This window comes from Coffea arabica, chromosome 3c (genome assembly GCF_036785885.1).
Source record: "Coffea arabica cultivar ET-39 chromosome 3c, Coffea Arabica ET-39 HiFi, whole genome shotgun sequence".
Taxonomy (NCBI): domain Eukaryota; kingdom Viridiplantae; phylum Streptophyta; class Magnoliopsida; order Gentianales; family Rubiaceae; genus Coffea; species Coffea arabica.
Window position 1 is genome coordinate 11459413 of NC_092314.1, and position 72089 is coordinate 11531501.

Here is a 72089-nt window from a genome sequence, read left to right on the forward strand (position 1 = left end):
AAAATACCCAATAACTCGATTACAATGGTAAAGCATACGTAATTGTAGTTTAATAAATAGAAGCTAAATTGAGATTGCACAAAATTATCACCAAATTTGTAGATGTTTGAATGGCCCAAAATTTGTGATGGTATTAGGTGCCATATAGATGTCTTTTCCCTTAAATGAAATTTGGGAATCGAGACACATTCTACAAGCTTTCCTCCATTTAACCAAAGATGTGTAATTTCTGTCGTTACTGCAGATTTTAATGAAATCATGATATTTAAAAAAAAATCAAAGATTTAGGAGTATAATTTTTTCTAAAATAAAACATGAATTTTGATTAATATCAAAATGTAATTGAATTCCTGCCATTGGAATAGTGAAAAGTCTTAAGTTTCAACTTGACGTTGAACTTGAGCTAAGATGGGGGGTTGTGTAGTGAATTAGGCATTTTGGCTAAAGGGAAAAGAAATTCAAAAGGCATCATTGTTATCACTTGAAATCCACAAATTGATAGGGGTGAGACTACCTTATTGATGATCCATCCTAATTTTGGGGAAAAAAAAAAGAGATTATACTAAAACAAGTAGGGGCATGAACAGCAACTATTCTTCAAGATTAACGGTCATAAGTGGTTAAATTTTAAATTTTGGTAAAAGATAAGATTCAAACTTACACTTTTTGTGCGTCATTTGTTTAAACTTCATGAGATTTGCAAAATAATATTTTAAATTTGCACTATATTCAAAGTAGTGTAATTTTTTTTTCACTCCTCCCTACATCCTTCCTATCTTCAACTGTCAGATTTAGAATTCAAATCTTAAATCTATAATGGGTGAGAGCTCTAAAAACCTTCCCACAACCAAACCTCAATAGTTAAAGTAATTCACATCATTGATCAAATGGTTTACAATTTATTCAAATGAACCTAAATGTAATTGGAGTTACTCAAAATAAAGGATCGCTTCCTTTTTTAAATGATCTGCTTGACCCAAAACGGCTCCTCACATTTTGAGACTCAACAAGGTGGAAACCGTATCCAACTTATTGTGACTCTGAGAATTAACAATACTTGAATCCACAAGCTTAAACTCAATAACACAAATTTCTCATCATTTTCTTAATAGCAACAAATAACCACAACCCCATGATGACTTCCCAATCAATGCTAGCTAACATAAATATAGACCTTTTTTTCTTTTTTCAAGAAAAGATCCAGAAATTTACAAGGAGGTGGTAAAGAGCAAGGTTTGAAAGTCTTATCACGAAACTCATGAATCAATGCCGTTAGCAATTAATTTAGGCGGGTTTTGGGACTCCGAAAAATGCATTTTTTTTGTCTCGATGTTTGGTTTGTTGACAAATTTCATCCACAAAACACATTACATCATCAAAGTTGCTCAATTATGGTCGATTAAAGACAATTAATAGAATGAAAGGTAATTTGGACGGGAAATTAGCACATGAATTGCACGCCCCATTAACTATCGTATTTGAGCCAGCAAAATGGAAAAAAAAAAAAAAATCCCTTATTTCTTCCTTCTTTACTTATTCTCTATCTTCACCTCACTTCATCGGACCCTAATTTTGCAACCACCACCATATCCTCTTCAATCCTCAATTTGTATGCTCCCATTAATCATCGTATTTTAGCCAATGAAGGACATGCTAATTTTCCTTTTAAATTGTTTTTCATTCTATGGATTGTCCTTCATCGATTAAAATTGAATACCTTTAAAGATATAGTGTGTTTCGTGTGAAATTTTAAGAACGAAATTGATCGACCGATCAAACAAACATTCTGGATGAAAGGTGCATTTTTTCCTTTGAGACTATGTAAACTTTTGTTCACAAAAAAAATACAAATATGCACGGCAAGAATTCTAGTTAATTTGTTTGTATTTCAAAAAGAAAAGAAAATTCTTATTTTTAATTTTCTTTTTTGGTAAAAGAAAATAGACTTGTGGATACGAGGATGACAAGTGCATAACGTAAACTGCTCAGAAAACAGCCGTCCATTATCTAACACGTCACTGGAAAACCAAACCCAACCGATACCTTCCGAATTCCATCTGCCAGAAAAACTCCACCCTCTCATCACCGTGGAGGAGTGGCCCTCCCTCCCCCATTTCCCCCCAAACTCTTCATCAACTCCTTTCCAAAATCCCACTCAAAATGCCTATATTCACTGCATCACTAGGCTCAGTTTCAAGAACCAACATTGCCTTTCATTCCCACCTTTTTGCATGTGACATTACTTCCCAGAATCATCATCATTATCATCAGCAGCAGCAGCATTTTTCTTCTTCAATCACATCAGTCAATGGAAGTAGGACGAACCCTCCTTCAGTTTTGAGGTTTCCTTTCTTCTCTGGCTGTTGTTCTGCAAAAAGGGCTGCATTTTTTGCACCTAAAGTCTCAGTTTCTAGTGATAGCGCTGCTAAAGCAGTTGGAGTTGATCAGGAGCAATCTTTGTCCCCGGAAGATGTTAGACAAGATCGGGTGTGTTCTTTTGTAGTCTTTGTTGCTTTCTTTTGGGAATTGCTCATCTCAAGGTTTTGGATATTGAGATTATAAGACAAGATGATAGATTAGGATTTGAAATTTTTGTTAGAGCTCAATTATTCTGGTGTCCGAAAGGGTGACTTTAGTATATATATACAAGTTAATGACGTCAGTTGGATAGCAGGGATGATGTTGTTATGACTGTATTATACATATTTAGTGGAAAGTTTGGCTTTCTTTCCTATACTTTTAATGGAGATTTATCTTTAATTCTCTTTCAAAGATATTTAGGTGGAGGTCGGATTGCTGACTTTATTAGCCATGTAAAATGTCAATGTTGTGGGGGATTATATGGTTCCTGTAGCAACCTTTGCTGATTGATTGTTGGATCGGTCCAAGATAACTTTTTTGTAGTTGCACTGAATTATGGAGTTTAATTTCATTAAGGAATCTGAATTAGGAGCTAACTTCTAGACTGCCAAATATTTATGCTGTTTTCTGGACTCTGCAATCAAAATGTGGTGCTGTTTTTGTTGTGCTTTATCTGCATTAAGTTTTTAGGTAACTTAATCTGTAAAGTTGGAGAAGATCCTGAACAATTGTCTCATGTTTAAAGAAGCTTGTGCTTTGTTTATGGTAGTGCCTGATAGCTTTTGGCGAAAAAATATGCAGGCTTTACATTTTTTTTTTCAATTACTAGGTGTGATTGGGAAGAATATTCATATGATTCCTTGCAACTGTAAATTGACCTACTGATCCTATCATTTCTGCCATGATAGCAGAAGAGATGTATCAATCAACTAACTTATGCTTATCAAGTTGTTTTGTTTGGTTGTACATTAAATGCTTATGATTATTTCTTTGATCTATTCTCTTCCACAAAGAAGTAGAGGTCTGCTGATTGGAAGGCAGCGCGTACTTACAATGAACGGGGACTCATCTTTGAAGGCAGAGTTGAGGGTTTCAACGGTGGAGGATTGCTGATTCGATTTTACTCTCTCGTTGGTTTTCTCCCTTTCCCTCAGTTGGGACCCTCACACTCATGTAAAGGTATTTATTTGCCTAATTACCTCTTCTATATCATAATGCCAAATTACATTTTCTTTTTGTTCTGTGTACTTCTTAAGGAAAAACTGACTTTGACATGCAAAATATCTCTTTTTAGAGGGAGAAGGGATAGAAGAGGAGAGCATAATCTTGCACCATACATAAATATGTAGATTGTAGTACCACTCGTTCAAGTATTTGTTGGTATATTATTATCTACAGAGTTGAGATAAGTTAAATTCCTGCAGTTCAGCATCATTAGCTTCTATAATATCCAAATCAATGCCTACCTCTGTTTGTGATGATACACTGCATAGATGAAAAATATCAGCTTTTTCATCTAAAGAGAATCATGGATGTTCAGAATCAAAACAAATGATGACTGAATGAAAATTACATACTAGTTCTAAATATCTAAATCACCAAAACACATTTATGACAAAATAGTTCAGTTTATGACTTTGGAGTTCCTGCACAGGGCATATTCCGGCTTTAGAGCAGCAGCTAATAGTAATAACTAATTCAAAATTATTAAGTTTGCGAATAATTGTTAATTTTTTTAAATCTTTATCTTGATGAGACGTCGTTCTGAAGTCTTGGTTCATAGTCTTGTTGACATAGTTCAAAATGAGTTTAATTGTATCTGTCGAGAGCTTGGAAGATATGGAAGAACCTGGGGTACTGCAATGTGGGCTATATTGAGCAGTATGCTGTAGCGTCTAGTTTTTTTCTTGCTACACTAACATTTCTTGGGTCAGTGCATGGAATATTACAGTAGCACTGCTCATTATAGTTAAGATTATATTTTTTTGGGTTTCCACTTTGATAGCTACACTTGAATATGCTTGAATAACAATATGAATTGTAATTGCACCAGATAAGTTGCTACATTTTTGCTATCTATGGTATTTTTGGTGAAAAGCTCTGTTTAACTTCAGGTGCCCAAGGAGTGTGCAGCTTGATCTAATCAAACATCTTTCCACGTTGTTTAATCTTATATCCTGTTCTCTATATCTGTCCTTATCAGTTGTTAGTGAATTGAACTTGCTGTCATTCTTCTGTGAGGAATCTGATCTCTTGAATTGGAACAAGAAACAATTTGACGTCCAAAGTTACTCTTCCAAATTCTCAGGCTGACAGCTCCTTTCCAAGACATGCAAGTTTAGTCTTTAGACTACCGTCTAGTACTGTAGTTAGTCATCTGTTTGATGCACATTTTTCCTGCAATATGCAGAACCTAACAAGAGCATTCAAGAGGTAGCAAGAGCTTTAACAGGTTCTGTAATTCCTGTGAAGGTATGAAGTTCTTCGAAGTGATGTCCACCTGTCAAAAATTTGTGCAGAATCCATAAACTTGGGGAATTTCCCCTTATAATGCTATTTTTTTCTTCATCATATTGATTTTTTTTTTGGTTTGCCTTTTCATATTTGTGAAGTCATTTCCAGGGAATTGACTTTAAAATTCACAAATCTTATTATCTCCTTCACCAAATAGGGTCAGGTCTTCTGGTGAATGTATTTGATTTTCTAGTATAGTTATCCTCGATGACTGAACTAGAATGAGTACATAGAGGTTGATGACGATGGCAGTTATGGTGGTCGAATTAGTTATCCACCTCCATGTAGTCATGCAAGAACCATGGTAGAACAAGATAGTTATCCTGATGAATTGGTAGAATGAAACTCCATGTAGTATGGATAGTTATCCTGAGGAGTTGGGAGAACCATGGTAGCCACACAGACACTGAATCTGATGAAGAATGCAACTCCCACAAGACACAAAGCATGTAGTTCCTCCACCAACGACAGTCGACATGCTTTAGGGTTGTAGAAGTGTTGATGATTTTGAGAAGCTGAACTATAAAAATGAAGGTACTTTCTTGGTGTAGTTTACAGAGCTGGGTATAATAAACAGAAGAAATAGTTGCTTGAAGAAGGTGAGGATTAGAGGTGTCAAAATGGGTGACTTGAGCGGGTTTGGGTTGGTTAAAATGGATAATGGGTATAAGTGAGTCAACCCATTTATACCCATCTAATTAAATAGGTATAAATGGGTAAGTCAAAAAATGAATTGGGTAACCCAATTACCCATTTATTTTAACTTTTGTAAACTCATTTAAATTCATTTTTGCAAATTAAGTTAGTAATTTATACCACCCTTTGCACCCATCATTAGTTTTAAATATTTACTTATAGTGCTCAATAAGACTAATTACCAATTTTTTCCCCTCCGTACTCTATGTCGCAAAATTACATACGATTTAATAATTTAACAATAAGAATATAAAATTTTGAACTAAATACTATAAAAGTTAACATAAAAACTTAATCCAAAAATTTTGGTTGCATGCTTGTAGTTACGAACCTGATGATCATGTGTTCGAGCCCCCCTTCTACCGGTTGTGTATCCTTGGGGGCGGGATGCACTCCCGCAGGGGGATTAGTCCATTGTAAGTTGGGATACCCCCTGTGTTGACAAAAAAATTTTTTTTTTTTTGAATCTCTAACATTTTTTTTGTGTGTAAATTTAAAATTTCATTTTGGAAAGGTAGGAACAGAGACTAAAACTTGTCATAAATTGGTAATACTGAAAAATGAGCAAGTTAATAAGCTAAGAGAAAATAAAATAATAAAATAAAACCAACAAATAATAATAATAAGTAGTTAACATTATGACAAAATGAAGAATCTGAAAAAAAAAATGGGTGGGGAAGAGAGGAGGCTTGGGAGAAGACAATTCTAAATGGGTTAATTGGGTTTGATGGGTTACCTAATAATATCTATTTATTAAATGGGTATTATTGGTTAACCCATTTATACACATATGCAAAAACTTAAGATATTGATAGCCATTTATTCATGGGTAGGTATTGGTAAATTTATTTAAATGGGTTTGTTTGCCACCTATAGTTAGGATCTGCAGACAAAATGAAGGATTTCCTATGAGTTTTTTGAGGAAAATTAATGTTCTTCTTTTTTTTTCATCAACCATAAAATGGTGAAGCCAAAATAGTTGTTGATAGCAATCTTGACAGCATATTTATGGTAATGGAGCACATGGAACATGATCTGAAGGGGTTAATAGAGACAACAAAACTTTCAGCCAAAGTAAGTTTAAGAAATGGCACTGCCACTGCCAGTGGTGATGGAAGCACAAGGTGGTGATGGTGGTGGAGACTACACAGAGAGAGTGGAGGAAAAGAGGGAGAGAAATGGAGAAGGGGACTGTCACGGTTGCACAAAGCGGAAAAGATAAGTTCAGAAGAATGTTGAGTTTGTTCAGGGTTCACAAATATGGAAGGCAAATAAAAAAGAATAATTTTTTTCGCTTATGAATGAAAATGAGAATAATAGTGGAAACTGGAAACAACCATATAAACTTCTATAATTAATGACAAGTAACTCTTATCCTGCGATAAATACGTGGCTTTCTTTATAGGGCTCTTCAATTGCTCAAATATATCTAGTATGCTGAGTAAATTCAAAAGTTAGTTTAGAAATGCGTGAGTTTACATCTTTATTCTATTTTCAGGTGACTATATTGGCAAATTCTTGATGCTTTTTTGTGCTTGATAGAAATTTTTCACTTAAAACAGTTAAAACTCAATAACTTGAAATGCATTTTATAGCATGTCTATAAATGATGGCGAGTTGGGATAGAGTCTTAGTGGTTATATTACCCAAAGATAAAAAGAGTCTCAATAATTAACCTTTTGAAAGTTTTTGAATAATTCTTTGGTTATGACGGATTCAATGCAATAGGTTTGATCATGACGATGTGTTGATATTCTGGAACTTTAGGACAAAATATATGGGTGGCTATTTTGGACTATGTTATAAAATGCGAATTTCCAATTGCATTCTGTCTCCTCCTAGCTAAGTCCTTCTCTTTGGTGGCAGAAGTTTGTCTTTCATTCCAATGAGATCGAGATAGCTTTTCTGTTGTTGAAATTTCAATTCAGAATCCTGATTTTCCTTGTTCCAGGATTTGCCAATAGTCCTCTGTCCTTTTTGAATTCATCTCTCAGCTTGACAGAGATACCTTCTTTCTTTAATTTCTGTGCTTTCTGATCAAAATAGTGGCACTTTTGGCAACACCTGGAATTATGACTGACAACACAAAGGCTAAGTAGAATTCCTTTCTCCTAAATAACTTGAATATATAGGACTCAATTCAGGGTCGTTTAGAAGATAAATCTCTTTAATCACATGCCATCTGTTTTCTGTTTCTATAAACCTCAATTCTAACGAGTGAAGCTACTGGGATTGCATTCCATTCTTTGCAGTTGTTGGTGAGGCAAAACTCTTTACTTGTATCCTGAATATTGCCAATAATCTAAATATTGCCATCATTACTCTGACAAATTTCAGTAATCTATTTCAAGCAATGACACAGAAAGAAATTGTAGCTAAGATAAGAACAAATTAGTTTATCATCATGGCTATTTAGGCAAAAGGATTAAAGGGATACTTTCCTCAAAGTGCTGTCTTACTTTTTCTTTCTTTTCTGAGTATTCATTTTTGAAGGATTTCTTTACCTGTAATTCCATTTTCTTGCCACTATCGCCAAGCATCTTGTTTTCCTTCCTGATCATCTGAAAATTGGACATTTTTTAGTTAACTAGAATTGGAATAACTGATTCAAAGAGTTTGACATCTCTTCCCTAGTTAAGATGTCAGTTCTACATGGTTTCCACATTGCTTATCTTACCATACTTAGAAACTGCAAAAAACTTAAGACAGCTCAAATCCTGTTAGGTAATCCAAGCAGATGAGGTGAGTAGGAAATTGATATTCTCGGAAAAAGAAGCTCTGTGGTCAAAGTTTTCTCACCAGATAAATGTAGGGGATGTTTTTCAAGCGAGGGTTGGTTCTGTTGAGGATTATGGTGCCTTTCTTCATTTACGCTTTCCAGATGGTAATGATCTTTCACATATGTTCAATAGTTGAGATCTCTCTTATTTTAGTACTTATATCTGTTCTGGAACTATGCAGGCCATTATCACCTTACAGGTCTTGTACATGTCTCAGAGGTGTCATGGGATTTAGTTCAAGATGTAAGAGATGTTCTGTCTGAGGGTGATGATGTGAGGGTTAAAATTATCAATATAGATAGGTAAATATGCCACATTCTGCATCATATGTTTCTTTCAGTTTTGTCCAATGCTGACAAGAAGAATGGTTTTGTTAATCAAATTTGCTTAGCACTTAATAATACTTATAATCGTCTCTAGACTTATAGCTGAAAAAGTAAAGTACAACCACTTGAGTCAATTGAGAACTGTGTAAAGCTTTACTTCAAGCAGTCTCACTCCTTAACCATTTTAAGGTGCATTGCCTTCAAATTTAGCCAAATGATGTTTCAAATGCACGAGTATTAAAGGAAATCTTGTTTCCTTGTAGAAGTATGAATCTTTGCGGACCTTTCTAGGCTATCTGATTACTAACCATATTTCGGTATTTTTTCTTCTTGCATATTCTATGAGATTATTGTTATTGTTAAACATATGAAGTCTTAATTAATATTAACTTTGCAAAATAATGCAGGGACAAATCTAGAATTACATTGTCAATAAAGCAACTTGAGGAAGATCCACTCCTGGAAACTCTGGAAAAAGTAATGCCTCAGGTAGATGTGAGATGGTCTGTAACTTTTGTTGTGCATATCTCTGTTTATCTACATTATTCTTTTTGCATAGTTTGGCCATTCATTTGCGAATTTACACAGGATGCATCATCAAGTCCTGATTACTCAGAAAATAGCTATGAAATTGAGCCTCTTCCTGGCCTGGAGATAATATTTCAAGAGCTACTGCAGGAAGATGGGTATGCAGAAAACATTTTTATTCTTCTGGAATACTGATGTATTGCTTATTCTTCTTCTTCTTCATTTTATTTTATTTTATTTTATTTTTTGACATCTTGATTTGCAAAGAGGTAAACAGTCGTATTACTTCATGATCTTTCTGTCTATGGTTAAATCCTCAAACTCGTTATGGTCTGGTTCGAGTCCAAAATCGTGCCATTATGGATATTGATGTCTCAAGAGATTCCCTTGGCTATTTTCATAGTTTTTTCAAATCATCTGTAATGTGGAACTTGATAAGGGCTACATCTCCTAGAAATATAGCAATATACCTTATGGATTGTGAAGTATACCTTGGGAGTCCTATTAAAGTGCCACCAAACACTATAATTCTATAAACATGTTGGATTGCACCTGGTCTGCAATAGGATTAACAGTAAAATTTTCTCCTTCTGTTTACTTTCTGCATTTCTTTTGTCCAGCATTAAAGATGTGAAAATCAATCGACAAGGATTTGAGAAACGAGTAGTATCACAAGATCTGCAGCTTTGGCTTTCAAATGTAAGTCGGATCACATCACACCATACACTTTTCTATGATTATTAAAGGTACTGGCTCAACACCCCATTCTACAGGTTCCACCAATTGGAGATCAGTTTACACTCCTTGCTCGAGCCGGGAGACAGGTACTTTCTCATCCGTCTGGCTCCCTTCCACCACCTCCCAAGGAACCTCCTCTCTCTCTAAACTTTACCTTATCTTCAGGTGCAGGAGATACTGCTCACAACATCACTAGATCAAGAGGGTATTAAAAGGACTCTGCAGCGGGTGTTAGAACGTGTACCATGACCGTATCCTCCAAGAATACAATGATACAGGCATAAAAGTCCAGCAAGAACCATGATGGACTGAAACAATAGAACGATCATCAAGGAAAGAATTATTGTTTGAGCAAATTCACCATAACTTTGTACAGGAGGAGCTTATATAAGAACCACATTCTTGGCCTTTTTACCAACACAAGTGCACAAGGATCTTATGTATTCAAATGCTATTTCTTGTCACTTGCAGGTTTTGTGCATATATTTCATGAGTTTGAGTAAGCTTATCTTTTCTCCTCCCTCAACTATATTTCTTTCACTTGTAACGTTTTTTTTAATCATATTTAGTCCTTATTTTTGTCATTTTGGGACCTAGACCCATTTCACAAAAACTTTTCTACCTGTAGGATACCATACAACAGTTCTTTTTTTCATGCTAAAATCTACTATTAACGGTATGATATATAATGGGGCCAAAAGCCTTGTTGAGCCAATATCCTTGAAGAAAAAGACCAAGTTGTACGCAAACTTTTACCGGTAAAAAAAGTTGCTCAATTAAGCTTTTGATGGAGACGGTTTTCCATCACGCATCTCCTAGTTGCAAGAAATCTGTGAATCATGTACTTCATATTAGTCAATTCAACCAGTGAAAAAACATCCCAGCAATAATTTTTTACCTCAATTCCAGTCAAATTTTGCTTCTTTGTAATTGGCACGAGCAAAAATATAAAGGTTCACCTTAGACTAGTATGAACTTTGGAACGAAAACTGTATCGTCGGTAACTTGTATATTTTGAACACTCTCACGTATGACCTCTCTTTCAAGAATGCAAAGTCTAGTGTTCTATGAGAGGAGTTTGAATGGTTTACCACAGCACACAATCTCTACATCGAGCATGGAGAAAAATTTTCATTTTAAAGGGTTCGAATTGTGAGTGATTTCTAAGGTGCTGTTAGGTTCGTTTCTGTTCAATAAGATGCTAACTGAAATCATTTTAAAGGGTTCGAATTGTATGTTATGTCTGGTCCATAAGCAGCAATCAATGATTGATTGCATTGATCATTTTTGTGGTAATGGACGCTGAACATGTAGCATTTCTTTGCTTTATACGAAGAACTTCCTGGCATTTCTTCTAGGTAGGCAACAAAATACTAGATCTTCAAATCATAATCTGTTGCATGTTTGATGCAATTCTTATACAGCTTTTATACGTTGATATCACTGCTAACTCTACACACACATATATATATATATATCTTGAATTAGTATATGGGAGAGAGGTACAAACAGTTATCAGTGCAAACGTTTATAAACGACGTAACACTTTTCAAATAGGTTGTGATTCATTACAAATCATTTGCAACTGCTGTTCATGTGAGATTGTACATATCAGTTACGTCAGAGTTACTATCATGATTTGAATATACGTTTTTTAAATGTGCACTGATGACTAAATTCGAACCTACATTTTAAAAATTTGTTCTTATGGCTAAATTCAAACGATGGATTGTTTGGAACGGTTGCTCATAGTACACAATGTACATATCTTAGGAAACTTGAATCTATGTGACAAATGAACCCACCCAACAGCCAAAACAGAAAATTATAATATATGTTATGCATCAATCCTTTGCCAACTAAACAATACAAGGTACTAAATATTTAATACAAAGCATAACTATGTAAGCCCACGCCTCTTGAAAGCTATTTGACCAAGATAAAGGTTCCATGCTAGGAAATATCACTGACCAAGAAAAGGAAAACAGCAAATATTCCACAACACTAAAAATGTACAGCTCCTATACTCGTGAAACAATAAAATGTACACTCTCAAGCTTATTAATTTAAGTGAAACATTTTTTAAAGTCATGTTGATGGCAACAAAGGCACTAAACAACTGTCATTTTCAACTATCCTAGTAAACTAGATGATTACGCTAATCTAATCCGAGATTTGCATCAACTCCAAAGCAAATGCTAGTTCTTGGAAGTGCTGTTTGGAGCCATTATAGTATCATGTAACAAAAGCTTGTCACTTTACTCCAAAAAAAAATTAAAGATGTAAAACCAACTAATTTTTTTAATCTTGTCAAAAAATGCCAAAAAGGACTACTTAACACCCCCCAAAAATATTCCAATTGTGTGCTAAGGGATAGGGTCATTAGTGCAAGCAACTAGAAAAGTCATGCATTAATATTTCCGACACTATTAGTGTGATTTTATGCATGAGCAGGTCTAAATTCATTAAACAAAATTTTTATCTATTTAATATCTCCAACTTGCATATGTGGCGCACGTTTGGACCCACTTGAGTAAAGCGTTTCTTATACTATTAGTGTAATTTTACACATATTCCAACTATGTAATACCCCCAACAAACCCAAAAAAAATTCCAATTGTGTGTTAAGGGATAGGGTCTTAGTGCAAGCAACTAGAAAAGTCATGCACTAAAGCTCTGCTTGGATTGCTTGTTTCCGTCGGAAAATATTATCGTTTTCCGTGATCACATTTCCCTATCACCTTTTTCCCTCACATATATCAAATCGTTACAGTAATTTTTCCATGAAAAATGACGAAAAATGCAATTCAAACACAAATATTTCCGACACCGTTAGTGTAATTTTATACATGAGCAAGCCTAAATTCATTAAACGAAATTTTTATCTATTTAATATCTCTAACTTGCATATGTGGCGCACGTTTGGACCCACTTGAGTAAAGCATTTCTTACACTGTTAGTGTAATTTTGCACATATTCCAATTACGTAATACCACCGACGAACCCAAAAATATTCCAATTGTGTCTTAAAGGGAGAGGGTCAATCCTGCAAGCAACTAGAAAAGTCATGCACTAATATTTTCGACACTATTAGTGTGATTTTATACATGAGCAAGCCTAAATTCATTAAAGTTGCACATGCGGCATACATCTACCTGAGTAAAACGTTTCTTGTACCATTAGCGTAGAAAAAGTTGATCCATAAAAGAGGGATGGAAACGTTTCTTATACTCTGTTAGCGTGGCAAAAGTTGATCCATAAAAGAGGGATGAAGGAATTTTGAAAGCTCAAGAATATTAGTAACCATAAGGATCAACAAGGTCCAATGACTCCCAAAAAGAGTTTGTTGCGTTAGGAAACAAAAAGATGATGAAAAGGACTTCGACCTTCAATTAGAGAAAGTAACAACTTCCATCACTATCATGCCTTAATCTTCCTCCCTTGATGCATTGAATAAAAAAAAAGCAGCAGAATTGTAAAACTTCAAAGGCCTATGTTCAATGTGACAAGATAGCAAGATTAGAGCAAACCTAGGTGGAGACTAAGTCCAATTAACAAACATTCTTTTACATAAAACGCGTTGATTTTGAAACTTGTAGACAAGTGTCTAAATCAGAGTATAATTTATGGAGAATGATTTGAAAATTCTAAGGCAGCTCTCCTGTCTCCTCACTTTTCCCATATTTTCTTACGAAAGTAAGAATGTTTTTGCAAATAAACCTAATCCCCACAGTAACTCCAAAAGCCGGCAACTTTTGGAGTCCTACGAGGGACTCATCTACCCAAACACCCACCCCCCAATACCGATGTGGGATGGAGAACCCCACAGGTGCCCTGCTGCTAAGAAGTAACTACCCCCATGCCCCTGAGCTGATTTTCCTTTTCCCATATTTTCTTACGAAAGTAAGAATGTTTTTGCAAATAAATCTAATCCTCACAGTAACTCCAAAAGCCGGCCTGTCTACCCAAACACCCAAACTTATCTACCCAAACACCCACCCCCAATACCGATGTGGGATGGAGAACCCCACAGGGCCTGTCCCCTCACTTAATTATTAAACATTTGGGTGTTTGACATGATACGTCTGCTGAATTAGTCGTAGATTAAAATTTTAGTTTGAAAAAACAAAATGAGATTCCTAGACTTGTATTAACATTAGGAAAAAATAAGAATTTTTTTTTTTAAAACTAATTGGATGGACCTAATCCAAAAGAATCAAACATCCCACATCAGATGGATAATATCTCACTGAAATCACCCATATCTACTGGCAGATACATTGACTGTGTTTCAGAAGTCAGTCACCAAATCTCTGATGACTAAACCTGGCTAAAAGAACCATGGCACATCACCCTAGATTGTGCTCATGCAAGAACCCCACCAAGACATATATATGTCCACAACTTTAAAAGCTTTCCACCATTCTTTGCCAAAGTAAAGTGGATCCTGGCTCAGCTATTTGGAATCAGGAATTGGTCTATGCACTCCTCTTAGAGTAGATGAATGTGCTACAAGTGATAAAATTAGGTACATTGCTGATTCAATGTATACCAATATATATATATATTGTAATACAACTTGAATCACTAAATTCACATTACAGAATTTAAAACTGATTTTTTTCCACATTAAAAAGTCTAAGTGGAGGGGAAGGTTACCTGTTCCAGAGTTAGAGCAGGCCGCTAACATATATTTCAATGCCATACTTATAGAGATTATTACAAATCGCCTACTAATAAAAGACTGCTGATAAGAAAAATCAGAAATAGATCCCAAACTCCTCTTAAACAAAGTTAAAAAATCTTATCACCTGGCCAACCCACATTTGCATTAAGTGACAGATTGACTGACAGTTTCATTGGCAACATCAACTTTCCCAAACCAATAATAAACTAGGTACGACCAAGTAAGAGCAAAACATGTGCAAAAGGTTCTCTCTCTTTTTTTTTTCTTCTTCTTCTTTTCTGTTTTTTGGGTATAACAGAGTGGTACAAGAACCATTGTACCATTTGGGAGCACAAACAAATTACCATACATCCAGAAGAGGACAAAGGGGCATGAAAAGCTACCATAACTCATGTCTAATGGAGAACCAAAAACCAAAACATATGCAGTTCTGTCACTGAAAAATACAACTACAATATTAGTTCAAACTAAGAAGATCAAGTAAAGAAAGCTAAGAAGAGTCTACAAGCCAAAAGTAGGACATGAGATCAAAGAAAGATCAAACAGCATTATCAGCTACACCATTCTTGCTGTCATTGATGATGCTGGTTGAGGTGGTAGTTGTTGCATTATTGTGGATATGCTTATACTTTTTGTAAGAACCTTTGCAAAGGTTGACTGGGTACTTGAGGGCATTGAGTTCAAGTTTTCTCAGAACAGCTTTACCCAAATCAACGCCACATATGTCAGAAAGCCTGATAAGATATAGTAGAACATCTGATAGCTCTTCACCCAAGTGCTGCTTCTCTTCCCCCTCCCAGTCAGGTAATCCCTTAGGGACCTCACCTTTCCACTGAAAAATCTCAGACAACTCTCCCACCTCACCTACCTGAAACAAGAGAACAAAAAAACATCAAGAAAATGCTAGTACTACCTCAAAAAGTCTGACAGCGCCCCCACCCACCCCCTACTCCCCCCCCCAACCCCACAACACACACACACACGACCAAAAAAAAAAACCACAAAAAAAGGATTATGATAGGTGGGCTATAATGCTAAATTGTCGTTGTACCACGTTTCTTATTGGTAAGTACTAGTTCATGTTTATAAAGTTCAAAAATGTGGCGGAGCCAAGGCAGTGATGATACTACAGTGCCATAATGATATTCTGGATAAAACATAAATTGACAGAGGAGTAGGCCTAATTGATCTGATTCCCAATACAGAACCTAAGAAAAAGAACTCCTCTTTTTGCTCCCTGGGGTTCCATTCAATGGAAAGTCATCATCAATGTCCTCAGCTACATCCACAATAGCAAAAAGGATGGCAAAAAAGAAAGAAAGAAACTATAAAAAAAAATGAGAAAATGGTTTTCCAGAAAACAAAAAGATCAAATCTTTCTCAAAAATCTAGATGACTAAAGCCCTTCAGTTGACACAACTATCTGATGTGTAAAGTTAGGACTAGATTACTGAAAATGCTGAAAACCCTTTTCTCAAAACACAAATTTTAGGTGAAAAAAATGCAAAAATTTCTTGATGGAGTATTAATAAAATCCATGTATTTTGGTTAAGTGTTGTTTTGTGCGTGTTTCACAAAGTTCAAATACGGCAGACCAAGACTTCAATACCAACCTTTCTTTAAACACAACACAACCAAAATGTGACATATATCTGCGGGCAAAATCGACAAAAAAAACAAGTACAAATACAAACCATTGCCAAGAGAAGATTTCTGGGGCTATGAAACTGATCCCAATCCCTTTCTTTAGCAAAATCAGCCATCTTTTCCTTCAACTCATCAAGGGTTACACCCATCTCTGCTGTTCTTCTTCTCCTTCTCCTCTCTCTCTCTCTCTAACCTTTTCCCCTTCAATTCTATGGCTTTTGCTTTGTGGGTTTTATGGCTTTTTGCCCAAGTCTCTCTGATTTGATGACAACTGCGCCGACCCTTTATGAGGGGAGGCACAGAGGATATGTTGGTTGCGTAATGTGATTGTGATGATGTGCGTTATGGGAAAATGCGGGGTTAGTACTGCTGTGTGGGATTGAGGCTTTTAAGGAGCTTTACGTGTGAAAAAGGAAATTGGGTGACAGAGTTCCAAGTTGTAGTATAGAATAGTTTGCCAGTTCATCCACTAGCCTATGTATGATAACTCCATGCCTTTGGGTGTTGACACTTGTCGGTTGAGGCGATTCATGATTTTATCTATACATGGCCTAGTTATTAAACCTGGTTTGGTTCGGAGGTTTAACCGGCCAACTCGATAAACAAATCAACCAATCGAATCTAGTCATTAATTGGATCACATAAGAACGGGAATCAAGAATCGCAAGTTCAACTAGTGAAATTCAGAAAATCATGTGGGTCAATCGGTTATATAGATAATCCGAAATATAATCTTTTGTTATATTATATGACCATTGGTTCAATCGAAAAATTTATGGTTGAATCACTAATTAGTTATATCATGACTTTGCTGAGTTGATGTCTTGACTGGGTCTAATAAATTTGATAAATAGTGTTCGTTTGAATAATAAAGCCTAATTATTTTTATGTGAACCTGAGTCGAGTTGATCTGTTAACAAAGTTGAAACCAAAAGTTTGGTTTAAATACGTATATGAAAACTGAATGAGAGTGTTAGTGTATTAACTTTTGACTCGAGCTCTGTTAATATCGAATCGAGTAAAACTATTAATCAAGTTATTTGCCAACCGTTTTTGAATAGTTTGGTTTGACTACATCCAACAATTTGAGTAAAACTTTTCACGAGGATAGTTAAAGGTTGCTTGATAGGCAAATGTTTAAGAGAGATGTTAGTTGATTTTTTTATAAAAATAAAGTTAATTTAGAAAAATGTCTAAATATGAAAGAAGTATATATATATATATATATATATATATATATATATATATATATATATATATATATATATATATATATTACATATGGCCTGTTATTAGAAAAATCCTATGATAAATGCTTTAACATGTCGTCACTGAGAAGGAAGCGACATAGTTCCAATTACTAATTTATGCTTGATAGAATGGAATATTTCAAAAACCTCCCTTGAGGTTTTAAATAAAATAGATCAACGTTCTTGAAATTTTAATTATTATACTTTGTTAAGTTTCAATTTGATGAAGTGAGCCTACATGCATAAATATTAATGTAAAATACTAGAAAGGATATCTTTTCGAACTTACCCTTACATGAACCATTAAATTTTAATATGAAAAATTAATTCAAAAAATAGACTTGAACTAAAAAATAGAAGAATTTTCAAAAAATATAAAATCTCTATCTTAATGCTTAAAGACACCTAGGCCTTGTTTGGCAAAGTGAGTTTTTGCCAAATTTGTTTCCTACAAGTTTTTTAACAACTTCAACTATAGTAATTTCAAAAAATTTCTCAAAATTTTTAAACTGCACACTTTAAAATATCCAAAACACAAAAAAAATTTCCCTTCCTCCTTTCTTCTTCTACCTCAACCCACCACCACATTCGTCACCAGTCAAGACCAGGCGACGCCGATTCTGGTGCCACCCACCTCTTTTTTTTCTCTCTCCTCCTTCCCTCCCCTCTTCTCGCCCGCTCTCGTCCTCTCTTCCCCCGCATCTCTCTCCTCCCTTTCCTTCCCTCTCCTCCTCCTCCTGTTTCTACCTTTCTCCTATTTCCCTCCCCTCTCCCTCTTTTTTGTTTCTACTGCTATTTGTTCTGGCGGAGGGAGAGGGGGAAGGGAGTAAAATTTTTTTGCTGCTTCATTTCCTACTCCTACTAAACTATTCTTCCTAAACGAAATCAAAATCCCAACAAGTCAACATTCTTATCCGAAAAAAAAAAGTCTTAGTAGATAGATAGACTAGTATCCTTGTAGGAGTAAAAAGCTATCCATCTGGTGAAACATCTGATTCTTGCAACTTCAATTCATGACTGGAGATCACGTGCCAAATCCGAAACTTCCCAGACTTGCAAAGTTTAGACTTTTATATGCCCACGCTGAATTGCACAAAACCCAGTTAAAAATTACGTCTTTAATTTCTTTTTGCTCCGAATTCCCACCACCAACACTAATTAGCAAATATAAGTAGAATCCACGAATTAATATAATATTTTGATAAAATCAAAGGAAAAATAATCATAAATTTAAAAATAAAAATGCAACCTATCAATTTTCACCACACCTAAACTATGCTTGTTCTCAACACGAGAACAACAAATCAAATAATTAAGTTCAAATAATGGTTATAGCCCAAATCATCCATCATCAAGATACAACTAAAACATATGTCAAGTATTAGTGGTTGGTCTCGAGGAAATATCTCTTCGGTTAACTTTTAAAACTAAAGACCCTCTTAATTCTTGACTAACTAATCTAAGAATATAAAATATTCAACGAACATTTGTCGGCAAATAGTTCAACTATTAAGTAAAATCTCAACACTAAAACTCATGGATCAGCAAGCTAACATAATCATTATATACTTCCACGTTTTTCACTAGTAGCACATTTTTTCTTTTCTCTTTTTAGAATTATTTAGTCCCTAACCATTTCAAGCCTTTTTACGCAAATTCCAACATCTACCAAATGAAAGAGGTCAGCTACTCAATTCTCATTGTTTAAATACCACATACTCATAGTTATCACTACTTTTTAATGCGAAAGTTGACACTTATAGTGAAAATCCCCGATTACTAGGCAACGATAACTAACAGAATATAGCCAAACATAATTCACAAATAAGTACCAAAATAAAATTAAAGACCACACAAGTCCGCTTTATTTTTCAAACATGAAGAATCATACGAAAAATGCCAGAAAATATTTACAATAACTAGAAAAGTTAATCAAAAATTGTAAAAGTCACAAAATCTCAAACATTCATTAGAGAGACATCCTTAAATCTTATCACATCATACTTGACACATTAGCATTTAAAACCTTAACAATTGTCACATTTGAGATTCTAGCTACTAATTATCAAGAATAACTACAAAAATGCTCAAAAATTGACAAAAATAGATGAAATTTGAAATTTAAAAAAAAATGCCAAAAAATGTGACAATGATTACACTTGCACTTTACCAATATACTACCCCCAACTCCTAAATCTTATATTGTTCCTAATATAAGAAATAAAGAACAAAATAATAGAAAGATGAACAACGAAACTTTTCTGAACATGGAGGTGGGCATCATATTGCTAAAGATCAAGAGCAAAAAGTGAGATGAAACCAATAGAATGAAAATAGCCACCAAATTCTTCAGTCATTTTAGATGTGAGCACACCTAAAACATAAGGAGTTTTCTGATAAAAATTTTCTAACTCGCCAATTTCAATGTCACTCATAGACATGGGCACATCTTGTTGACCAGTAATCTTCTGAAATTTCTGAACATGTCATGAAAACTTGTCAGTTACTTAGGTATGGGCATGCCTTGTCTAGTAGTAATCTTATATCCACTAAAACAACAAAATCAAAATTAAACAGGCAAAACACAAGAAACCTAAAATAAAAGTTATCAAAATAAACAAAAAACGAATTGAGTTATTTCCCAATAAGTGCCCTTCTTTAATATTTTTGACTAGACATTGCCATATTTATTCAAGAAGGATAAAATCTTATAACTCGTTTAGTGTTTCATTCTCTGTGTAATCTTGATAACTTTCGTAAGTAGAGTGATCCATAAAAACACGAGTTACTTTCTTCCATTAACTAGTAAATGGAACCAAACAAGTAAGCAATGACTTAATTTTTCACTTATTCCTTCATCACGAGCAATTATCAATTCAAAATATTTGGCTATCGCAACTTCTAACTTATTCCTGCTATGAAACTCAAAAATTTTTAATATAACAAAGTCAATTTCACTTACAAAAATTATAGAATAAGAGTTAAGAAAATGTCGGCTAAGGAATAGAGAAGGTGTCATCACATTTGAAAATTGTTCACTAGATTTGTTCACTAGAGCGATTTGACATTGGAGTTTCATTTCTTCCTTTTGAATTTCCTTTTCAACTATATCTTTATATCATTTTTCTTGAAACTCTTGCAGTTCCTTAACACTTGTCGGGGTAATTGCACTTTCATCTTTTTTAAGATCCATAATGGTCTGTGAGGGTGATTCTTCACAAATTTGAGAAGTCAATTGCATCACTGTAGATACCAATAGACAAATTTAATCCGCTATGTTTCTAATTTTCATTTCTGTCTCCTGCTGAAATTGATATATATTAGTAGCTAGTGATTCAATAATTTCTTTAAAAGACATACTTGGCAAGGATGATGATTGTTGCTGTTGATATTAATGTTGAAAATCTATTGGCCTTGCTGCATAATTAAAGTTGGAGTTGTCCCACCGTGCTTAATCATATACGTTTGAATAAGGGTCATCTCATATTTGAGATAAGGTTGAAAAATCTTCAAAGGTATTGATTGGGATTTTCAGGTTATTTTGAAATGCGGGGCACACATCGATTGAGTGACCCGAGATATAACAAATTTTACAAGTTGCAATAGCCAATTTTTCTACAAGAGAGATTAGTGTATCTAAATGTTGATCATTAGAAGAGACACGAGCCTCATTAATCCTCATAGGAATAAAATTCTGGCTATTACCAAAATATTGAATATTAGCAACCATAAATTAGTAAAAAAAAGGAGAAAAATAAAAATAAAATTTGAAGAAAATAAGATGAACTCAAAATGAAAACAAATTAATCAGATACCAGTCCCCGGCAGCGACGTCAAATATTAACAGGAATCGAGTATATGCAATAATAAATATCTATTCAAAAATTGACAGATATTGACCTTGTCTAATAATAAATACATTCTTAAGAAAAATATAAATTTTGTATATAACGATGAGTAGGATTAAATTCACAAGGATTGAAAAAAAATTCATTTCTTCCAAAGTCCAGAATAAGGGGAATTTTTATAAAAAATAAGAATAATTCAAATAAAAAGAACTAAATGACAATTTATTAAAATTGAAACAATAATAAATAAGTTTTAGCCAAAAAATAACTTCAGAGATGGTTCACTCAATTGATCATTGACGCAATAATAATTTCATTTACTCACTCTTAAATAAGTTATAACTGCCAAATAAGCAATGTCAATCAACTTCTCCTTATTGTATTGGTGGTTAAGATACAACCGTTAACCATTGTCCTAATCAAGAAATAACTTTAGGTAAGACTTTAGAGTTCAATTTTCTAATTATTTTAAGAATTAGAGAAGTCTTATTCTAATCAAATAACATGCTATAAGAGTTATTTTAAATTAGTTCATATGTCCCTGATACAAATTCAATCATGCCAGTTACCACTAATTTAAATCAATTAAACAATTACGAATTTGATTATTCTAATTGGATTTTAGGTTATTAGATTAATTAAAACACCGAATTCTGGATATTCAAATAATATAATAATCATAAGAAATTAAATCAGAGAACATATGAATACCAGTAAATAAAAAAAATAAATGTAATCAATTCAATCTCACAATTTTAGTTGAATCAAATGGTTCATTGTTGCTTGACTAGAATGAAAAGTCCAGTTTCTCCATTGAAGAAATCCCATGCGAAATAGTTAAGTTCGAAGATTTTTCTCCAATTGTGAGATAAAAAGTCAAGAGGAAAAACGGCAAAAGTACGTTGTTCCTGTTCCTACGAGAAAGCAAAAGATATAGATCACAACGTTTTTCCTTCATTTCGTACTCCTACAGCTAGGGCTGTCAACGGGCCGGGTCCGGGCAGAAATTCATTATTCCGGACCCGGACCTGAATTAATATACCGGATCCGTCCCGTTTATCAGACGGGTCTTTTATTCTATGTTCCGGATCCGGATCCGGGTCGGGTCTACCCGCACAAATTTAGCGAAATTTATAATTTCTAATAAAAATGAGAAAAAAATATATTTGTAAACTAATTTCTAACTAATGCAAAGAAAAAATCAAATAAGAAAAGAAATCAAATTGACTTTACTCAAATACATCACTCTAATCAAATTATATTGATAAATATATATATTTTAAATTATTAATTCATTTATATCCGGATCCGGATCTAATACGGGCCGGAATACTATATTCCGTATCCGACCTGGTTTTTTGTTTGACAAAACGGATCCGTATCCGAAAAACAGAATTAAATCCCTACCCATACCAACAATAATTTCACGGATCCGGATCAGATTCGGATCTAGACCCGACCCGTTGACAGGCCTACCTACAACTACTAAACTACCCTTTCTAAACGAAATCAAAATCCCAATGAGTCAACATTCTTATCCGAAAAAAAAGTCTTAGTAGATAGACAGGCTAGTATCCTAGTAGGAGTAAAAGGCTATCCATTTGGTGAAACATCTGATTCTTGCGATTTCAATTCACAACCGGAGACCACATGCCAAATCCTAAGTTTCTAAACGTGAGTTTAGACTTTTATGTGCCCACGCTGCATTGCACAGAACCCAATTAAAAATCACGTATTTATTTTTTTTTGTTCCGAATCTCTACCACCAACATTAATTATTAAATATAAGTAAAATTGATCAATTAATACAATATTTTACTAAAATTAAGGAAAAAATAATCATAAATTTAATAATAAAATGCAACCTATCACTCTACTCCTCTCTAAAACGTACCTTCAACCATCAACAGTTAGATAAGTAATTCTGGTCATTTTTCCCCTTCAAATCGAACTCTGTCAAAAGCCTCAGGCAAGGTTCCTGAACTCAACCCTAATAGAGAGGTAACACAAGTTGGATCAGTTGACAAAAATCGATCGCTTTCTCATAAAAGGTCATGTGTTCAAATTCTGCTGTTAATGTAAAGGATTGTATTGATGGGTGATCTATAAAAAAACTCTATAAATGACCTATAATTTTATAAATATGTTCTGATCCATAGTGATGACTGAAATTGAATATATTCAAACTTTTTTTTTCGTACAAAAAAATCCCTATGGGAAAGCCAATAGATTTGTCAAACCACATAATTCCTCCCAGTGATTTTAATAGATAGCGGTTGACAAGATCTTGACTTTCTTTCACCACCGAAAAAAAAAGATCTTGACTTTCTTAAATATTGCCAAAGGGATCCTATTCAAACACAAACAAACAAAAAAAGAAAAAGAAAAGGCACTACAGTAAATATATCCCATCAAACTTTTGATCGCCATTCCCGTTGAATCGTCAGAGTGAACAATGAAGGATGGAATTAATTGATACATTCAATATTCGAAACAGTGGTCCCAAAGAACGGTAGGTTCATTCTCTAGGTACTGCTTAGCTTTTACCATAAAAGGAAATTTCCGGCACATTGTACTTTGGGTTAATTTCTTTCCATCCTTTAACTATACTTGGATTTTTATTTTGATTTCTAAACTTCAAAATAGAACATTTTAGTCCCTGAAATAAAAAAAGTTGTCTAACTTAAGTAAAATTGTTGATGAAAGTAAAGTGGGACAAAATTTTATATTTTAAGGTTAAAATGTGACAAATTATATACTTTAGAAAATAAAGTGAGACGGATATGATATTTTAAAAAAAATAAAGTGTTCCATTTTGAAATCTAGAGACCAAAACTGAAATTTAGATAAAGTTAAAAAGTACAAAGTGAAATTAGCTGTTACACTTTTCTTGCAAGAAATATCTTTCAGTTGCATTGCAAGCTTTTTTGTCATCAAAAGCAATATCATTACATAATACACAAATATGATGCATGGAAAAATTAAACTAGCCAGTAAGTTCATATGATTAAAATACGAATTAATATTTTATACACTGACAATGTAGTTACTTTTTATTTTAGCAATTATAATGCATGTCAAATATACAGATTTGAATTTCAAATTTAAATTCATATTATGTGACATGATCTAAATCTATTAGTGTAAAAAAATTTATACATAATAATGTTTAAAAAGTTGCCCTTAAAACATCTTTAGTTCGTTACTTAAGAATAATTAGGAAGACATAATCAAATATTAGTTTTCTCTATTTTGTGTCTTAAAATGGCACCAAAAGAAAAAACCACACCAAAAATGGGAATCTGTTCATATTGTAAATTTCAAAATTGCCACCAATCAACTTAATAGTAATACTTTTTTCAGAGCAAATCTATTCTTTCGTTAGAAAAGTGACACCTTATCCATAGGGTTAATTACAATTAATCCCCTTAAAGTATACCCAATTTCTCACTTATCTCTTACCTTTAATTATTATTACTTAATCCCCTATAGGACAAAATTACCATTTTATTAGTTTGACTTTTCATTTATCCTTTTTCCCTCCTTTTCCCCTCTTTTACTTCTTTTTCTCTTCTTTCTTTCTTCTCTCTTCCACCCTTAACAGAAAACTTTATCTAGAGATTGTAATTGGGTTTATGGGTGAAACTTTGGAAGGCATCAAAAGTTAATTTCAATTTGTTGTACGATGTCACGTGTTGCAAATTCCAATTAATAATCACTGATCATGTAACAAATTTGTCTTGTGATATTTTCTTGACAATAAAATAAGAAACTAGAACAGGAAGGGGAAAAACAAAAGAATTGACAGGTCAAAAAATGGTATTTTGGGGAAAGCATTTGAATATTTTGTGATCATTTGAAAAGCGATAGATCTTTGCAATTTCTCTTTTTTACCTTATATCACTAAAATAAAGTTTCTTGTAGGAAAGAAGAAGAAGCAAGAAAAGAAGAAAGAGACAAAAAATTAGAGTGGAAAAGAGGAAAAAATACGAAAGGGTCAAAAAATAAAAAAGAGAAATTAGAATAATAGATGGATAATTTTATCTAATAGGAGATACAGTGATATAGAAAAATAATTAGGGAATAGAGTGAGAAATTGAGTAAACTTTAAGGGATTAATTGTGCTTAACCCCTATCCATATCTTATCATGTGACCCCAAGTATGTTATTGTTTGAAAATAATACTAGGAAGAATTGACTAACAATGGTAATTAGGGTACCACCGATAATAAGAATTTTTTTTCAATTAATTATCATCATTTACATCTACTCTTACTCCTATTCTAATCTATAACGGGGGAGTGGCTCAACCGAGTCATAGGAACCGACGGAAACCGACAATGAGGATGGAATGGTTATTCTTGATAATAAAGTACTATTGAAGCGGAGAACTTTTGATCCAATTTGCTATCAAAACTGCTTTCAATGATGTACTAACATTTGACTCTCAAGTTTGGTGAGCCCTTTTCAAACCTACTGTCTGCAGTTCAAGAAAACGTGTGGTGGAACATTGGAAGTCTACTCCAAGCACAAACTGGAGCTTAAAGAAACAGATGCTGCGAAATTCCTTTTGAGTTCCTCAATTTAAGACAATTCATTGTCCTTGGAACCACCAATGTTTTCTTATTCATCATTCGAGTGGAGCAGCAAAAAGATCTCAACAAAATTTTCTTCTTCGTGACTTGTCAACATAGGTACTAGCACCTAGCAAGTTGGGTCCTCCTTTAACAAGGGGACTTTGACTGAAGATAACATAAAGTGTGGTAATTTGTTGTCTGTAATCATTCATTCTATCAAATAGCGGAAGTGCCCCAACCACTCACCTTTAGCTCAGCGGCCACGTACAGGGATTGAATTTTTGCTTGGACCATAAATTGGAGTTTCGCCCTCGCGTGAATAGTCCAACTGCAGCGTCTTTTACCAGTGAATCTTGAGGTTACAAGTTCAAATCTTCACTCCGCTGGATTCCTTTTCGCACTTAACGTGTTCGGGCCGGGTTGGGGCGCCTAATTTGAGCCGCAGGAGATTAGTCGGACCCCGTAAGGATTGATCCGAACACCTCTATGTCAAAAAATAAATAAATAAATAAATTAGAGTTTCGAATCTCACCTACTTTAAAAAGAGATGGGTAAAAAAAAATGTCAAAACATACGTTTGATCTAATTATATATCTGTATATTTGTTACGTCTTACATAACCTCGTTAGGTGGTAGCAGTGCCTTCCTCCTTTTCCAAACATATGTTTCACTATTAAAAATTTGTCCTCCTAATTCTTTTTTCTTTTTTTTTATTTTGGATTTAGGTGCTTTAGCACTTCCATAAATTAACTTGTCACAATTGAACCTCCTCAATTTTGCTTTTTCTCAATTTCATCTTTGAAAAATTAAAATTTTGAGTCAATTTTGCTTGTTGCCGTAATCCTTCTAGTATTTAAGGAAAAATAATCTATCTAAATTCATTAATCACTCAAACGGCCTTTAAGGAAATCACAAAATTTGCAGAAAATTTATTCACATCACACCTTTTGATGGAAAGAGGAAAAAAAGTCTCTCATTTTGAACCCTTTAATACTTCCACTAGTTTTTTACGCGGTTTCACTCCATTTTTGTCGTTAGGTTATATGGTATTCTTCTTTGCTTAAATTAGCCGTTTTTCCTTTACAAAAAATGATAAAGTTGTGGTGGGTAGTGAAATTTAAACGAAACTTAACTATTGAATATAATACGGGGACAAGCAAATTAAAAACATCCGGTCATCGGTGAATGCGAATCTGTTGATTTACTAATTTCCATCCCAATTTATGATATTAGTACATGCTAATTATTTTACCCCAAAAGCGCTGTTTCCTGTAAATAATTATGGCAAAATTATAGTGAGAAGATAGATTGATAAAAAAGTTTAACATTTCGAGGGGGCCACATGAGAATAAGCAAAATTTAAGGGATTCAATTAGGTCATATAATTATATAAATGATAGTGGCACATTGCTATTCTTTTTTTCTTTTTTTTTTTTTCCTCACTTGTGGTTGAAGAAGATTGCTCCAATTAAGGGGCTTTTATACCTGCATCTTGGTTAGGTACCTCAAATTGTTCAAATCTACGAGTTTCAATGAGTGCATTTGCTTGGACCATCTGAAGAATTAATATAGCAGTTGCAATGTCAGCAAATGCTAAGGTCTTGTAGTGGGGTTCAGCATCGATGGTAACTGATCAAGTACAATATTTTTGCCAGTCCGCTTTCACTTGAAACTGATTTGGTTTAGGTTGTGATCAGTGATAAAGGTCCAACCAATAAGACCATAGGTTTCAGTCAATTGAAGTATGGTAACTCAAAAAAGAAAAACCCAAAAAAAGTCGACTTCATGGCTTTTTTTTTTTTTTTTCAAAAAAATAGTAAGGGAGGGTTGGAAATTAAGAAGCTAGGAGAGACAAGAAATCAACTCCACGGATTTTTAAGTGGAAGGTTTTGAATCCCAAATCTCATACTTCCTCCGTCCCACTTTAATAGTCCTGTATTCCTTTTTCATCTGTCCCAAATTGTAGTCCACTTTCTAATTAAAGAATGTAGTTGTATTTTAATTTTTCTAAAATACCCTTATTCAATATAAGTAGTTGTTACTATAAACCTATCCCATTTAATGAGAGTTGATACTTTTTTTACCATCAATTTAAGTTCCCATAAAGTTGTACCATATTTAATGTGAGGGTATTTTAGAAAAATAGCAATCTAAATTTACTTTTCCAACAAAGTTAACTATTTTTTCTTAAACTGTGAGAAAACAGAAACAGAACTATCAAAATGGGACGGAGGGAGTACTTAAAATCCCTTCCACCTTATCATTGAACCTAACTTTCCCCCAGTTTCATGGGTAGTTGGTTGATACCTTACAAACGTTTAGATTTTTTTTTTTTTTTTGTCTATTCAAGGGAGATTTTTTAATTAAGGGATAATTTCATAAACTTTCCATGAGATTTCTAATTATTTCACTGGTCTCCCTCTAAATTTTAAAAATTATATTATCCTCTCTTGAGATTTATTATCTTGTAACATTTAGATCCAACCAACAATTAAAAAGTGTTATTAAGAGAGAGAAAATAATATAATTCCACCATCATCGGTCATCCATTTACTGTTTATTATTAGGAATCAAATCACAAATGATATAAAAAATACTAGTACATATCATTCTGTATATTTCACTTAATGTAAGATCCAAATTGCTCTTTTCAGTTACAAACTAATTGTCAAACATGATCAACAACAAATAATAAAAAAAATATGTAACTAAAAAACTACAAAGAGCGGATTTTAATACCATAAAAATCTCAGTAACTAACCTTAATATGTTAACAAAAATATTTATGATATTAAAGTTTGTTTTATATAATATTTTGATTGTAATTTTTTTAATTATTTGTTGTTAATCATGTTTGATAATGGTTTTGTAATTGAAAAGAGTAATTTGAATATTGTATTAAGTTAAAAAAATATATTAAATGGTATACTATTTTTTTATACTATATATGATTTGATCCCTAATGATATACAACAAATTTTAGTAATTTTCTTTAAGGCGTGGGTTGATATTAAATTAATTAAATAATATAGTAGATGAGGGACAATGATAAAATCATATTATTTATTCTCTCCTAATATCACTTTTTAATTATTGATTGGACCTAAATATTATAATATAAATAATCTCAAGGGAAATTAATGTAATTTTAAAAAATTAGAGGGAGTCCAGTGAAATAATCAGAAATCTTAGAGAGGTTTCTAAAATTATCCCTATAATTAAATCTTACAAATGATAGAGACAACTTTGAAAGTTGACGTTATCTAATAGCTTTTATTAACCACCCCGCACCCAAAAAAAAAAAGAGAAAAAAAAGAAAGGCAAACGAAGCGTAGCAGATGGACAAAAGGATTCTCTTCATATTGTCGGCTACTCGCTGCCGTTTGGGCCTCATAAATTCCCGGTTCCTTGGGCCTTCCCATGTTGGTGTAGACCTAAACTTCTGTATGAGCGTTTCTATTACAGCCTCTCTGTTATTCGGGCTAGATGTCAAGGCAGGAGCACAATCTACCATTCACTGATGTCCAAAATGGGTAATAGGCCTTATTAATCTATGGGGGGTTTTGAAAAGATAATTATCAGTTCTTTCTAGCGCATTAATGTGATAGATTTGAAATCCGTTCCCCTCAGCAAGTTAATTGGCATTTGGGTGGAGTGGAACTAAATGAAAAATTTGAATCTTGAAGGTTTATGTGATTTTCAAGATTCAAGAAGCTCAAACTCTCCAACGAACGAAAAGATTCAAGTTAATATCTATGTTTTCAGAATCGGACCGGGTATCGACTCGATCAAAACTCAGGGGTCAAGGGTCAATGGGTTCAACCGAATTCGATAGGGGTTGAACCCGATGACGTCATAAATAAAAATTATTTAAAAATTAAAATATTATATGTAAAATACTTAATAACATGTTAATATTAATAAAGGTATATTCATATGTATTTGATGTTTCAAATATATTTAACAAGAAAATACAAAGAAATTAGAACAATCAAATAGCAATTTATATTATTTAATGAGCATTAACAAGTTTAGAATTAAAATTATGGACTTAATTGAAAAATAACACCAAACTTTAATAAAATATTGATGAAGTATGAAAGAGGTATATTAATAGTTTTTAACAATCTAGGGGTCAAAACATAATATTAAAAAAGTTTGAGTTTTTTTTTCAAAATGCTGATTGAATCGAAAAATCCAATTTTTACTGGTCAAACCCGATTTTTGACTGAATTTGACCGGATTTTTACTTACTCGATTTTTTAGCATAACTCGGACCGGACACTTGGCCGATTAGTGTCCGGTCCCCGGTTCGACAGGTCGAACCGATCGATCCGGTTTGAATTTTAAAACACAGGTTAATATATGGACGCAAAACCTTTTGAACGAAAAAAATCATGAAAAGAAATAAAATTCGTTATAGGATATTATGATAGTATGTTAATTTTATTGATAATTGATGTCCAGAGATTTAATTCATACGCTTGTTTAATCCTCCTTTTAACATGATTTGAATTTCTTGTAGCTAGAAGCCAAAAAATAATAAGGGATCAAAGCATTAAATCTCCTAAAGTTTGGTGTCATTTGCATTTTAACTAGGGATGGCAACGGAGCGGGGTTGGGGCGGAGGACCCCTCCCCCATCCCCCGCCCCGCTGCCTACAAACTCCCCCGCCCCATCCCCCGTCCCCCGCTCCCCCCCGCCCCGCCTCGCTTCCCTCGCGGGTGGCCCCGCGGGACTAATAAAAATTTGTTATATAATTTTATTATGGTTAAATTTTAGCAAATAATCAAGTATTAAAATATTAACACATCATCAAATTATTATCCATTGTAATTTTACAATTGAAACTTATAAAAACAATCAAATAAAAATTATTTGAATACAATCCAACATGATGAAATAAATATAACTAAAGTAGCCAAGTTTTCACTTTTGGCACAAATACAATCACTAATTCATTATTGTGCTTGTGCTTTTTTTAAGAAAAAAATGTTATTGTATTAAGTATAATTAGGGATTTAGTATAAATATATTAGTAAATTTAGTATAACTAATTAATAATTTGTATTAGTACACATATATAATTATTAGTATAATTAATAATATCAATTATATTATATATACTAATAGACATACATATAACTAATAATATCATTATCATAAGTTTGTAACTAATTAAATTATATATTATATATATAATTATATACATATATATTTTATATATTTATTTTTTTAAAGCGGGTGGCGGGGCGGGGGATGGGGCGGGGGTACACTCCCCCGCCCCCCGCCCCGTTTCTAAGCGGGGGCAAAAAAATTTCCCCCGCCCCCGCCCCTGCCCCCTCCCCATTAGCCCCTCGCGAGCACCCGCCCCCATTGCTATCCCTAATTTTAATCTCTAAAAACAACATTAAAGAAACTAACATAAAGCTAGAAGCATTTTACAATTCAAGTTTTTAAAATTTTTTTTAAAAAAATTTCTTTTTTTTGGGTGTGTCTTTTTTATATAGCAATTTTATTTCAATGACGAAACAAAACATCTTTTCCATAATTAAAAGCTTGAATATCTAATTTACCTTCATTTCTAGTAATTAAAAGCCAATGCAAATGAATATCTAATTTACCTTCACTTACATGTCAAGTATCAAAAAGTAAATGTTCAAGAGAAATGTTGAATTGATAGATTATGGTAAGAAAGAAAATCAAGAGTCTTTCCAGAAGAAAGTTTAACTTAAGCAGGGGTAACTAAAACAGATGCTATTGAGTTGAAAAATTGATCTTTCCTGCCGAGCACAGTACTCCTCGCAATGAATCAGGGAAGTAGAAATATCAAGCAAACATCAAAGAAGACAAAACAGAAGTATCCATTATCAAATCCCATTATGCACCAAAGTGAAACCACAAGTACAAACAACAACAACAACAACTAGTAGCCAAACAGCATGAAACACAAGCTAGCCATCAGCCAAAACAGAAACAAGGCAGGCTAAGCTCCATTATCATATCCCAATTTGCTTTTATTACAGGAATCTTTGGCCCTCCAGCAACAACCTCCTTGGCAAAGTCCCAAGACAATGGCTAGTACACTAGTAGTATCAGAATTACCAGCTTTGTGAAACACTGCTAGATTTCTGAATCTCCATGTATAGCTGATGGATGACTGCAACAAAAAGAAGCCTTCAGTGAACACCCAACCTCCACAGCTCTTCATGATAGGGATGATGCAAAGATGGTGATCTTGCAGAGAATGAGAAGTCGCTGAAGTGAAAAACCCAATCCACCCACTAAACAAGCTGGGTTTACTAACCCATCCCGTCAAAACCCATCACCCAAATGACCCAACCCAACCTTTAAATTAAGTGGGCGGTTTGGACGGATTGTTGGGTTCTGGGTTTTATTGCCAGCCATAATAAAAAGTACAAACAAACAGATAACAGAGCTTCACGTAAACTATGTAACAGACCTTCAAAGAAAACAAGAGTACAGAGGAATCAGCTACCAAGAGCCAATACACCTTTCTATGTAGCTTTCCAAGATGACAGAGGCGGAGTATTTGCAAATCTCCAAGTATTTGCCATTATAGCAGGTGGGTATCTGTCACCCTTTGCGGCATTAGCTGAAGCAATTGATTCAAGCTCAGCCCTGTCTTCCGGTGTCAACTTCACCGATAAGGCCTTGATGTTGCTCTCCAGGTTCTCAATCTTGGTGGTGCCAGGAATGGGACAGACGTCGTCCCCTTGATGATGAACCCATGCTAAGGCCAATTGGGATGGAGTACAACCCTTTCTTGTTGCCAACTGAGCAACCTGCTCGAACAGCTTGTTATTGTGCTCAACATTCTCCTCCTGAAACCTCGGGATCCTCTACAAATGCAGCAAACATTTGTTGTAAACATTAAAATCATATAGACTGATTGTACCCATGCACCTGTGCTTTGCTTTTCAAAATCTAGCCCAAAAGCATCACTTACTAAGAAGGCACTTGTAAATTTTACCAAGAGAGTACATTCTCACCTCCGACCAGAGAATTAAATAAAAAAAACAAAAGAAGATGATGCCATGAAATCTTTTGTACTACTGCTTTATACTTTCTAAATATCACTCCAGGCACATACATGCCAAGGTAAAAGCAACAAGGGAGTGCAAGAAAGTGTAATATGGGGATTGGACTAATATGTTAGTACAATCTCAGGGAGTTGTCACATGGTCAAAAAGCTAGAGTAACAGCAAATGTTCAATGACATTTCTGAAATTAATTTGCAGCTACCATAAGTTCAAACCAAATAGACTCAAGTTTTTAAGTGAGAAAATGAGATTTAAAATGCAGAGGATACTGTTTTAGTATCTGCTTAACCATAGTGGATACTTATTCACTATGAGTTTCACGAATTATACTGAGGTACAGTGCCCGTTCCAGATCTTTGCTTTAAGATTAAAAAAAAAATGATGTGGTGCTTTTGCCTGTTTCTAAAAGATGCCGTGTCAGATATGGTGGCAGGGAAAGACAGCAGAAAGCATATGAAAAGGAAAATAAAACAATATGGCCGGTAACTGCTTAAAAAAATGGAAATGTGACCAGCGACCAAACAGGATAACAGGTAGGTTTTTCATAGCAACAACTGGCTACATTTCACATCTGAAACATAGACTTCAGAGAAAGTTCAAGTAACATAGCAAAGTCACATAAGCCAAACACAGGAAACTATAGTCAAGAGAACTTAGTCAAAAACAAGATAATAGGAAGATTTTTTTTACTAACGAACAACTGCTTCCATTTCAGTTCTGAAACATGGACTTCAGAGCAAGTTGAAGTAACATACAAAGTTAATTGAGAACCAAAAACAAAGGAAGATATACGCAAGAAAACTTTTGTATATTTTCTAGTAAATCTAAGGAAACCACGAATTCAACGTATTACGAATTCTGGAAAACACTACATGGGCTGCAAGGAGGGGTAAACAATAGACTCAGATTACTAGATGTAATCTGCAATTGGAGTAAGATTTCAAATTGCACAAGCCTTGAGCACATACCTTACGGAAGTCATTACTAGTCAAGTTCTCCGTCAACTTTGCACCAGATGCGAAGAATCCTCTGCCCAGAGGACTGAATGATACAATTCCTATGCCTAGTTCCCTATAATTAAAAATCATCCTGAATTAGTAAGCTGAGGGGGCAATACAAGCTCCCAACTATGGAAGATTATTATGTGGAGCATATCTTTTGGATGACTTACCTGCATGTGGGAATAACCACTTCCTCAGCATCTCTTGTCCACAAGGACCATTCTAGTTGCACAGCTGTTATGGGATGAACAGCATGAGCCCTCCTGATTGTTTCCGGAGAGGCCTCAGATAGACCTATGTATCTTACTTTACCCTCTTCAACCAGTTGCTTCAGAGCTCCAACCTAGAAGTTGCAGGTTATAGAAGGATTTCAATTCACAAATCTGTCTAATGTGCAAATCTATTTGTAATTTCACAACAAATACAAAAGCACAAGCGAAAAGGCTTGGGGACATCCATCAACTTCCGGTGAATACTTAAAAAAGCAGAGGACTACTAGCGCCTAACTAAGCTATAAAACATACACGAGTGATATTGCAAAGACATGAATAAAATTAAGAGAAAAAGAGGGGGGGGGGCATGAACATATTCTACTGTAGAATTAACCTGTTCTACTTGCATAGATTAGAAACGATGGAATTCAATCTTGGAAAATTCAATTCACTTCACAATAATGCAAGTTTATCCAATTAGATTCTCAAAATCAAATAGGAATCTACAGATTACATAAATAATACTGCAAAACTTAAAAACTCATTCTACACCATAATGAATTGTTCTGATCCCTCAGTAATGCTTGAGAATCTGAATGAATTAATCCAAGAAAGACCAATAAGATCTTTAAAAAGAAAAAGAACTAAAAAACAGACTGATAAGTATCAAGGGAAAAGTAATACAAACCATGATTTCAATAGGAACGCTTTAATTAATTTAATAGTTCTGAAAACAATAGTTCAATGTAATCCAAACAATGCTTAGCTGCTGTTTACTTGCATAGGCTTCAAATAAGGAAATAGATTTTCCCTTTTTTTTTGTGTTGTTTGTTGTGTTTGGGGGGGAGGTGGGGGGAATCATTGCACAGTAATGCAAATTTATCTAACTTTGATTCATCATGATGAAATTCAACACTGTTCTACAAAAGGTTTTTTTGGTTGTATGTTCTGGACAAGACGGTCCTCATGCAGTTGTCAAATGCGAACTCAATAGAGCTTGCCTATGGTAAATGTCAGGTCTAAAAGGGTTAGATTTTGATCGAAGCCACGAGCTCGAATTGACCAAATGTCAGCTCATTGAACTCACATTCAGTAAATCCTAGGACCCTATGGACTAAAACACACACACACCCACTCACCCACCCACACACACACAACCCCCCTCTCTCTCTTTTGTAGAATATTTTTACATTTCATAATAATTTTGGGAACTTCTCCTCATTCTAGAGCTCAAACACGGAACCATGGTTAGCATCAATGATAGCAAAACTTGCACAAACTGCTATATGACAAATTGCTCTGATTGATTATTACTAGAACTCGAACTGAATTAATTAATCCAAAAGAGATTGATGGAAATAGAAGACCACGAAAACAAACCGTGATTTCAATAGGAATCGTTCTGTCAATCCGATGAACAAAATAGAGATCAATATAATCAACATCTAGCCTCTTCAAACTGGCCGCACAAGCTTCCCTCACATAGTCTGGATGGCCACATGCTACATGTTCTCCAGTTGGCAAAATTCTTGACGCAAATTTCGTTGCAATTTGAACTTTCTCCCTTTCCACCCCCTTCAATGCCTACATCCACAACACTCAGATTAAATTACCAAAAAGCAAAATCCCCCAATAAAAAAAGGGAGAAATTTCCAACCACATCTCAGCTGAGTTAGTATAGGCATAAAAAAAATCCAAAAACAATATAAAAATCTTTACAAACAAAAATCCATCAATAAATCGAAAAAACAAAAAAGAAACAGAAATTGCATTTGGTCATCATTATACTTTCTTGAACCCAGAAAAAAAAAAAAAAAGAAGAGGAAGAGAAGTTGGTTTTGGCCATTTTGGCTTATGAGGTGTGACTTTACCTTTCCAATGAGGATTTCATTAGTATGGGGGCCATAGACATCAGAGGTGTCCAGATGAGTGATACCACTATTGATGGCATGGTGGATCAGCTTGATCATATCTGGCTCAGGTTTTGGAGGGCCATAGCTAAAAGACATTCCCATGCAACCTAAGCCTTGGGCTGACACCTCTAGGCCTTGTGATCCCAGCTTGATTCTCCTCACTCCTGCCGCCATTTTTGTCTTTATTGAGCTCTGTTACTAAATTTTTTCCAAAACCCTGCTGGCTTTTCTCCTCTACTGTTCAGTTAAGTATAGAAAGTAGAAAGTAGGGAGCGTCAAATAGAGAATTGGATGGTATGATGACGTAGTCAGTGAGCTCATCTAGTGGACAAATTGCAGACAAGATCCGGCACGGATCCGACTACGGTGCCCGTGCGGATCCTATGGTGCAGCTATCTGCACCAAATGAAAATCTGCCACTTCCAGCAACTTTGGACACTTGTCACGCACTGACATCGAGGATGTCTGGTGAGCTGGTGGGAACAGTGGCGGTTCAGCTGGGCACCGGTAAAGCGGTGTAAGTTTGAAGTGACGTCTCCAGAGTGCAGCCCTAGTCCACTAGGAGTTGAGGACATTTTTTTAAGTGGAGTGTAGTTGTTTGTGAATTACTTGTAAAATTCACCATAGAGTGTAGTTGTCGATAAAAAAAAAATATAAATAGTAATAAAATATTATACTTACATTGTTGTAAATATGTATAAATAATTTATTTAGAATTATAAAATATTTAAAAAATATTATATCATTTTAGAACGATTGATCTGACAATTATTCCTGTCTCACCTCGTGCAGTTGAGGCACGGATTGTTGTTGCAGGCAGCAATTAATCATATGAAAAAGTTGACCGCCATTTGATAAAAAATGAAAATGTAGGGTTCATATGATATTTTATATATCGATTTTAACATTACGAGTGAAAATTGCAAAATTTATTTTATTTTTATAAATTTTTAAAAATGGGTTACATCTTGAATAAAGTAAATTGCACGTGGACTTGAATAAAACTGACACAAATAATTTTTTCTGACAATCGTTTGTGCCTCTTGTCCGACGTGAGGAGCGTGGAATGGGGCCGGACAAATTGTAAAATAAAGATCCGGCAAAAAGTGGGCACATGATGCTATATATAAATTAATCACCAGAATCGGATTTCTTTCATGGCCTTTCAATCTCCTTATTTTTTTTCACTCTCAATTGTGCTGTCACTAACTTACTAACACACACAACAAGCCAGAAAAATCAATTAGATATTTTTTTTTAAAAAAATTTCCAGCAAGAGATAGGTGAAATTTAAAAAACAAAAAGGAAATCAAGTGATCAGAATCCAAAAAACCTCTGAACCAAAGTCTCATAGACTAATTTAGTTATTTAATTAAGAGTACTTGAGATAATATCAAGCTGAACAATTATTCCACCTAGTATACTACACAATCAATTACATGTATATAGATGGAAAGGAAAAGCAACAGAAACTTGAATTACCCCCTTTCGTTTTCTTTCCTCCACCTTTCTTCCTAATTTCTCACTCACATTTTTACGTAATTATTTTTTTTGGTAACCCAAAACATGCACTCACATTTTCACTTTATTATTATTTTTTTGGTGATGACGCACCCAAATTAGATAAGAAAATTTGAGTTTAGGAAAAGATTCAAACCCAAAATCACATTTAGTCCAAGAGCACGCTAGAGTAACCCTGGGGACTTATTTCTTTTCGTCTTAGTCATCTAAAAACCAGAATATTACTGTAAAAGAATGGGCGAAATGGTAGAATTGGGCGGGCATCAATTCAATCCTAGTGATTTCAAGCATATTATAATCACAGAAACTGTTGTGCAAACCCTAAAAACTTTTGTGGTTATTTTGCAGGGATTCATATGGTCGATTTCCCAGCACGGATTCACTGTACTCATCATCTGTTTTCATTTGTTACTTTCAGTGTAATCACATAACCAGATTACAAAGCTTCATGTAAACTTATGAGCTTCGAAGAAAACAAGAGTACAGAGGAATGCAGCTGGGCATCTGTCGCCCTTTGCTGCAGTAGCTGAAGCAGTCGATTCAAGCTCAGCCATTTCTTCCGGTGTCAACTTCACTGATAAGGCCTTAATGTTGCTCTCCAGGTTCTCAATCTTGGTGTTGCCCCTTGGTGATGAACCCATGCTAAGGCCAATTGGGATGTAGTACAACCCTTTGTTGTTCGAACAGCTTGTTATTGTGCTCAATATACTCCTCCTGAAACCTCGGGATGCTCTACAAATGCAGCAAACATTTGCTGTAAAACATTAAAAATCATGGAGACGAATCGTGTCGATGTAGCTGTACTTTTTTCAGGTCTAGTCCAAAAGCATCACCTTTTACCAACATTCTCAAATCCGAACCGAGAATTAATAACAAAAAGAAAAGCAGAAAAAAGCAAAAAAAGATGATGCCATGCAATGTTTTGTCCTGCTGCTTTACAGTTTCTAGATATTGCTGCAGGCACATACGTGCCAAGGTAAAAGCAAAACAGGAGTGCAAGAAAGTGTAAAATGGCTGTTGGACTAATATATTACAATCTCAGGGAGTTGTCACATGGTCACAAGAGCCAGAAATTGCAAATGTTTAATGACAAATCCGAAATAAATCTGCAGCCACCTTGAGTCTAAACCATGGTTTAAAGTCACGGTCGCGGTCGCGAGCGCGGCCCGGAACGTTCCACATCGGTCTCCGCATATCGGTCGCGGTCTCGGTGAGACGCAAATTTTAAAGTATTTAATATTCTAAAAATTGTTAATAATATAAAAAGTAGGCTAAATAAAAATAATTTAAAAATAGCAAAAGAAATGGCCAAGTCAATCCGTTGCGGTGTGATTCGGCTGATTTCCCGTCTTGACTCGGGATAATTCGGAGTAACTCGGTGTGACTCGGCCGAGTCAATCTGTCGTGGTGACGACTCGGCCGATTTCTCGGCGAGTCAAGTATTTCGGTATCGTTTCGTCACGGTATCGTATCGGTAGGGGCCGAGACGGTGACGACTCGGCCGAGTCGTCTCGGTCTCGACCGAGACTTCGAACCATGGTCTAAACCAGATAGATCCAAAGTTCCCAAGTGAGAAAATGAGAATTAAAATGAAGAGGGATACTGTTTTGGAATCTGCTTAACCATATAATGGTGCCGTGGATACTTATTTGCTATGAGATTCACAAATTATACTGAGGTTCAGTGCCTGTTCCAAATCCTTGCTTTAAGATTAACAAAAACAAAAGGTGGTAAGACAGAACAATATTTCTAAGGATGGCAATGGTGACCGCCCCGCATGGGGCGGGGCGGGGGGAATTTTTTAACCCCCGCTTAGAAATGGGGTGGGGCGCCCCACCCCCGGCCCATCCCCTGCCTTGCCACCCGCTTTAAATATATATATATATATAATATATATGTATGTATATAATTATATATATAATATATAATTTAATTAGTTACAAACTTATGACAATGATATTATTAGTTATATGTATTATATAATGTATATTAGTACATGTAATATAATTGACATTATCAATTGTACTAATAATTATATATATGTACTTATACAAATTATTAATTGGTTATACTAAACTTACTAATACATTTATACTAAATCCCTAATTACACTTAATACAATATCATTTTTTTCTCAAAAAAAAGCATAAGCACAATAATGAATTAGTGATTGTATTTGTGTTAAAAGTGAAAACTTGACTACTTTAGTTGTATTTATTTCATCATGTTGGATTGTATTCAAATAATTTTTGTTTGATTATTTTTACAAGTTTCAATTGTGAAATTACAATAAATGGTAATTTGATGATGTGTTGATATTTTAGTACTTGTTTTTTTGTTAAAGTTTAACTACAATAAAATTATATAGCAAATTTTTATTAGCCCCACGAGAGCACTCACGGCAGAAGCGGGGATGGGGCGGGAAAACATTCTTCGTTATATTTGTATATTTGTATAGAATGTGGCCAGTAACAGCATAAAAAGAAGAAGAAGAGGTGTCCAGATGAGTGATGCCACAATTGATGGCATAGTGGATCAGCTTGATCCTATCTGCCTCAGGCTTTGGAGGGCCATAGCCAAAAGACATTCCCATGCAGCCTCAGCCTTGCGCTGACACCTCTAGGCCTTGTGATCCTCCTCACTCCTCCTGCCATTTTTGAAGCTTTGTTAGTAATTTCTTCCAAAACCCTGCTGGCTTCTGTCTCCTTTTCGAGTTGAGTATTGAAAGTAGGGAGAGTTAACATGAGAGAATTGGATGGTATGATGGCGTAGTTGGTGAGCTCATCACTTATATTACTAGCGGAGTAACTGCAGATAATATATATAAATATGCAAGTGGCTAGGGTGTGCACTATAATGGGTTTGTTTGGATTGCGGTTTATTTGTCAAAATATATTTCCTTACATTATCATTATAATTTTTAATACATTTTTTTTATTTTCTCAATTACCTTTTTATACATCACATTACAAAAAGTGCTACAGTAAAAATATCTCTAATAATTCACAATCCAAACAAATTCAATATTTCAGCGGCAAGTATCTTCTGCACAGACCACAACGAATCCTTCACTGGAGGGAAATACAAAAGGGTTAATTTCAAAAACCTCATTCATCGTAATATTACCTGTCATGTCAAAGTTTTAAAAATATAACTTATCTCGCCTATTAATAAGACGTGACTAGATATCTCAATCAAAGGTATTTTTTTTTATGGATATAATAGTTTCCTATACTATGAGGAGGGGAGGGACTAAGGAGGTTCCGGGATAATTCGATAGAAACTGAATCATCATTGGATCAGATGGGTACATTACGTACCTATCTGGATTTTTTAAATAAGGCCACATTTAATTGTGGCAAATTAATAGGAGGCAAGATTTGATGCATTGATGGTGACTACCAGCCAAAAAGTGGGTGGTTGTCTCAATCAAAGGTATTGAAACTCAATAAAATTTTCCTACCTTTTTAAATAGCAAAGGTTGGGAAAAGAAAAAAAAAATCCTACAAGCTAAAAATATCTAAAAACAAATAACAAGAATGCCATTAAAAATATTTTTCTCCCTCTTTGTCGCAAAAATTTTTGCTTTTAATGCTTGTCTTTGTTATAACTGATCTACTAAAATTTTCTCTCCAATTTCCTTTTTTGCAATAAAATTTTTGTATCTTTTTGCTATAAAATCTTTACTCTTAATTTCCTCATTGTTGCAACCAATCTCTCGAAGTTTTCACCTTTTTGTAATGTTGAAGTAGTTTCAGAAGTTATCCTTGTAGACAACAATTTATTCCCAACTAAACAACTTATATGTTTTCTAGTCACAAATCGACTAAATTTATTCCTTATTGCACTTACAAATTCTCACATTTTTAATTTAATATTCCACCTTTTTTTGTCTTTTTTTCATATTTCAAAATTCATAAATAAAATTGTACAAGGGTAAAAATGAAAGATCATATAATCTCTCTCCTTCGATGCATTTTTTAATATTACTTTTACACATTAGGGGTGACAATGTTACATAAATTGTCATTCAAGGGAATTTATGTGAGATTTCTAAAACTTCAAGATTACTAGGCGATATTAGGATAAAACTTCACGAGCACTAGAAAATCTCTTCCCGACATAGGGTTGCCGCATCTTTGAAATGCGATGACTATGAAATGTTAATTTTTTTTTCATTTTTTATGCGTCAGAACATTGTGAAAAAAAAATTTTATTGCGAAAAAAGTTTTTTTTTTTTTTTTTTATTTATAAATTTCATACCTTCATCAACTTCTTTAAATTCCTGCGGTCACCGCATCCAAAATAAGATCATGTTTATATTCTGTTTTAAAACATAATTCTTATTTTAAATTTAAATTCGTTAGATCAATTCGCAACTGTTATTTTTTCAAAATTTGTTTGCTTTTACGTGTAATTTGTAAGATCACTTGCTAACGGGGACTTAATATCAACTCCATATCTATAAACACAAATAGGATCATGTTATAGATATGGATTAATGAATCGTATTTATTTTTGATATTTATGAATATTATTTATAAGCCTCTAATAATTAATGTCCAATTATAACTATCTAATATAAATAAATAGAAAGTGTTATAATATTTTAAATCGGGACATTTAAATGTATAAAAATAATATAATAAAAATTATGTAAATGTCAATGTATAAAAATTTACATACAGATTGTCTACCATGTAGACAAATGGTCAAACATGTAGGGTGAGGTATGAAAAGACATTATACGCTCAAATAAATAATTCTTTGATAATCTTATTTTAGACGATGATATTATTATATTTTTTTAGTTAAAAAATATTGTAGTGTCCAGGAAATAGTGCCACAATTGTAGACGTAATTATAGAAATTATATAAGTTATTTTTACTAAATAAATTCTATAGGTTTTCACGATAATTTGTGATATTGAAATATTTTTAAAAGAAAATATCAATATATTTAAACATAAAAAAGAATTAGTAATAAGGACAAACAATGAAAAAGGAAAGTGAAATATTTTATATAAGTATTATTTTTCATTTTTTGTAATAAGAAATTATTACCATAATGTAATAAGAATTAGAACCATAACCCAATACTGTTTCACTCCTGGAAAGGAGGCTTCAATCGTAATTTTACTTATCAATATGGTTCGGGTTCTAAGTTTAATTGCCAACCATAATAATAAAGTACAAACAGATAACAGAGCTGCTTCACGTAAACCATGTAACAGACCTTCAAAGAAAACAAGAGCACAGAGGAATCAGCTACCAAGGGCCATTACACCTTTCTATGTAGCTTTCCAAGATGACAGAGGCGGAGTATTTGCAAATCTCCAAGTATGTGCCATCATAAAAGGTGGGTATCTGTCACCCTTTGCTGCATTAGCTGAAGCAATTGATTCAAGCTCAGCCATTTCTTCCGGTGTCAACTTCACCGATAAGGCCTTGATGTTGCTCTCCAGGTTCTCAATCTTAGTAGTGCCAGGAATGGGACAGACGTCATCCCCTTGATGATGAACCCATGCTAAGGCCAATTGGGATGGAGTACAACCCTTTCTTGTTGCCAACTGAGTAACCTGCTCGAACAGCTTGTTATTGTGCTCAACATTCTCCTTCTGAAACCTTGGGAAACTCTACAAACGCAGCAAACACTTGCTGTAAACATTAAAATCATATAGACTGATTGTGCCCATGCACCTGTGCTTTGCTTTTCAAAATCTACCATAAAAGCATCACTTACTAAGAAGGCATTTGTAAATTTTACCACGTACATTCTCACCTCCGACCAGAGAATTAAATAACAAAAAAAAAAAAAAAAAAGATGATGCCATGACATCTTTTGTACTACCACTCCAGGCACATACATGCCAAGGTAAAAGCAAAAAGGGAGTGCAAGAAAGTGTAATATGGCGTTGGACTAATATGTTAGTACAATCTCAGGGAGTTGTCACATGGTCACAAGAGCCAGAGTAACAGTAAATGTTCAATGACATATCTGAAATTAATCTGCAGCTACCATAAGTTCAAACCAAATAAACTCAAGTTTTTAAGCGAGAAAATGAGATTTAAAATGCAGAGGATACTGTTTTAGTATCTGCTTAACCATAGTGGATACTTACTCACTATGAGATTCACGAATTATACGGAGGTACAGTGCCCGTTCCAGATCTTTGCTTTAAGATAAAAAAAAAAAATGATGTGGTGCTTTTGCCTGTTTCTAAAAGATGCCCTGTCAGATATGGTGGCAGGGAAAGACAGCAGAAAGCATATGAAAAGGAAAATAAAACAATGTCGCCAGTAACTGCTTAAAAAAATGGAAATGTGACCAGTGACCAAACAGGATAACAGGTAGGTTTTTCATAGCAACAACTGGCTCCATTTCACTTCTGAAACATAGACTGCAGAGAAAGTTCAAGTAACATAGCAAAGTCACATGAGCCAAACACAGGAAACTATAGTCAAGAGAACTTAGTCAAAAACAAGATAATAGGAAGATTTTTCTTACTAACGAACAACTGCTTCCATTTCAGTTCTGAAACACGGACTTCAGAGCAAGTTGAAGTAACATACAAAGTTAATTGAGAACCAAAAACAAAGGAAGATATACGCAAGAAAACTTTTGTATATTTTCTAGTAGATCTACGGAAACCATGAATTCAACGTATTACGAATTCTGGAAAACACTACATGGGCTGCAAGGAGGGGTAAACAATAGACTCAGATTACTAGATGTAATCTGCAATTGGAGTAAGATTTCAAATTGCACAAGCCTTGAGCACATACCTTACGGAAGTCATTACTAGTCAAGTTCTCCGTCAACTTTGCACCAGATGCAAAGAATCCTCTGCCCAGAGGACTGAATGGTACAATTCCTATGCATAGTTCCCTATAATTAAAAATCATCATGAATTAGTAAGCTGAGGGGGGCAATACAAGCTTCCAACTATGGAAGATTATTATGTGGAGCATATCTTTTGGATGACTTACCTGCATGTGGGAATAACCACTTCCTCAGCATCTCTCGTCCACAAGGACCATTCTAGTTGCACAGCTGTTATGGGATGAACAGCATGAGCTCTCCTGATTGTTTCTGGAGAGGCCTCAGATAGACCTATGTGTCTTACTTTACCCTCTTCAACCAGTTGCTTCAGAGCTCCAACCTAGAAGTTGCAGGTTATAGAAGGATTTCAATTGACAAATCTGTCTAATGTGCAAATCTATTTGTAATTTCACAACAAATACAAAAGCACAAGCAAAAAGGCTTGGGGACATCCATCAACTTCCGGTGAATACTGAAAAATGCAGAGTACTACTATAGCCTAACTAAGCTATAAAACATACACGAGTGATATTGCAAAGACATGAATAAAATTAAGAGAAGAAAAACCCCCGGGGGGGGGGGGGATGCGTGAACATATTCTACTGTAGAACCCTTTAATTAATTTAATAGTACTGAAAACAATAGTTCAATGTAATCCAAACAATGCTTGGCCGCTGTTTACTTGCGTAGACTTCAAATAAGGAAATAGATTTTCCTATTTCCTTTTTTGTTTTGGGGGCGGGGGGGCATTTATCTAACTCTGATTCTTGGGGAAATTCCCAAGATTATGATGAAATTCAACACTGTTCTACAAAAGGGTGTTTTTGGTTGTATGTTCCGGACAAGACGGTCCTCATGCATTTGTCAAATGCGAACTCAATAGAGCTTGCCTATGGTAAATGTCAGGTCTAAAAGGGTTAGATTTTGATCGAAGCCACGAGCTCGAATTGACCAAATGTCAGCTCATTGAACTCACATTCAGTAAATCCTAGGACCCTATGGACTAAAACACACACACACCCACTCACCCACCCACACACACACAACCCCCCTCTCTCTCTTTTGTAGAATATTTTTACATTTCATAATAATTTTGGGAACTTCTCCTCATTCTAGAGCTCAAACAGAGAACCGCTATATGACAAATTGCTCTTATTGATTACTACAACTCGAACTGAATTAATTAATCCAAAAAAAAAAAAGATTGATGGAAATAGAAGGCTACGAAAACAAACCGTGATTTCAATAGGAATCGTTGTGTCAATCCGATGAACATAATACAGATCAATATAATCAACATCTAGCCTCTTCAAACTGGCCTCACAAGCTTCCCTCACATAGTCTGGATGGCCACATGCTACGTGTTCTCCGCTTGGCAACATTCTTGCCGCAAATTTCGTTGCAATTTGAACTTTCACCCTTTCCACCCCCTTCAATGCCTACTTCCACAACACTCAAAATAAATTACCAAAAAGCAAAATCCCCCAATAAAAAAAAAAACAGAAATTTCCAACCACATCTCAGCTGAGAGTTAGTATAGGCATAAAAAAAAATCCAAAAACAGTATAAAAATCTTTACAAACAAAAATCCATCAATAAATCACAAAAAAAAAAAAGAAACAGAAATTGCATTTGGTCATCATTATACTTCCTTGAACCCAGAAAAAAAAAAAAAAAAGAGAGGAAGAGAGGTTGGCTTTGGCCATTTTGGCTTATGAGGTGTGACTTTACCTTTCCAATGAGGATTTCATTAGTATGGGGGCCATAGACATCAGACGTGTCCAGATGAGTGATGCCACTATTGATGGCATGGTGGATCAGCTTGATCATATCTGGCTCGGGTTTTGGAAGGCCATAGCTAAAAGACATCCCCATGCAACCTAAGCCTTGGGCTGACACCTCTAGGCCTTGTGGTCCCAGCTTGATTCTCCTCACTCCTGCCGCCATTTTTGTCTTTTTTGAGCTCTGTTACTAAATTTTTTCCAAAACCCTGCTGGCTTTTCTCCCCTTCTCTTCAGGTATAGCATTGAAAGTAGCGAGAGTTAAATAGAGAATTGGATAGTATGATGACGTAGTCAGTGAGCTCACCTTCTGGCTTTTCTCCTCTTCTCTTCATGTATAGCATTGAAAGCAGGGAGAGTTAAATAGAGAATTGGATAGTATGATGACGTAGTCAGTGAGCTCATCTAGTGGACAAATTGGATAGTATGATGACGTAGTCAGCAACTTTGGACACTTTTCAGGCACGGACATTGGGGATGTCTGGTGAGCTGGTGGTAAAAGTGGGATCAGGGGCCACGAAGGATTTCGTGGTCAAGAAGCTTTTCATGGTCAAGATGTGATGGCCCATCATCAACCGTGAAAACGAAGCCATGTCGCAGAGTTATATCTGTTGAAGAAGACCACGTCGTTTTATTGAGTAATAATTTAAAAAATAAAAATTTTGAAAACGGATGGAGTATCATCGTTAAACGGTGTTTGCATACAACAAATTTATCCCGCCCAAATTATTAATGAAAAGTTCATTTTTATCAGAAATCTCCATTTCACTTTCCCCATTTCCCCAAACCCTTTACCCGTTGTCTGCTAATGCAAAAAATCACTCCACAAAATCACTCCCATTTCTCTCCCCATTGTCTGCTAATTTCCAAAACAACTGCCTGAATTCCTCCTAAAGAAGACCCATGGTGTTTTTTGGAGGAGGAGAAACTGCATAATTCAAAACCCTGGGGTGTTGTAATAGTTGGAGATTCAAATTTAATCGAGGCCAACTGGTGGCACAAGATCAATGAATCCATTGAATGGCAAGATGGGATCTTTTACACTCTCTGCGCTGCCTATGCCCTTGTCTCCTCTGTTGCCCTTGTAATGTTTATCCGCAACATTGATATTCTTTATTTCTTTACATTTTGAATTCATTGGGGTCAAAATTTTCTGAGATTTTCGAGTTAATTTCTTATTTTAGTGAGTCTTGAAGTTTCACATTAGTTTTCAAGGGGTGGATTGAAGAAATTTTGGAGCTTTGTTTATTTCGAACTGGGTAACTCAGCTGAGCAGTTAAAAGTGTTGAAGTTATGCTTGTAAAAAAGTTATCTTTTTTATTTTTCTTCTTTAGGTTGCAAGCTTAGTTAGTTTAGTACTTATTTTTTGTGTCTTCTTCCTGCTTACAACCCTTTTGAGGAGGTTCGTTATTTCAAGAGAAAAGAACTAGTAATTTCTCTGTAATGTCTCCTGTAATATCTCCTAGTGGAACAACACAAGTTTCTGCAAAAGAACTTCTTGATTCCATTCTGGAAACTGTTAGGATTTTTGGTTAGGACTTAATACCTCTCTTTTCTTTAATTTAATGCCTGTAATTACTTCACTACTTTTTGAACAAATCATTATGATTGCAGAGAACCATGTTATTGTTGGAGAGCTTCTTGAGACAAAATCTGCCCAGCAGGTTGACTTGAATACACCCAAATCCATAGTTACAACTAGTGCAATTTGACTTACAATTTGTTGATTTGTTTGGACAATAGAAATTGCAATGCATATAAAAGAAATTGTTGTAGGGAGTATAAGAACATAATGTGAAAGGTGACAAAAGAGTTTTTATTAGTTGCTTGCTTTTTTTTTTTCTGAACCTATTCTGAGAATGCAATAACTATCAATATTCACAGTTAAGCAGAATACATTCTTCCGTTATTGCTATTAATTTGTTATATGATTTTGGATTGAGAGTTTAGTCAAATAAAGTTGGCATGACATATTGTTATGTTGTTTGTATCAATTGATATTTTTCTTGTACATATTACTTATTATAGTTTACAAACCCATATCATGGTAAAAAAACATAGTGTTCTTTCACCTGTGTATAGTGCACATGGTAAAGAACATACTGTAAGTATGATTATTCAATTGTTGATTTTCTAGTTATTTAGGAGGTCCTTTCATTAGGTAACAACATAATATTCATTATTCAATTGATGGTAATTGATTGTTTACTTAGAAATTGTAATTTTGACAATGGCATAATGTCCATTGTTGCTGTTAACATCATTGAAAACTCCATGACTATTTAATATTAGGGAGTGAGATAGGAACAGTTGTTTGATCAACCGTCCATAAATAGTGTAATAATTGTTGAATATTTTGTAACTTTATGTAAATCTCTTGTACATTTGTAACAACAGAAGTGTGATAATACACTTTTGTGAAGAAACCTCAGGGGATAGGATATTGAAATTATCCCTTATGTTTTTGTCATGTCGTTTATTTTGGTGCAGTTTCAAATAATACATTATGGGACGTCGGAGAACCAAGAAGATGAATCTTACAAAAGATAAAGGCAAGCAGGTTGAGAAATATCATGATAATAATCCATTAAAGCCGGTGAGACCACCAAGTGATTTCATTGCATACAAGTATATATGACTTTATAGAAGGATTATTGTCTACATTTTGGGCTTTGAATTAGTTAAAAAACTCATGATAAAATCAAAAGTCTATGTGATGGATCTAATCATATTAAATCATGGTAGGATTGACTTCACACGCAAGCAAAAAGCAAAGGGAAAGGCATAACAATTCAGGAGCTAAACATATATGCTAGAAATGCATGGAACAAACTGAGTGATGAGGAGAAGCTTGTATGGAAGAATAAAGCAGATATGAAAAAATATAAGAAGCTGATGAAAATCTACAAGGAGTCTATAGCGGACAAGGGAGAAAGCATAAAGAGTGATGTAGCGAAACAAGTAAGAACGTAACATCAAATTTTGTTGTTTTGAAATTAAATGTTTTAGAAGTTTCAAAGCGCAAGTGCAAGTATTGGATTGTTATTTGTTAATTTTTATCAACATTGTTATATTGTTTTTATAGGCATATAGGTTTAGGTGCACACCAACTAAATTTTTAAAGTTTGTGGGTCGTATTGATGGGGCGAAAATAGCTGTAATAAAAGAAATAGGATTTGATGGATTACTGGAGATCTAATGCCACATCCTTCCAAGTATTATATGCATGTGGTTGGTGAATAATTTCAATTCAACTCACTCATATGTAAAACTTGAAGGTGGACGTGTACTACCTGTAACATCAGAGGATATAGCAAAGGCTCTTGGAATTCCCGGTGAGGGGCCAGTGCAGGTTGAAGATACTAGAGATGATGGAATTGATAGCGAGCCATATTATTCTAGGAAGAAGAAGTATAATTGGCATGATATAGAAGATGAGCTAATATCCATGGAGGTCGGAGATGAATTTAAGAGATTATTTGTTATTTTTGCATGTGGATGCTTGCTTGCTCCAACGACGAAAAAACCAGTTGTAATAAATGATTGACAAATATCTAGTAATTTATAGTTGTGTTACGTAGAATTTTGTACTTGTATTGTGTAGAATTATCTCCTTTTAGGATTACTATTGGGAGCAAAGTTCATTAGTTATGAAGATTTTTACTACTAGTGGAACATGTAGAATTTTTTGTTGGGAGCAAAGTTCATTACTCTTGGTACAATGTAGAATTTTTGTTTGCAGTAGCCAGGGTTGGCACACCACAATTAATGTATAATTTCTTGTAATCAATTAAAGAGATGTAAATGGTCTAAAACTATTCTGCATTGATTGCAATTGTCAGACTACTATCTAATATAAAAAGAAAACAATCATTTTACTATTACATTGTTCCAATCCAGTTCCAAAAGGGTCACAAGATGCATCCTCTTAGCATACATATTCATCGAAGGCAATTAGCTTCTACCCATTTATATCGTAGGTAGTTGCACTTTTTCGTCGCTTATATGTATGGGAGTACTGCTCTGTAAGCTTTCCACAGAAGCTACAATAGGGGTCTGACAATCATTGAAACAAGCAATAAATTATTTAAATCAAATATTCAGTGTTCATAAAAGCATGCCCTGCAATAGTCTTGTAGCAATTCTAAATAATAACTTTAAATAAATTTTTTTAAAGAATTATTGACCATTAAGAATTCGGTGAATGAGCTGTACTTTGTCTTGTTCACAAGATCGTTAGGAATCAAAAGTGGGAGATTGTTACGATCTTGAATATGGATATTATGAGCAGTCAGTATTTGAGGAGTGATTCCAGATTCACCGGGCTAGATTTCAGTATTGTACTGAATAAGATACTGTAAATTTGTCCAAAATCTTGATTATCCACACAAGTGCAATATCTCACTTACCATCCTACAAGACTGCATATCTGAGTGAATAACTGGGGATGATCTAAAATTTGATTCACTGAATGATTGTTATCACTAATAGTACATTATATTAGTTGCAAAGTCATACTAACACAGTGTATAACAGCAAAATAACTACAAGTAAAGACTAAATACGCATTCTGTCCAAAATTTAAGATACTATGATGTACGAAAATTATGAGGCAAATGTATACATAATGTATAGCAACGTGTTCAACTGGATTAACAATATGTAAACAAAAATCAATTGAAAGTATTCTAAACAAAAATCAAAATTCAGTACATACGTGACCAGAAATGAATACATTGTAAAGTTATACTCCAAACTTATGGGCTTTTTATTGAAGTAACTATGCAACAGATTTGGAAAGGTCTTTTTATAGTGTGTACCAACTAAAATATACCGTGTACCAGAATAATAACATGATGTCAAAACTAAATAACGGGTGATAAATAATTGTAACTTGTACGATTTAAAAAATAAATGAGAGCAAATACATTAATAATCTGTAAAAAATTTTATCCAAATGTGTAATCATGTGTCTAAATGCAATAACGATATTTCAAAATAAAGTAACCAGTGGTATACGGTATCAATCAATGCTTACAAAATATATTTCAGTTTGTACACATAAAATAACAACATGTAAATTCTATTAAATTAAGAGATTGCCGTAGTGTGTACCAACTAAAATACACCGTGTAACAAAATAATAACATGATATCAAAACTAAACAACGGATGATAAATAATTGTAACTTGTACGATTTTAAAAATAAATGCGAGTAAATAAATTAATAATATGTGAAAAATTTTATCCAAAGGTGTAATCATGTGTCCAAATGATATAACGATATTTCAAAATAAAGTAACCAGTGGTACATGATATCAATCAATGCGTGCAATATATATATCAATTTGTACACATAAAACAACAACATGCAAATGCTATTAAATCAAGAGATCGCCGTAATGTGTACAAACTAAAATACACCGTGTAACATGATGTCAAAACTAAACAACGACTGACAAATAATTGTAACTTGTACGATTTAAAAAATAAATATGAGCAAATAAATTAATAATCTGTGAAAAATTTTATCCAAAGGTGTAATCATGTGTCCAAATGTAATAACGATATTTCAAAACAAAGTAATCAATGGTACATGGTATCAATCAATGGGTACAACATATATATCAGTTTGTACACATAAAACAACAACATATAAATGCTATTAAATCAAAAGATCGTCGTAGTGTGTACCAATTAATATGTACAAAATATGATATTACTATGTCAAAAATAAATAACATGTGATGAACATCCTATCACTATTATGCATACCTTAATAACCAATGTGTACAAGTAAAACATTAATTTGTAACAACTAAATAACTAAGAGTGAACTATAATGCACATTATGTAAAGTATAAAAATAGCTACTTACTACCACAGAATTATTCGATGACAAACATTTCCTTGATGTTTGGCTTTGGATAGGTTGATAGGATTCTGATGACTGACAAGAGAAGAATATACAACAACTAAATTGGCTTATGATAGTAGAGTCAATTGAAATGATATAGTTATGTAAGTCCAAAAATAAGATTCAGTACTAACCATCTCAAATAGCGTTTTAAGTCATCACGAGTGTAGCTAATATTGCCTAATCCACCTACCTCTTTTCCAATGAGTTCATGGGATTGTTTCAAGGATATTCCTGCATTATTTGCAATCTCAGCTTGGGCTCCTTGAGAAATACTTACTTTTCTTTGCGAACGCATCATATGAGCACATTTTGAAATGTGTATTGTGTGATTATACTCAATTATCAGATCTCAAACCTGATACTTCATTATTTCTCTGTTCAAAATTATCTCCATTTTAGCTTCACATCCGGTTTTTGTTTCAGCCCGAGTTCTCTTTGGTTTTACGTTTCTTTCGTACTATCGTTTGAAACTTTCTTTGCAACATGTGTATCTTCTCGATGTAACTACACCGTCTTTATCCTTGTTCAAGTAGTCTTTCCGAACACTGAACCCAACAACTAATCCGTACCTATTGTAGAAGTTGTATGCCTCATCTTCTGACTGAAACTCCATGCCGATCTTAGGACACAATGTTTCCTCCATTGTGTTGTATTCGACAAAAGCATTTTTTGCTATTTTTTTCAGGACAAACTATTATATTTATTTTTTATTTCCTTATTCATATCATAAGCACTTAATTATTTGTATTCACATATGTACATACTTTATAACGACGTGAACACACTTTACAACATTTTGTAAAATAATTTTTATGGATATATATCTTCTCTGTAATAGGTAATCAATCACATAAGTCCAATAATTTGCAAAGCATATTTCATTATATAATATATGCATTTCAAACAAATATTATAACCAATTTATGTATAATATCAGTATTTAAATACTTTACAATCATATGTACACACTTTATAACAATGTGTACACCCTTTATATCAACTTATAACATAACAAATGCATGTATGTAAAATACACTTTTACATAGCGTAAGGTTTGACAGTGTTCTCAAAATCTATACATTGTCATTTATACCGTTTGTGTAGTTATTTAAGTTGGTCACATTGTTAAGTTGTTTTTACGCTTATGTTATTTTATTTGTACACATCCTCATTTATATTTTGAAATTCTGTACGGGATTTTTATTGTACAAGTTAACCATTCTCTGCAAAAGGATAATGACATACTTCTTATAATTTTCAAATCATGCTTCACTACATAACACATTTATTACAATCAAATTACATATAATATTAGCATTTACCTTGGACAGAGTTCACCATGCAGTGGATTTCAGATGAGCCGTTCACAAGTCTTGGCTATGCATTTGTTACTCGATGAATATCTATTTCAGTCATCCACAAGTTAAATCGGCGTGTATTGTTGCTGCAACGGATCTTCATAATTATCTTGTGTTCACCTCAGATAAGATGCCCGTTTTGATAGGGTTTATTTAAGAGTTGGAAGAGAAGAAGACAAAGATTTATGTCTATGTTATGCGAAATAGTTTGTTGAGAGAAGAAGAACAAAAGGAGCTGCAGCGACAATGTATTGTGTTCAGAGAAAATCCACTATTGCTATTTTCTTCCAACCTCTTTTAAGTTGAAAGAGTTTTAAAGCCCGCCGATCGTACCAAATGTTGATTTTGAATTTTTTGTACGCTTAACAGCTAGATCAAACAGAGTTACAAGTCAAGTTTCTAATGGAGCTACAATCCTCTATACTCATCTCCATTTTGTTCCCCATATTTTTTACCGTTGATGATAGGCCCACCACATCTTGGCCATGAAAAGTTTCTGGACGGTTGTCTGACAACCGTCCAGGCTCCTAGTCCGTAAAAGTGGAGGTTCAGCTGGGCACCTGTAAAGCGGCAAAAGTTTGAAGTGACGTCTCCAGAGTGCAGCCCTAGTCCACCTGGAGTTGAGGACATTTTTTTAAATGGAACGTAGTTGTACGTTTGTAAAGTGGGATGTTGCTGTGATATGTTTATTAGTAAAAAAAGAGATGTGGAAAGGTAAGAAAAAAGTCAGGGCAAGCAATTATGGCCACAAATGATAGAGAATGTGCCTTGGATGGGCACATGTAAAGGCATTTTATGACTTGGAACTTGAACAGCCGTTGGGTGTTAAAGTTGAGTGGAAGGGCCATATGAAAAGTTGAGGGATTTGAAAGCATAAATGGAAAAGGTGGAGTGCCTAAAATAATGAACTCCCAAAGGAAGAGGGCCGCGAGCCAAACTAAGGGCATTGAAAAAGGTGCCAAGTTTGACGGAGAAACTAAACACTGTACGCATATAAAATGAACAGGAATTACCGCGAAAAGGGTATTCGTTATGGAGTTGGCGGCTGAAATAGATGTTTCAAAAATATATATTTGTATATATCCTAGCATGTATGTCTATATATATATTTTTGTGAATGGGATAACTTTGAACAAGCTCGGATGAGTGATATTTTCGAAATATCATTGGACTTCACTGAGTATAATTTCGTTTCTCGTGACAGTAGTTTAATATGCCAATATCAATGGTGAAAATTATCTAATAATACTCTCATATTTAAATTCTAAAATTTTTTCCATTTACATATAAATTTCCTACTTTTTTTAGAACGTGTATACATTCATACATTTTAAAAATATACATTTATACATATATAGATATATGGATATGTATGTCTTTATATAAATATACTGTGAATGGAATAACTTTTTAGAACCTCGGATGGCGTTATCTGAAGTATCATTGGACTCCCCTGAGTATAATTTCATTTTTCGTGATAGTAGTTTAATATGTCAATATCAAAAGTGAAGAATTCTCAAATATTACCCTCATATTTACATTTTAAATCTTTCTTTCATTCTCTAAATTTCTTACTTTTTTTTACAATGTGTATACATACATACATATGTATGTCTATATATATGTGGTAAATTCTGATGGGGTGTTAATTGTCGGTTATTTTATTATTAATTTTTCCCGTGTCCCTGCCAAATATTGTCTTAATTGTTAATATCTACTTATATTTGGTATCTGGAATTAATTTTAGGGAATGGAACAGAAAATTACAAAAAATGAGGGACTTTCTGAAGCAAATTACTTCACACGTGGGAGTCTTCTGCAAAGCTCCATCAACGTGGCCCACAAGAGGGAAGAAACGGATTTCCGTTTGCTCTTGCTGATGAGGAGTGGCTGGTACAAGGAGTCCTACTATCAATAGGAAACGAGGAGGAACTTTGGCAGAGCTCCAATTCTTTGGCTCTTTGACTCCCAATTCGGCGGGGACCACAGGGATAGCATTAGTCATCTTTCTTTTGGCTTTAAAAAGGGACAATCGTGCAGAGGCTTGGGGGGCTTAGTCTTTAGAATAGTTTTAGTCTTTTCTTTCTTTTTTTTTATCAGGCGCACGCCTACTGTTCGACAATATTCCCCAACGAGAAAAACATCTCTTATTTCTCGCTTCCTAATGGAAAACTTGATGTCTTTGCAATCAATTGATTTGCGTAGAGATTTATTTATGTGGTGTGGCTAAGCCTGTCATCTAATCGAAGGCCAACTTGAAAGCACGGTTCCAAATATCTGTGAGATCGAATTAATTTTATTTATTTCTTTTGTTCATTGGTATTTGTACGTTTCCTGATTTAATTGCTTATGCTTGTTATGTTATTTGAATGTCATGGACCCGATATTCGAATTAACCTAATGATCTAATGCCAAATTAATTGATTGAATCCGTAATTGTTCAATCGATTAATACCAGTGGCGACTAGCGTGATTGGTTTCATGTTAGAGAAACGTATAATCTGACTTAAACAAACTCTCGTAGCGTGTTTGTTGGTTAGGATTGGGTTTTTTTAATTATCAATGCAATCGAGTAATTAAACTCTATGGTCGTACCTAGGGTTATTTCTTGATTAGAGAAATAGTTAACGGTTGTACCTTAACTATCGAGAAATTAAGGAAAGACTGGTTGTTCATCGCGTGTATGACAACTATAACCAATCTAGTAATGAGTAATTGAATTATCTTTGCATCGATGATCAGTTGAATGGACCGTGTCTGAAAAGTTGCACCTTTGGCTAGAGTCGTATTGGTTATTGATTAATTTCTGTTTATTTTTATTAGTTGTTTCATTAGTTAGTTAATTAGTTATTTTATATTTTTCAAAAATCCCCCATGCGTTGAACTCTAGAAGAAACGAATTATCCCCAATCTCTGTGGATTCGACCCTGCTCACCGCTATATACAAAATTTATATTTTTCTTGAGTAGGTAATTATTATTGCACAGGCTCAACAGCCTGCCAAATTCATATATACAATTAGACTTGCAAATGTCAATGCAAACTGCTGTGCACTTGAACCTGGAATAATGGATAACTATGCAGTAATGTATTTCTAAATTATAATAAATAGAATTTTGTTTTTCTTGTAGTTTTTGTGATTGTGATCAAATGAGGTATGACTATGCAAGTGTATATGTTTTCAAATATCATTTTTACTTTTCAAATTTACAAATTTATCCGTGATTGTATAGCATTATGATGTAGTAGTAATACAAAAGAAATACCATGTAAATGATGATAGTTTTTTTTCAAATAAACAAAGTGGTTTACGAATATTCCTATCTAGCGAGCAAAAGGGTAGTTAGGATATTTAAAAATCTTACTACAAAAACAACAAAAGTAAAGTAGGTTAGTGATACTTTTAAAACTTTAGGGGTGTCAGGCGAAATGAAGAGAAATCTCAGGGGAGGTTTACAATATTGACTTACTGAATACACTTATTTATGCCAATTATACTCTTCATACTAATTATATTTTTAAACTAAATTACTATTTACGCATATTTTAAAACTTCAAATTTAATTGCTATTAGCGAATTATATTGATGTGTTTTTATATGAGTAGTATTTTTTTATTTTGGACGCTACTTTAATTAGAATTTAGTTTAAAGACATTCACTGGAGTTTGGACGCATCCAGAGAGCACCGATCGATGTATCTTCATGCGTAAATTGGAATAAATATGCAACTTAATTTTTTAAAAATAAATTACTACTCTATATCCGAAATTTACTTTTTGGAGAGTAGATTTAGTTCATACTATTTTTCATAGTATTTTAAAATATATAAGTACAAAAAATTTTAAATTATACCTATAATCGTGTATTATACGACTATATTATGAGTACTTACTAATTAAGGTACTAAACTTTAATCATTGATAAAATATCTTATCGTTATTTCAAATAAACTTCCTAATACTAGTTTGAGATAAGTTTTAAAGTAAAATAGTATATATATCCCATAAATCAGTAAATCTTGATTATTAATCAAATTTGCCATGTTATCAGTAATAATTACTATTTATGTATAAAAACTTACTATTACTTGAATTAAACTTGTGATTACTTGAAGTAAAATAGTACATGCATTTGCTTGCCTTTTGCTTTGGCTAATTATAAAATTAGACATAATTGTAGAAACCTCCTATAGGTTTTTGACATATTCATACGGCCCTCCCTAACATTTGCAAAACTATACAAAACTCCAAAGACTTTAAGGTTTATATTACAAATTTAATTCCAACGAAGTTTACTAACATTAAAAAAATTACTTTACATGGGGGAGTGAAGTGAAAAAATGGGAGTATAATAATATCCCTTAATTGTTTATTCCATAAATATCCCTTATACATGTATGTGAGTTGAATTTGTTTAATAATAGAAATAATTTTGGTGTAATGGGCCATTTTTTTGTGCAGTTAGAGCATATTTTGCCTAAATAAAGCTATTTCTAAGATTTTACCTGAATACCTAAATTATATGTGCAGTTGGCGGATTTACCTTTAATATAATAATAATAGTAATAGCAAAGCACAACATTATTTCCCTTCCTTTCTATATTCTCTGTTCATCCAGCATTTCCCCTCTACGTTTCTCTACTTTTCATTGCTCTCTTATTTATCATGTTAATCCAAATGGATATGTGATTTTATTAGTTTCAAATAGGTAGTTGAATAAAATCAATTAATTGGTGGCTATTAAATGGATAGATTTTGACTACATATTTATAATTAATTCAATTAAACGTAAAGTCAAATTCATTAGTAAGCAAATGAATTTGAATTCGTATACACAATAATTATATTAAAGTTTTTGCAAAGTCATATCTATCCAGTGTTTCCTATTCTTTAATTTTCATTAAAAGTTTTAGAAACAAAATTGGTTACAGTAAAACAAACTGCCAACTATTTATTAAGCACTCATGTGAAAGTATTTTCAAGTACCTTTGTCTGCTTGACATTTAAACTAATTTTTTATCATAATTTTTATTATTACCAAACTCATTCGGTCTCTCATAACCAGTGCTCATAATAATTGAACTTTTTGCACCAGAATACGCTATGTCTAACGTTAATTGTTGGGGTTAAATGCAATAAAATCATGACTAACTACATACTTAATTGCAGTTTACCCCTTAAACTATAGTAATATACTTTTTCCTCTCTTGAATTATTGGCAAAAAAATTTTGGGGTTACAGAAAGGCATCCTCAAAGTTTTGTAATTTTGGCCAATTAGGGAGAATTGACGGGAAATGAAGAATTGATCGTTAGAACCAACGGTTTTATCCAACAAAAAATGGGTAAAATCGAATGGAGCCATTTTTAACGGAACAATTGCAACGGACGAAAAGCTCCATTCTTCTCATTCTTCTCTTTGCCTTTCTGCAAGCCCAAAATTTTTTTGGTCAATTTCTGGAGTTTTAACGACCGTTATACAACTTTCAAAACAAATAAATTCATTCTAAATTTTTATTTGGAATAATTTCATAAACCAAATCGCGGTCACTTTCTGCAAAGTATCACTTTTCCATAAAAAGACCAATTCTTTATGGCTTTCCTCTATTATAAGAACAGAGTACCCATTTTTTCATAAATAAATTTATTTATAGGATAAAATAAAAATAAATCTATTTTTCAATAAAAGACTAACTCTTTATGACTTTCCTCTATTATAAGAACAGAGTACCCATTTTTCCATAAACAAATTTATTTATCGGATAAAATAAAAATAAATTCATTTTCCAATAAAATATCACCTCTTTATGGCTTTCCTCCATTATAAGAACAGAGTACCATTTATGGGTAAAATCGTTGGTTCTAACGATCAATTCTTCATTTCCCTTCAATTGTCCTTAATTGGTCAAAATTATGAAACTTTAAGGATGTAATGTGTTTGGGGTGAAACATTGAGGATGAAATTGACCAACCACCCAAACTTTGAGGATTAAAAGTGTATTTTTCCTATAAAATATTTAATCAAATATTATTTCTTGTCATAATTTTAGTTATGACTATACTACATATTTATTAAATAGACATACATTTATAATTAAAGTTAATATTTGATATTTTAGGATGCCATATATTTAAATAAATGAAAATTATTTTGAACATAACAAATTAAAATAATTTTGTTTGTCAATCATTTTGGCCCCCCCTAAGGACAAAATCTTGGCTTCGTCACTGCCTAGGAGGAAATTGGGGCCTATTGCTAACAAAATATTGTGAAAATTTACCTTTATACCCTAATTATTTGAAAAAATCTAATGAACAAATTTTGCAAAAGAAACCTTGTTTCTTTCCAACAAATTAAGCAACTAATAAAATCACCTGTAATGTTGTTTTAACATATTTAATTTATGTTAAACACAAATTCTACCAGTTTCTCTTTCGTAAAAATATAAGTATAACACTTTTTCAATTTTAGTTATAAACATTTATGTACTTTACATAAATGTAGTGATTCAGAGTAAAATACCCATAAATAGCTAGTATTTTGTTGATGTAATGCAAAAAACCAATAAAGAGCTGGTATGTTATGGGCGCAATCTTTTTTACTTTCACATATTTAAAATTTGTTAAATACAAAATCTACCAGTTTCCCTTTCGTAAAAATATCAGTATAATACTTTTTCAATTTTAATTACAAACATTTATATATTTTACATAAATGTAATGATTCAAAATAAAATGCCCATAAATAATTAGTATTTTGTTGATGTAATGCAAAGAACTTATAAAGAGCTGGTATGGTATGAGCAAAAACTTTTTTACTTTCACATATTTAAAATTTGTTAAATATAAAATTTACTAGTTTCCCTTTCGTAAAAATATTAACGTAACACTTTTTTAATTTTAGTTACAAACATTTATGTTATGATTCAAAATAAAATGCCTATAAATAACTAGTATTTTGTTGATATAATGCAAAAAATTATAAAGAACTGGTATGTTATGGGCAATATGTTTTTTACTTTCACAAAAATCAGTATATGTTAAGTACAAGAGAACCAATTTTCCTTTCGTAAAAATATTAGTGTAACAGTTTTTCAATTTTAGTTACAAACATTTATGTATTTTACATAAATGTAATGATTCAGAATAAAATGCCCACAAATAGATAGTATTTTGTTGATGTAATACCCATAATCGGGAGAATCAATTGGAATCCACTGTTTCTCAGCCTTGGACGCTTTATGTAAAGTAGAGATATTTGTATTCAATTAAATGTGAAACAGGCAATAATCTGTCTTCCCGTGAATCTAGTTTCCACAAATGTTAATATTTTACTAATATAATAATTAAAATCAATTTCAATAATTCAAATTTAGTATGTAAGATAAAAGTTATTAGAAAAGTGAGAAACCAAAAGAAAAATAACTCAAATTTATTAAAAGTCCAAAAAAGATTCAGTACTTCAGCTCTGGAGGTCCTCCAAATGACTATATATTAGAACATCTATAATCAAAATAGATTACATAATTAAAAAACTTAATATTTCAAACATTTATTTTCTTAAGTTTCACTTTTTAAAGGCTCTCAACTCGTTATTCAATAATGACCATATATTGTTTCAAAGCCAAGCATGGCAGTGTTTAGTACTGCTTACACTTCTTCTTCGGTGTTTTATTCGTAAGCCCATTATATTCATGTTAATTCCGTCACACCCCAATACATTTCCAACTTCTGCAGTACGCAACATCTCCTAACCGCCAGCAGCTGTTATAGGTCACCACCTGCTTTTGTAGAAATATTCCCTTGCCATGTGCCGGCTTCTTTGCCATATTTTTTACCTTTCCACACCTGTTTTTGATTAGCTGAATACACTACAGAATTTACCTTGTAAAGTGTCATGGAGACGCGATTATTATGTATAGAATTCATAAAAACAGTAAATATTATACTTGTATTGTTGTAAAGATGTGTAAGCAATTTATTTAGAATTATAAAATATTTAAAAAATATTACACCATTCAGAACGATCTAATAACTGTCATTGCGTCACGTCTCAAAGTTGAGGCACAAACTATAGTTGTTGCTGACAGCAATCATGCAAAAACGTTGACGCCCATTTGATAAAAAAAGAAAATGTAGGGCCCATATGATATCTTATACATCAATTATAACGTCATGAATGAAACTTATAAAATTTTATTTTATTTTTATAAATTATTAAAAGTGAGTTATATCGTGAATAAAGTAAATTACATGTGAAATTGAAATAAAACTGACCCAAATATTTTTTTCTTACAACCGTTTGCGCCTCTTGTCTTGCGTGTGGAGCGAGGACAGAGCGTGGAATGGGGCCGGATAAATTGTAAAATAAGATCCGACAAAGTGGGGACACAATGCTATATTTAAATTAATCACCAGAATCGGGTTTCTTTCATGGCCTTTCAATATCCACCATCAAAGCATATTCATTACCAACTGTTTAGACTCAGTTCGGGAGTTCATACAAACCCCGCTCTATTGACCCTCCCCACTGTTTCAATCTCCTTATTTTTTTTCACTCTTAATTAAGCGCTCACTAACTTGTTAACACACACAACTAATCAGAATAATCAATTAGCTTTTTTTAAAAAAAATTTTCCCAACAAGAAAAAGGTGAAATTTTTTTAAAAAAAGGAAGAAAATCGAGGAATTTGAATCCAAAACTTCTGAACCAAATTCTCCTAGACTAATTTAGTTATTTAATTAAGAGTACTTGAGAAAATATCAAGTTGAACATCCTTTAAAATTATTCCACCTAGTATAATATACAATCAATTACATGTATATAGATAGAAAGGAAAAGCAACCGAAACTTGAATTACCTCCTTTAGTTTTCTTTCCTCCACCTTTCTTCCTATGGTTTCTCACTCACATTTTCACTGTATTTTTTTTTTTTTATAATCCGAAACATGCACTCACATTTTCACTTTATTATTATTTTTTTGTGATCTGAAACATGTTTGACTTGAGCCACTTAGGACCCAAGGTGACGCACTAAATTGGGATATACGCCGTAACCCTTCACAACGCACCTAGGTTAGACAGGGGATTCAAGTCTAAGAAAATATTCGAATCTAGGATCTCATGTAATCCAGGAGCCCGCTTTATCGCTAGATTAATCCTGGGGGCTTATTTTCTCCGTCTTAGTCTTCTAAAAGCCAGAATATCACGGTAAAAGATCGGACGAAGAGGTAGAATTGGGCGGCGGGCATCAATCCTAGTGCTTTCAAGCATATTATAATCACAGAAACTGTTGTGCAAACCCTGAAAACTTTTGTGGTTATTTTGCAGGGATTCATGTGGTCGATTTCCCAGCTCGGATTCACTGTACTCATTATCTGTTTTCATTTGTTACTTTCCGTGTATCATATAAACAGATTACAAAGCTTCATGTAAACTTATATAACATGAGCTTCAAAGAAAACAAGATTACAGAGGAATCAACTGCTAGGAGCTAATTCACCTTTCTATGTAGCTTTCCAAGATGAAAGAGGCGGAGTATTTGCAAACCTCCAAGTACTTGCCATTAATCCAGGAAAGACCAATAAGATCTTCAAAAAGAAAAAGAATAAAAATAAGGACTGATAAGTATCAAGGGAAAGGTAAAACAAACCGTGATTTCGGTAGGAACCCTTTAATTAATTTAATGAACACAATAACACTTGAAACTAACTTTACAGTTTTGCAAACTTACTCCTCAAAATAAATAGTACTGAAAACAATAATTCAGTATAATCCAAACTAGACTTAGCTGTTGTTTACTTGCACAGGCTTCAAATGAGGAAATAGATCTCCTTTTTTGGTTTTCTTCTTTTTGGGTTTTTATTTTGGGGGGGGGGGGTTTGGGAGATCATTTCGCAGTAATGCAAATTTATCTAACTCTGATTCTTGGAGAAACTCCCAATATTATGATGAAATTCAACATTGTTCTACAAATGGGTGTTTTTGGTTGTATGTTGTGTAGAAGAGGGTCCTAATGAATTTGCGGAATGCGAATACAATAGAGCTTGCATTTGGTAAATACGAGGTCTAAAAAAGTTGGACTTTGATCAAAGTCCCATTCAACGAGATCTCGCATCATTTTGTACAATGTTTTTACATTTCATCATAATTTTGGGAACTGCTCCTGATTCTAGAGCTGCAAACAGGGAATCATGGATTACATAAATGATAGTCCAACTTGCACAAATTGCTCTGATTGATTATTACTAAAACTCGAACTAAATTAATTAATCCAAAAGAGATTGATAGAGAAATAGAAGACTACGAAAACAAACCGTGATTTCAATAGGAATCTTTATGTCAATCCGATGCACATAATAGAGATCAATATAATCAACATCTAGCCTCTTCAAACTGGCCTCACAAGCTTCCCTCACCTAGTCTGGATCGCCACATATTGTACGTTCTCCACTTTCCAAAATTCTTGAGGCAAACTTCGAAGCAATTTGAACTTTCTCCCTTTGCACCCACCTCAATGCCTACATCCACAACATTCAAATTAATTTATCAAAAAGCAGAATACCATTCCACAAAAATTCCAAAAAAGATAAGACAGAAACCCAGGCAACCAAAAAAAAAAAAAAAAAACCCAGAAACAGTATAAAAATCTTAACAAAAAAAATCCATCAATAACTCCCAAAAAAAAAGACCAAAAATTGCATTAAGCCATCATTATACTTTCTTGAACCAAAACAAAAGAAAAGAAAGGGTTCTGGCCATTGTGGCTTATAAGGCTTTGATTCACCTTTCCAATGAGGATTTCATTAGTATGGGGGCCACAGACATCAGGTGTCCGGATGAGTGATGCCACTATTGATGGCATAGTGTATCAGCTTGATCCAGACTAAATCAGAATTTGATACAACCTGTTGAGGAAAAAGAGGTTAGAGCAGCTGTGTTCTCCATGCACCCAAATAAAGCACCTGACCTGATGGTATGACACCCTTATTTTTTCAAAGATATTGGCATGCTATTAAAGCTGATGTGGTGTCTGCTATTCACAGCTTTTTGAGTAATTGCCATCTTTCGAAGAGCATAAATGAGACCAGTATAACCCTCACTCCTAAGGTAGAAAATCCAATATCTTTGTCCAACTATAGACCAATCAGTCTTTGTAATGTGCTCTATAGAATCATAGCAAAAATTCTAGCCAATAAATTGAAAAAAGTTATCTGTCTTATGCATTAGCTATTCTAAGTCTGCCTTCGTACCTGGAAGACAGATTGTGGATAATATCATTTTGGCCCATGAAATCATGCATTTTTTAAAAAGCAAAAGGAAGGGTAATACTGCTTTTATGACCCTAAAGCTTGACATGTCAAAGGCTTATGACATACTGAAATGGAAATTTATGGGTAGAATGATGTTAAAAATGGGTTTTTGTCCTATTTTTGTAAGACGGATTATGAGCTGCATGACATCAGTGACCTATTCGTTCAACTTTAATGGGGAGAGGATGGGGTATGTGCAACCTAGTCGAGGTATTAGACAGGGGGACCCTTTATCCCCCTACCTCTTTTTGTTCTGCTCTGAAGGATTATCAAATCTCATGGAAAAGACAATTGCAAATAGGCAGATCACAGGTCTCAAAGTGAGCAAGAATGGACCTGTTCTATCCCGTTTATTCTTTGCAGATGATTCCTTATTTTGCTGTAAAGCGTACCCATAGGAAGCTAGAGCCATGCGAGGAATTCTTGCAAAGTATGAGCTAGCCTCAGGACAGTGTATCAACTATGAGAAGTCTGCTGCTTTTTTTTAGCAAAAATTGCAGCAGACAACAAAGAAGGCAGACCTGTGAGTAGATGAACAACATCAAAGAGGCAAACAGTGGCAAATACTTGGAACTCCCCTTAGTGATAATAGGATCAAAAAAGCAAGTCTTCGCCTACATTGTTGATAAAGCAAGATCCAAAATGCAAGGATGGAAGCACAATTTACTCAGCTATGCCGGGAAAGAGGTACTTCTCAAGTCGGTCATTATGGCATTACCCACTTACACAATGTCATGTTGCAGGTTACCTAAAGGATTGTGTGCAAAAATATGTGGCCACATGGCAAAATTCTGGAGAGGCCAAAATGAAGAGGAAAGGAAGGTGCAATGGATAAGATGGGAGAAAATCACACAGGTGAAAGGAAATGGAGGCCTGGGATTCAGGGAATTGGAGCATTTTATTAGTGCTTTATTAGCAAAACAACTATGGAGACACTTACTGCAGCTAGAATTAATAGTGAGTAAGGTGCTAGGAGCGAAGTACAAACTATCGCAAACAGGCTGGGAAGGAGAAGCTCCAAGGAATGCATCTTGGGTATGGAGAAGTATTTGCAGTTCTTGCTCGGTGCTGCAAAAAGGAATGTGGAAGGGAGTGGGAGATGGGACTACTATAAACATATGGAGGGACAAATGACTCATGTGGTCATCAACTAGGAAAATAGCAATGCAGAAACCTCTAGGTTGTAGTCTACAAACAGTGGCAGATTTGATAAAAAGAGAAAATGGAATAAGGAACTAATTGAGGAGACTTTCTCAGAGGAGGAAGTTTCACAAATCTTACAGATGCCCCTAAGTTTGTTTCCCATGAGGGATATGGTCTACTAGAAATACTCAAAATCAGGAACATATACAATGAAATCTGGATATGCAGTGGAAAAAAAGGAGGTAAGCTAGAGGAGAAAGGAGGATCAAGGCGAGGGAGAAACTAGCTATGCATAGCATAAGGAAAAAATGTGGAAGAGCTTGTGGGGGTTAAAGATGAAGCCAAAGATCAAACATTTCATATGGAGATGCCTACACAATAGGATTCCTGTGAATGAGCTGATACACAAAAGAACAGGAAAAGGCTCTCTATTAAACAAATGTTGTGGTGAAGGGGAGGAAATAGTGGAACACATGATCTTTTTTTTGCAGCAATGCTGAACCTATATGGAAATTGGCCCCAATACAATGGGATGGAGTATCAAACTTCTGGAGGTGGTAGGAAGGTATATTAAAGGCAAGGAAAAGACCAAAAGGAGAGGACCACATCACATTAACAGCAAACATCATCTGGCAAATCTGGAAAGCAAGATATGCTCGACAGTATGAAGGGAAGTATGGAGATCATATGTCCATCTTGGATAATGCAAAGAATGAATGGCTGGAATTTCAAGAGGAATAGCTGGACAATGATGAAAAGCACAAGATAGGAGAGAGTCACCAAAATGCAAAGCCACCAATGGAGGCCACTAGACGCAGGCGTAGTGAAGATCAACACTGATGCAGCTGTCTCTACTAAATTAGCAGGAGCAGATTTAGGGATGATAGCGAGAGACAGCTATGGAAACCTTGTTGAAGCAAGAGGTATCAGAAAGTCTAGCAGCTGTGGAGTTGAAATAGAAGAGGCAGATGCAATCCGATAGGGACTGCCATTGAAAAAATCCACAAGGGAGGCATGGAGGAATCACCAATAGCCACCATAATGGAAGATATAAGAAATTGAGTGACATGTTCCAGTACTGTACTTTTTCTTTTGTTTATAGAGATGGAAATACATGTGCTCATAAAATGGCACAATTTGCAACTAGACTTGTTTCCAATATAATGTGGAAACAATATTAAAAGTTTCCCTCTGTGGCTCAAAGAGAGTATACAGGAGGATAATAAGACCAATGTCCACTTTCGTAAATGAGATCTTGTATTATCAAGTGTATATATATATATATATATATATATATATATATATATAAAGAGAATACCGTTTGGAAAAAAAAAAGTGTATCAGCTTGATCATATCTGCCTCAGGCTTTGGAGGGCCATAGCCAAAAGACATTCCCATGCAGCCTAAGCCTTGCACTGATACCTTTAGGCATTGTGATCCCAGCTTGATTCTCCTCACTCCTCCTGCCATTTTTGAAGCTTTGTTAGTAATTTCTTCCAAAACATTGCTGGCTTCTCTCCTCTTCGAGTTGAGTATTGAAAGTAGGGAGAGTTAACATGAGAGAATTGGATGGTATGATGGCGTAGTTGGTGAGCTCATCACTTTCTGCCCATCCTGGAAGATGGCATATTACTAGCGGAGTAATTACAGATAATATATATAAATATGCAAGTGGTTAGGATGTGCACTATAATATATCAGCGGAAAGTATCTTCCGCACAGACCACAACGAATCCTTCACTGGAGGGAATACAAAGGGTTAATTTCAGAAACCTCAAAAACCTTTGAGGTTGATCCTAATGTCACCACCTATCATGTTTAAAGTTTTAAAAATACATTTACATCACCTATTAATGTGATATGACTAGATCTTCCAATCAGAAGTGTTGAAATGACAATATATTACTCTCAATATTTTCCTACTTTTTTAAGTAGCAAAGGTTGGGAAAACGAAAAAAAATCCTACAAGCTAAAAACACCTAACAACAAATAACAAGAATGCCATTCAAAATATATTTCTCCCTCTTTGTTACAAAAATTTTTGCTTTTAATACTCATCTTTGTTATAATCGATCTCCTAAAATTTTCTCTCCAAATTCCCTTTTTGCAGTAAAATTTTTGTATATATTTGCTATAAAATCTTTGCTCTTAATTTCCTCATTGTTCCAACAAATCTCTTGAAGTTTTTACCTTTTTATAATGTTGAAGTAGTTTCAGAAGTTATCCTTGTCTTACAAATTCTTACATTTTTAATTTAATATTCGATCTTGTTTTTTTTTCATATTTCAAAATTCATAAATAAAATTGTACAAGGGTAAAAGTGAAAAATAATATATAATATCTCCTTTGATGCATTATTTATTATAGCTTTTACACATTAGGGGTGATAGTTACATAAATTGTCATTCAAGGGGAGTTACGTGAGATTTCTAAAACTTCAAAAGTACAAGGTGATATTAGGATAAAAACTCAAGAGCACTAGAAATCTCTTCCTCGCACAGGGTTGCCGCATCTCTGAAATGCAATGACCATGAAACAACTCCATTTGAATTAGCCATTTTTGGGGGGTATTTTTGAAAAATTTTACTGTAGCAGTGTATATGAAAAATTTTTATTATAATTTTTTTTGAAATATTTGAAATATTGTATGGTTTGTTTGGATAGAGAATTATTAGCCAAAATTTATTTGCTTACATCATCATTACAATTTCCAACGCACCTTTTTATCTTCCCAATTACCTTTTTATCTCACATACATCACATCACAAAAAGTGCTACAGTAAAAATATTTCAAATAATTTACAATCCAAACAGAGTTTTTTGAATTATTGTGTATTATTGTAGTATTGTATTTGAAAAACTTGTTTTTGAAAAAATAACCAATCCAAACGGAGTTTTCATTTTTTTGTCATGTGTCATAACATTGTGAAAAAATTTTTTTTACTGGGAAAAAGTTTTTTTTTAATTTCATACCTTCACCAATTTTTTAAAATTTCTGCAGTCACCGTATCCAAATAAGTTTTTTTTTTTGTAGAACTTAACTGTTGATCGGTTAGCAAGCAACGACTAGTAACAACATTTAGGTTTTAAAATTGAAATTTGTTTTATCCTAGCCGTTGATAGATCATCGATCAACGGTTAGTAACATGGATTAGGTTCTATTTTAAAGGCACAACTGTAATTTCTTTATCCTAACCATTGATTGATCATTGATCAACTGCTAGTAATGAGGTTTATATTCTGTTTTAAAACATAATTTTTATTTTAAATTTAAATTTGTTAGATTAGTTCACAACTTTTTTTTTTTTCGAATTTTGTTCGCTTTTACGTGTAATTTGTAAGGTCACTTGCTAATGGGGACTTCATATCAACTCCATATCTATAAACACAAATAGGATCATGTTATAGATATGGATTAATGAATTATATTTATTTTCAATATTTATGGATATTAATGTCCAATTACAACTGTCTAATATAAATAAAGGAAAAGTATTATAATATTTCAAATCGGGACATTTAAATGTATAAAATTAATGTAATAAAAGTTATATAAATGTCAATGTATAAAAATTTACATACAGATTGTCCACTATGTAGACAAATGGTCAAACATGTAGGCTGATTTTCTGAGAGGTATGAAAAGACATTACACGCTCGAATAAATTATTCTTTGATAATCTTATTTTACACAATGATATTATTATATTTTTTAGTTAAAAAATATTATAGTGTCTAGGCAACAGTGGTACAATTGTAGATGTAATTATAGAAATTATAAAGTTATTTTTACTAAATAAATTCTATATGTTTTTACGATAATTTGTGATACTCAAGTATTTTTAAAAGAAAATATCAATATATTTAAAAATAAAAAAGAATTAGTAATAAGGACAAACAAGGAAAAAGGAAAGTCAAAATGTTTTTATATAAGTACTATTTTTAATTTTTTGTAATAAGAAATTATTGCCACAATGTAATAAGAATTAGAACCATAATCCAATACTGTTTCACTCTTGGAAAGGAAGCTTCAATCATAATTTTACTCATCAATACAATCGCCCGAGCTGGTTCGTTAATTATTTGTTTTTCACACCTTAGAGTAATTGAACTTTGAGTCGCCGCGTCCAAACCGGATGCGGCGAAAAAAACTTTTTTGGCAGTCTCCACACGACATAATAATAAAAAAAAAAAAATCCACACATGACAAACAAATGAAAGAGAAAATAATATTTCAAGGTCGCTGCATTTCAGACATGTGGCGACCAAAGACAATTAATATTGGTAGAAATTTGCCCTAAGTTGGGTCCTAAAAGAAATAGCTGCATAAAACATTTCTCAACACATTGCTAACAAATTTTTGCAAAATGATAATCAGTTATTGGATAATCGATGATAATACTTAACCAAAGACAATAGATTTATTAAAGTTCATGTATCATTGTTCGACAATCGAACATTATTCTGCAAGCGTGAACTACATGGAATGAACTTCCAAGAAAAGCCAAAAACATTGGACTTAGGTTTTTTGGTAGGAATCGGAATCAGGTGCCTGGTGCCAGTAGCCAATGCACCTTCCTATGTAGCTTTCCAAGATGACAAGGGCGGAGTATTAGCAAACCTCCAAGTCCTTGCCAATTGATCAGCTGAGTATCTCTCACCCTTTGATGCATCAGCAGAAGCAATGGATTCAAGCTCAGCCGTTTCTTCTGGTGTCAACTTCACAGAAACGGCCTTGATGTTACTCTCCAGGTTCTCAATCTTGGTGGTGCCAGGAATAGGGCAGACGTAGTCCCCTTGATGATGAACCCATGCTAAGGCCAGTTGGGATGTGGTGCAACCCTTTCTTGTGGCCAATTCACCAACGCGCTCGAGCAGCTTCATGTTGTGCTCAAGATTCTCCCCTTGAAACTTAGGGACAGTCTGCAAAAGGTAGCATATTGTTTGTTGTCAGCATTCAAATTGTGTCTATGTAGTTCTGCTTCCTAAAAACCTAGATATCTCAATCAGTGCAAATACAAAGTAAAGGCGAGGAAAGAGTGCAAGAAGTTTGTACTTAATTTGGTGATGGGAACAACACAGTGCAATAAAAATATCTGAGTCAGTGGCGTTTTTGCCTATGAAGTGGGGCGAGATAGCATAATGCATGTTAATGCAGGCAAGACAGAACAGTCAATCAGGAATGAGATACAGGGCATCACTGCAGAACACAAAGGAAATCTGGAAATGGAAAAGAAGCGAAGTAGAATGTTGCCAGGAGCCTAACGCAACCTAACAAGATAACCGGAAGGATATTCTCACGTACCAACCAGAATCTAATTCTGGAGTCATCCATTTTTAACAACACCTGTCTCTGTATTAGTTCTGAAACAGACACTTCAGAGCAAGTTCAACTTACACGGTTATTGCAGAAGCAAACACCAAAGCCAAAAGTAATCAAGAGAAGTGAAGTGCATTATCTAGAACACAAGGAAGCCACAAATTCTAGGAATCAATATCTTATACATGGACCAGAGGGATGAATAAGCAACAGACTCAGATGATCAGTTGTAAGCACATGACAACATACCTTGCGGAAGTCATTGCTAGACAAGTTCTCCATAAGCTTTGCACCACCTCCGAAGAATCCTCTGCCCAGAGGACTGAATGGTACAATTCCTATGCCAAGTTCCCTGCATGAGTCATAAACATCATGAAGAAGTGCGCTGAGGGGGTTAAAAGAAGTTTCGCTACAGAGAAGAAAGTTCCCTGGAGCATGTCTTGTCGATGACTCTCACCTGCATGTGGGAATAACTTCTTCCTCAGCATCTCTTGTCCACAAGGACCACTCTAGTTGCACAGCTGATATGGGGTGAACGGCATGCGCCCTCCTGATTGTTTCTGGTGAGGCCTCAGACAGACCTATGTATCTCACTTTACCCTCTTCAACCAGTTTCTTCAGAGCTCCAATCTACATGTTGCATAATGTAGAAGGATTTTAAGAAGAAAAGTCTGTCTGCCTTACATATCTACATATATCAGTTGCAGTCACAGATAGCAAAACACACACAAACAAAAAGCTTGGGAGGGTCCATCCATTAACTTTTGTTGA

General features: G+C 34.0%; 6 protein-coding genes across 6 annotated transcripts in view; 2 read left to right on the forward strand and 4 right to left on the reverse strand.

The window, feature by feature from the left end:
* The first annotated feature begins 2033 nt into the window (after positions 1-2033).
* On the forward strand, positions 2034-10446 carry LOC113734638 (uncharacterized). The gene is made up of 10 exons (XM_027261253.2): positions 2034-2487; positions 3381-3540; positions 4772-4833; positions 8296-8455; positions 8533-8653; positions 9085-9166; positions 9266-9363; positions 9826-9904; positions 9979-10029; positions 10109-10446. Exons 1-10 carry the CDS (start codon positions 2161-2163, stop codon positions 10190-10192), a joined length of 1224 nt encoding a protein of 407 aa, XP_027117054.1. The 5' UTR covers positions 2034-2160; the 3' UTR covers positions 10193-10446.
* A 4506-nt stretch (positions 10447-14952) lies between these two features.
* LOC113734894 (uncharacterized) lies at positions 14953-16565 on the reverse strand. Its single transcript, XM_027261653.2, has 2 exons — positions 16325-16565; positions 14953-15498 (listed from the first exon to the last, which is right to left on the reverse strand). The coding sequence occupies exons 1-2, from the start codon at positions 16424-16426 to the stop codon at positions 15169-15171; spliced, it is 432 nt and encodes a 143-aa protein (XP_027117454.1). The 5' UTR covers positions 16427-16565; the 3' UTR covers positions 14953-15168.
* Positions 16566-31797: 15232 nt separating this feature from the next.
* Positions 31798-36694, reverse strand: LOC140004438 (probable aldo-keto reductase 2). The gene is made up of 5 exons (XM_072082242.1): positions 36101-36694; positions 35610-35813; positions 34188-34360; positions 33985-34087; positions 31798-32815 (listed from the first exon to the last, which is right to left on the reverse strand). Exons 1-5 carry the CDS (start codon positions 36314-36316, stop codon positions 32471-32473), a joined length of 1041 nt encoding a protein of 346 aa, XP_071938343.1. The 5' UTR covers positions 36317-36694; the 3' UTR covers positions 31798-32470.
* Positions 36695-42760: 6066 nt separating this feature from the next.
* LOC113734641 (probable aldo-keto reductase 2) lies at positions 42761-46599 on the reverse strand. The gene is made up of 5 exons (XM_072082243.1): positions 46218-46599; positions 45722-45925; positions 44654-44826; positions 44450-44552; positions 42761-43299 (listed from the first exon to the last, which is right to left on the reverse strand). Exons 1-5 carry the CDS (start codon positions 46431-46433, stop codon positions 42955-42957), a joined length of 1041 nt encoding a protein of 346 aa, XP_071938344.1. The 5' UTR covers positions 46434-46599; the 3' UTR covers positions 42761-42954.
* An 18787-nt stretch (positions 46600-65386) lies between these two features.
* Positions 65387-65989, forward strand: LOC140037807 (uncharacterized mitochondrial protein AtMg00310-like). The gene has a single exon (XM_072082939.1). It carries the CDS (start codon positions 65387-65389, stop codon positions 65987-65989), a length of 603 nt encoding a protein of 200 aa, XP_071939040.1.
* Positions 65990-70394: 4405 nt separating this feature from the next.
* Positions 70395-72089, reverse strand: part of LOC113733745 (probable aldo-keto reductase 2) — a 3111-nt gene continuing 1416 nt past the window's right edge. The window contains exons 3-5 of the mRNA XM_027259932.2: positions 71776-71948; positions 71568-71670; positions 70395-70921 (exon numbers count right to left, since the gene is read on the reverse strand). Coding sequence (XP_027115733.1) covers positions 70577-70921; positions 71568-71670; positions 71776-71948 — 621 coding nt within the window. The 3' untranslated portion in view covers positions 70395-70576. The remainder of the gene's footprint in view (positions 70922-71567; positions 71671-71775; positions 71949-72089) is intronic.

What these genes read in the sequence shown, in the direction of transcription:
- LOC140037807 (XM_072082939.1), top strand. Translation starts at nt 65,387, where the DNA reads ATGAACAACATCAAAGAGGCAAACAGTGGCAAATACTTGGAACTCCCC.
- LOC113734894 (XM_027261653.2), bottom strand. Translation starts at nt 16,426, where the DNA reads ATGGGTGTAACCCTTGATGAGTTGAAGGAAAAGATGGCTGATTTTGCT. An exon ending in GAAATCTTCTCTTGGCAATG is followed by an intron (nt 15,499 to 16,324) that starts GTTTGTATTTGT and finishes CTCTTGTTTCAG; the next exon opens with GTAGGTGAGGTGGGAGAGTT.
- LOC140004438 (XM_072082242.1), bottom strand. Translation starts at nt 36,316, where the DNA reads ATGGCGGCAGGAGTGAGGAGAATCAAGCTGGGATCACAAGGCCTAGAG. An exon ending in ATGAAATCCTCATTGGAAAG is followed by an intron (nt 35,814 to 36,100) that starts GTAAAGTCACAC and finishes TTGTGGATGTAG; the next exon opens with GCATTGAAGGGGGTGGAAAG. An exon ending in CGATTCCTATTGAAATCACG is followed by an intron (nt 34,361 to 35,609) that starts GTTTGTTTTCGT and finishes TGCAACTTCTAG; the next exon opens with GTTGGAGCTCTGAAGCAACT.
- LOC113734641 (XM_072082243.1), bottom strand. Translation starts at nt 46,433, where the DNA reads ATGGCGGCAGGAGTGAGGAGAATCAAGCTGGGACCACAAGGCCTAGAG. An exon ending in CGATTCCTATTGAAATCACG is followed by an intron (nt 44,827 to 45,721) that starts GTTTGTTTTCGT and finishes TGCAACTTCTAG; the next exon opens with GTTGGAGCTCTGAAGCAACT. An exon ending in GTGGTTATTCCCACATGCAG is followed by an intron (nt 44,553 to 44,653) that starts GTAAGTCATCCA and finishes TTTTAATTATAG; the next exon opens with GGAACTATGCATAGGAATTG.
- LOC113734638 (XM_027261253.2), top strand. Translation starts at nt 2,161, where the DNA reads ATGCCTATATTCACTGCATCACTAGGCTCAGTTTCAAGAACCAACATT. An exon ending in TGGAAAAAGTAATGCCTCAG is followed by an intron (nt 9,167 to 9,265) that starts GTAGATGTGAGA and finishes GAATTTACACAG; the next exon opens with GATGCATCATCAAGTCCTGA. An exon ending in GAGCTACTGCAGGAAGATGG is followed by an intron (nt 9,364 to 9,825) that starts GTATGCAGAAAA and finishes TCTTTTGTCCAG; the next exon opens with CATTAAAGATGTGAAAATCA.